This window comes from Scardinius erythrophthalmus (genome assembly GCF_964197995.2).
Source record: "Scardinius erythrophthalmus genome assembly, chromosome: 1".
Lineage (NCBI taxonomy): Eukaryota > Metazoa > Chordata > Actinopteri > Cypriniformes > Leuciscidae > Scardinius > Scardinius erythrophthalmus.
Window position 1 is genome coordinate 51363096 of NC_138221.1, and position 72089 is coordinate 51435184.

At 38.5% G+C, this 72089-nt stretch overlaps 1 protein-coding gene across 1 annotated transcript; it reads left to right on the forward strand.

The window, feature by feature from the left end:
• Positions 1-18730: 18730 nt before the first annotated feature.
• Positions 18731-56425, forward strand: ngfra (nerve growth factor receptor a (TNFR superfamily, member 16)). Its single transcript, XM_081386209.1, has 6 exons — positions 18731-18992; positions 23382-23544; positions 35533-35895; positions 44052-44274; positions 45095-45255; positions 52277-56425. The coding sequence occupies exons 1-6, from the start codon at positions 18957-18959 to the stop codon at positions 52306-52308; spliced, it is 978 nt and encodes a 325-aa protein (XP_081242335.1). The 5' UTR covers positions 18731-18956; the 3' UTR covers positions 52309-56425.
• The last annotated feature ends 15664 nt before the right edge of the window (positions 56426-72089 follow it).

The following is a 72089-nucleotide window of genomic DNA, read 5'->3' on the forward strand; positions in this document are numbered from 1 at the left end:
CGACATGATGCTGCTGAATTGAGCTTGTGCAAACATATCGACATCACTATGATCAGAAGCTTTGAGCGTTGAGAGCAGGGCCGAATTCAGAGACCGCCAGCATCTCTGCATTCGCCTTATTCACCTGGCGGCCATTTTGAAAACTCGAACGCCGTTGAGGGGTACACAAACCCGGAAGTTTGACTCCGACGCATACGATCTTCTATGGAAGATTCAGCAGCTCCAGACATATAATAAAACTAACCTTAAAATTACGACCAGGATGCCTTCTGATGTGTATTATCCATTGTCGAGGCTATAGCACGTTAGTTGGCTAGAAAAAAAGAGCTATAGAGAGTATTTTGCTAAATATGTGTAGGCCTACTATATTACATATTTATTATATTTGTACTTATATCATTAAATAAAGTTGTTATTATAATAAAAAAACGCATTATATTTAATTTGAGTTATTTTAACCTTAAATAATACTGCCAGCTGATATGTCTCTCTGTATGTTTACAGCATTAGGGGAGTTGTTTTTTTCTTTAGAAAATGTAATGCCTATCTTGAATACCTAATATTTATCCAAATGAGTCAATATTAAATCAAATCACACTAATTGAATTGAATTGAAATAATAAAAAAGCGTAGCTTACCAGAAATTGTAGGCTACCATGTAAACATTGTAACATGTTGTCACTAAACCTAATAAAATTCAGTTTAGTTACTAAAAATGTTTTGACAATCCCAACACACTTATTGTAATGCAATATATTTTTTTCACATTGGGGAACACAGCCGTGAGGCGCCATTGCACTGAGATAAATCGCGTTGTGAGAACTCCCGGAAGTGGTCAGTGTACCCCTCAGGCTCGGTGGAACGTTCGAGGTGAATAAGGCGAATTGAAAAGATGTATGCTTTCTCTTACAGAGATTCCAGTTGCAACACTCTTGATGCTTCGAATCTTTTCCCGAAACAATCACGATTTAAGAGGCTTAATTCCTCCATCTCTACTATAAACACACAGAGGAGACGGGGATCATGGACCGTGTTGTGATAACACAGATAGCAGATCTGCATGAGCTGGTTAATCTACCACATTTATGAAGATATTTGACCCCAGTAGAGAGAAAAAAGGTGGTAAATCAAACAACATTTCAGATATTTTACGAATACGTCTGTTGTGAAAACACTCACCAGTATTCGACTTTTATTTGCACCACCATATCTGCGTCCTTTACGCTGCTATGTGCTTTCTTCTTCTTCGTCTTCTTCCTATTTTGTGCTTCTTCTTCTTTCGGAGTTTTATGGCGGTTGGCAAACCAGCTAAATGGAGCATTTACCGCCACCAACTGGACAGGAGTGTGAAGCGTTAATCGAGTGAAGCAAAAATCAACTAATTATAAAAAAAAAAAAAATAAAAAAAAAAAAAATAACCTATATTCTGTTAACCAAACCTGTTTCTCTTAGATACCTCATTAGAGCACTATAAACCCTTGTCTCTTTCTGTGCGTATTGAAATATGTTTTTTACTGACAGTGTATTAATACCTATGTATCTTAATGATTCTATAAAGTTGATTCTTTCTCTGTTGTATCCTATGCAATGAATCAACACGTGTTCAACTGTTTCTGACAGGCCACATTTATCACAATTCTCAGAATCTCTTTTTCCTATGATAAACAGTGAATAATTAAGGCATGTGTGCCCTATTCGAAGCCTAGATATTATGGCATCTTCTTTTCTGCTTCCGTATTTACTTCTCTCAACCCCAACTTTATTTTGAATTTTATACAGATGTCTACCTTTTGTCTCCTTGTCCCATTTCTGTTGCCACATTTTGTTTAGAGCAGATTTTATTATTGCTTTAACTTCAGTTTTGCTCAGTGATACATTAATGTCTATTACATTGCGTTTCAAAGATCTCTTTGCCAACTGATCAACCTCCTCATTACCCTTTACCCCCACATGTGCTGGAACCCATAAAAATGAAATGTTTACTCCTAATCTGTATATTCTGTACAGATTTTGAAGTATTTCATACAAAATGTCCTGCCTGGATGCTGACTTTCCACTGTTTATACTCATTAAAGCTGAATATGAATCTGAGCAAATCACTACATCCATAGGATGAACGTCTTCCACCCACTGAAGTGCCATTAAAATACCAATCATTTCTGCGGTGTATACTGAAACATGATCTGTAATTCTCTTTTCAATACTATATTTAAAATGAGGAATAAAAACTGCTGCCGCTGTATGTCCAGTATCTGGACTCTTAGATCCATCCGTGAATATTTGAATACTATTGTAATATTCTTGACTTAGATGCTGCTTCACAACTGTATCCTTTGTTATGATTATTTCCTTTTTTTTCAACTTGTCTTGCAATGTTAGATCTACATCAGGTTTAGGGAAAAGCCATGGAGGTATTGATGGTATTACCACTGTGGGACTAATATTTATATTATTTATGTCTATGTTCTGGGCTTCTTTTCCTACATTCCATCCAAAACTATTAATTTCTCCTTTTCCATACTCCCAGCATTTTTCTAGGATCTTTTTCACAGGGTGATTCTCATCATGTCCCTTTAGTGTACTCCAATATGACATTTTTAATTGTAGCCTCCTTACGTCCAGAGGCATTTCTGCCATTTCTACCTGCATTGCTGGGATAGGGGATGTTCTGAATGCCCCACAACTTATTCGTAATGCTTGCGACTGAATAACATTTATTTCCTTTAACTTGGATGCTGATGTATTTTGTGCTTCCTACTCTGTGACCGCTTTATACCTCTAGCGACCCCTATCAGCTGAAAGAGGCACTTTGAAGACAGGATCTCAGAAACGTGTCGTTGAAAAGCCACACGATGGCAGTAGGCATTAACCCATTTAACCCCAAAATCTTCTGTGAGTGAGTCCGTGTTTTTTTCTTAGATTGGTAAAATTCTATAAAACTGTGTGTTTTATTCCTGGTCTCGCTACCCTAATAGTGAGCCTAATCTACAAAGTCAAAATATCCTTTTACTTAATATCATGTAACAGTTTTATGCTAGCCTAGGCTACTTATTATTTATTATAATTTACTGGTGGGATAAAAGGGTTAGTTCACCCAAAAATGAAAATGATCCCATAATTAACTCACCCTGAAGCCAGTGTATGACTTTCTTTCAGCCAAAGGGTGAACTAACCCTTTAAATGAGTGAACTAAACCTAAACTAAATTTCCCATGATCTTGTTAGTGACGCTTACATTATGGCAATAGGCTGTTTGAATTTAATTGTTAAATTACAAGGATAATTATTTTTTACTTGTCCAATTAATTAGTTAATTCTGACATGACAGCTCATTTAAAAATGTAACATGCTGAAGCAGAAGGCCCATCTGTATACATTTTCACCCAGGCGCTGTGGAAAAACGATGGCCCTAGTTATAATACATAGGCTACAAAATAATGTAGGACATCCAAAATGCCCTTGATGGCAAAGACATCAAACGAAGTCATGATAGCATGAGATCTCAAATTTGCTCCATACCTGTGTAAAAAAAAAAAAAACAGGCCAAAGCCTTTTTAAAACTGAGCCCTGATTGTTGTTAAGATTGAACACGGCTCGCTTCAACTGATGACTCACTCCTGAAGTCATTTTCACAGAATAGTGTACTGATTTTCTGTGTCATTTGTCATTAAGAGCCAGGTGGGTTTCAAACGAGACAGGGTGATTTGAAGCCGCATTACACCATTATGGGCTCATTATGATGATGTCATACAGGAATCACGACTGACACCACACCGCAATGGTTTTGACAGGGCGAGTGAAAAGTTTGAGAGAGAGAGAGAGAGAGAGAGAGAGAGAGAGAGAGAGAGAGAGAGAGAGAGAGAGGCACAGATGCATCATATTTCAAGCTTTATTTGGTTTCCAGCTTCCAACTTTCCCCCCTCAATTTATAGATAAAAAAGACAGATAATGGCCCTGTATCTCCAAATAACGATTGACAATTTTCATGCAAATTAAACATTACATAAATGATAGGCCTAATGATTATTTTGTTTTACACTGCAAGTTACAATGCTTAAGTCTTAAATTCTTAACTTTTAAACATTCACCTTACAAGAGAGGAACAAAAGCAATTCGTCAAGGAGCAAACAATATTTGTAACAGATTTGACAACGAGATTAGGAAGCAAGAGAAGAGAAGACATGCAGAGAAGGTTTTATTTGTAAGTGCATAAGTGCATTGGTTTAAGGTTGTGGGGTAGTTAAGTGCTTGCGGAAGAGGTGTGTCTTCAGCTGCTTCTTGAAAGATGTGATGGTCTCAGCGGTTTGGGTGAGGTTGGTAGCTCATTCCACCAGAGAAGAACAGAGAAAGTTTTGGAGGGTGACTTTTTGCCTTGTTGTAATGGAACAAGGTGTTGATCATTCAGTGGCTTTAGTGACCTGGCAGGCGGAAGCGTACACTTGTAGTAAATTGAGGTATGGTGGGTGCTGTTTCAGTGGCAGTTCTGAAAGTCAGCATCAAAACCTTAAATTTGATTCTGGCTGACACTAGGAGCCATTAAAGTTACTGTTAAATCACAAATTTGGTGATCAGTGTTTGCTTTATTTGGGCTCTTGACCTTTAAATGATTAACTTTAGATCTAGTTTGGCTGCTCTAACTGAGTTATAACAGTTATAACAAAGAAAAAAGATTATCTGATGGTGAACAATCATTATTTCACGATCATGTGACCCAAATCACTGAACTCATATAGAGCCTAATTTCTGAGTTAGGTTTACTTTATTGATTGTCCTTGAACAGTATAATTTAACATTTTCAATGTAATCCAAATGATTTCTTAATAATTGTTCTTATACAATTTTATTTATCTTTTAGAGACAAACATCAAGAATCAGCCTGTGAATCTCAACAATGGTGACAGTTATAAAGCATGTTGCAGTGCATTCTGGGTGCCACCAATCAAAACTCATTAATGGCTCCCATCATGCATTGCTGCATGAATAAATAATCAGCTTATGTTTAGAGTTGATCATCTCTTTATCTGAATATACGGTTGTCACCATTGCTGAGATTAATATGCTAATTCTTGATGTCTGTGTGTGCCTACATGAAAGATTTTTTTTGTATCAGAACAACTATTAAGAAGAAATCATTTGGATTTCTTTGAAAAGGCTAACATTGTTATGCTGTACAAGGACAGTGCTGCTATAATAAAAAAAGTAAACCTAACTCAGAATTAGGCTCTCAATGAGTTCAGTGTTTCAGGTCAAATAATGATTATATTAAAACACAACCAACACCATCAGATTACATTTTCTCTTTGTTCATCTGGCTGTTAACTCGGTTATATAACTCAGTTACAGCAGCCAAACAAAATCTAAAATAAAAAAATTAAGGGCCAAGAGCCCAACTAGAGCAAACTGAAGTCAACTGACGGGTTTATAGGAATTACAAGACGTTTCTCTTCGCAAGGTTTAGCTGTAAATGACGCTCCTTCGTCCAGCTATGTCTGAAAGGCAAGCGGAGATATGAGCTGAGACAGCAAAATCATCAGGCTGAAATAACAGATATATAGATCTGCGTATCATCTGCATAGCATTGGAAGAAAAAGCTGTGCCTTTATGATCATTCCCAGTGAAGTTGAGAAAAGAAGAGGAGCGAGCATTGAACCTTGAGGCACACCAGTGACTATCTAATGCGACTCAGACACCTCTCCACACTGTAAAATGTACTCTTGTGTTAATGCCACTTTTGACTCTTCAGTTAAGGTAACTCAAAACCGATTGCCTTAAACCATTTAAAAACTAATATTTATGAATACTGTGAACTTATTCCAGTTGAGTCCACATAAAGAGAATAATTCTTTATATTAAATTTAACTAAAAATATACTTAATTCGTGAGCCAGAACTTAAATTGAATAAAATGTAAATGAAATTGAATAAAACTACTAAAATCAAAATCAGTCAATTAACTCTCTCTTTATTTAACAGCTAGCTAGCAATAGCACAAACACACCAGCACATACTAATCTATTAGTAAGAGACAAACAACAACCATTGTTTTTTCTTTTAAATAAAGCAACATATATAGTAGTCTTAATGTTATTTTGTCATGACGGTTAGACCCCAAAACTTAGAAATATCAGAAACCCTTTTAAATTCCAACATAACAGAACATTAAACACTAACAGTAACAGATTACCCAATATTAATTTTGAGCAAACACATAAAATAACACTTAATGTTAACATTTAGCTACTCTCCTTGAAGAGTTGGAAGCAAAGCATGCTGGGAACTATAAATCAGAACTAAAAACTCATTCAGTTTAAGTTCTACATAATATTATCTGTTATTGAGTTCACGTAAGATTTTCTATTAAGTACAATGAACTTGAAGAAATATTTGAATAAAATAAACATTTAATTTAGTAAATTTGATTGTTAGGTTTTACAGTGAAACCTTTACAGTGAAAATCTGTCTGTTGAGGTAAGGCTGAAGTCATTGAAGTACTGTACCTGTGATGCCAAGGGTGGACAGGAGGATCTGATGGTGTGCATGAGTGTGTGAAGACTTATGAAGCAGGCGTGTGTGATGGGAGTTAGACAATCAGTCGTCAGCTCTCGGCAGCTTCCCATCTCTCCCTTCTTTTCTTACATTCATACACTAGCCTTCATGGCTCATCACTGTAGATATTCTCTCACTCTCTTTCAATCTCTCCATCCAGCGGAGAAGAGGGAAGATGATTCCAGCCCACATCTATCTCCATTAGCGTAATGGCGCAGAGCAGCTTAGACAACTACACCCCTCCGCACCCTACCCTTCAGTCAGGATCACATTTCTCTCACCACTGTTTTTCCAGGTGGACGGAGAGAAGGAGGGAGGGGGAGAGAGAACGAGGGATGATTTAGACCCTGGCAAAAAAAGAGTCATCCATCCTCAGCTTCCTGTCTGCGATCCTATGCCACAACCCACAGGGGAGGCGCGCCTCGAAGACCAACTTCACTTAGACCATCTGAAATAGCGTGTTTGCATCTCCTGTCCCGTTTAAGTACCTCTAAACCCGCCGGTGCGGCCTCTGGAGGGACTTCACTGGCATAGACCCTTACTTTTCCCATCATCAGGAACCTTCTCTGCGCCTAAGCCACCTGCAGTCTGCATTTTCCCAGCATGCTTTCCAGTGCACCCCATTAAACCTGTCTAAACCTTGGGGACTCGTTTTAGCATGTCTTGTTCTCAGGGGTCCCCCTTCCTGATCCCCAACTGGACAACCCCGGGGAACCAGAACAGGACGTGACATGTCAAAGTCAGGCTGTCAGGGCAAAGGTCAGGAAGCAATTATGGGTGGTTAGAGGTGGTGGGATGTCAAAGACTAGACAGGGTTTGAGTTTTTGAGTGGCTCGGCATGAAGGGTGGATCACTGTTAAGGCGCTCCATAATCCCGCCAGCAGCATTTCGATTAAGGCTCAGCACTTTGAGCTCCAGTCAGTGATTTATAAATCGGAAAAATGTGTTAGTTTAATTGCATGTTGTATTGGTGATTCAGAAGGGCAAATGTCAAATTTGAATAATGCAAGTTTGTATTTAATTTTCAATGAATTGATTGACAAGAGTGTTAGAGAAACACTGTTTTTCACTCATTTTGATGCAGCAATTGTACACTTTACTCATGGAAAACCCCTCTCCGGGGGGGTGTTAATGTCCTTCTCATTACAAGAGAATTCATATGAATATGATTATGAAATAGCTCAGATTGCATAAAAACAGGCCAGCATGTGTGCATTAAAATGACAGGGCATAAAAACTCAGTTCTGTGAGTTCCATGACTAACGAAGACTGCAACCAGGCATCATAAGGGAATAATGTTGAAAACCTGTTGAACTCTGTTAACTGACACTTTATTTACATCCTTCAATAGAGGCAAAGCAAGAAAATGAATCAATGTATTTGTAACACATGCTTTTAATGTGTTATTTGCAGCACAAAATTGTAAAAATACTAGTTTTAAACATTCTTCTATTGCTTGGACACACGGGCACTCACGGCATTGGTTGAGCCAGTGTTGTTATGTCTGGTCTAGGCAACAAACAACTTTCACTCAGTGCTTTGTGTATAACATAATCTTTCTCATCCAGTGGCTCTGTTAAGGTCATGATTATTGCTGATTGTTGTAAACCTGAAGCACAGAAGAATTACAGTCAGCAAATCTAATTTTGTCCAGTACAGTATATATAGAGTAATATTTACACTACCCTTCAAATATTTTTAATGTTTTTGAAAGTCTTATGCTCACCAAGGCTTTATTTATTTGATAATATTATGAATATTATAATAATACTGCTAATATTGTGAAATAGTTGACTACTATTTAGAATAACTGCTTTCTATATGAATATATTTTAAATGCAATTTATTCCTCTGATGACAAACTGAATTTTAAGCAGCGAGTGTCACATGATTCTTCAGAAATCATTCTAATATGCTCACCCCCCCCCCTTTTCTTTGATGAATAAAACATCCAATATACAGTATATATATTTTTAATTTGAAATGGACTTTATCTATTTATTTAATTTTTGAAGTGTATAAGTAAAAGTCTTTACTGTGACTTTGGATCAATGTAATGCATTTCACATTCATTTACAAAATTGTTTGTTTTTTCATTTAGAATATGTCTATGTCATGCACTTATATTCTTCCAGTTTGCGTATCATTTTTTTGTCCTTCAGTCTTATGATCATAAATGGGGTTAACTATTAATCTAATTACAGAGCATTTCCAAGACAACATTTCCATTGCAAGATAAACCTGTAGGACTGAGAGAATGAAAACCATAGAAACATTTCTATATAATCTGGATAAATATGGTAGTTCAGACATCAGACCGGAGGCCAGAAGACATGCTCTCAAACGCACAGAGGATTTCCAGAGCATTTGCATCCACTAGAGCATAATGGCTGAGTGGAATTGGTGCTCCCTAAAGGTTACATCAGCTTTGATGAGCACCAGTGAAGCGGGCAGCACTTTCAGACAACCAACTCTTCACTTGGAAACTTCTGAAACATCCATAGATTTGAATCTATTGATCTCATGGCTCACTACAGTGTGTCTTATCCAGTTCATGTGCCTGAATGCTGCGTTCAGAAGTCAGATGAAACACAAAGAACATGACTGATGCAGCTTGAAATGGGCTCTTGTAAGCATAGGGAAACAGCCATTCATATTATTATTATTATGTTTGACTGAACAGTAACTTAATGCATGAATATGTCCATTAAAAGAGGTTGATTTGAACTAATTGGTCTGTTGATATTTAGACAGTGCATTAACACAGAAGTTTGTTTGCCTAATGGTTAGATTACAGACATGAACTCTCCAGAGAATGACTTTCAGGAGTAATTCATCTAGAGAAGGCATCCCTATCAAAGCATCTGATACCAGCTTCTCCAAGCTGCAATGTTCACTCTTTGTTAGAATGGAAAGAGGAGGACAAGGAAGAATAGCGTAATGAGATCGGGTGTTACTGGGGGAAGGAACGGAGGAAGGAAGAGGAAAGGAAAAGAACAGTGTCAGATGAACTGATATGTTACGCTTGTGACCACCAGTTTAGCCCTGATACTGTGTGCTCTCTCTGGCCTCGGACTGACCTCAACATCAGTGTCTTCATAAGCTGAGAATAGCCTCCTCTTCTCTTCGACTTTCTCAGTGAGAAATCAGAAAAAAGATCTCAACATAGTTGTCCAGAAGTTCTAATTGTCTTTACAAGGACAGAGAGATGGTGTACAGTTAGACACTACAGTGCCATTGTCACTTTTAATAAAATGCTAACATTATTTAAAACTGGCTTACCATCACTGTCAGACTTAAGGATCATTGTGGTCTCTTTTCTAAAAGAAAGGAAAAAAGTCACACTGTGTTACATAAGTGCAAACATGACGAAATACTGACTGCAAGAGAAAAATTCACAAAATAATCAGCATTTTCCCAGATATTGCATTGAACATTTTAAAGTAAATTATATAGTTTACATGCATGTTGTAAGGTTGTGCCTGGAGTGTAAAACTACATGTTCCACATTTAAATCAGTTTTCAAGACGTGATTATGGCCAAGTGGTCATACCAATCTTGCACTCATTATTCCCTGCCTGTAATTCAATAAATCACTATATGGCAGGTAGCTATATTATTAGATGTTACTTTGCAGGTTTTAGTGAAAATAGCCAGATGGAAGGAGCAACCAAGGAGGAGATTGTTAAATTTGCTAAATCTGGTCAATTGGTTTTGGATATTGTGAATCAAGTGCAGGATGTGAATGGTCACAATGTCCACATAATTATTTCAAGACCACTGCCATGCAGAATGTAAAGTACTGTGACTGGTCAAGGAAGACTAGAGAACATTTTGACAGGAGGATGAAAATCACCTGAATGTGGGACCACCTCAAAACAGCTTCTAATGACCTGAATCAATGAGACCTCCAGCCTCCTATTTCATCTTAAACTGTAAGCCAATCGCTTTAAAAGGGTGGATTGAGGTTGTGTTGCATTAAAGAAACCGGTAACACTTGAGAATACCGTTTCGTCATTAATGAATAACTATACAGGAACAAATGAGCATGCACTATTAACATTCAAATACTATTAACTAGTGGGTTACTATTACCTTCACTTTAGAATTAATTATAGCCTACATATTCACATTCATTATGGACCTAGTAGTACTTAGTAGTCTAGGAGATATGAAAAAAATAGTAGTTACTGTGCGTTAATAGTAAAATATTTTCCTCATATGTTGATGGTTTAATCAAACTTTTAGGGTCATTAAAAACAAATATCACCTCTGGACATCTCTCTTGCAATTTTGCAATTTTTTATATTGCCCATTAAAAATAATAGTGATATTTGAGTACATGCAAACTAATATAATATAAAAACAAATTAAATTAATGCCATTAAAACGTATTTATTGAACAATTATATTTATATAAATAAATATCAAAAATCAAATGAAACTACCGACAGATTCTAGCAAAACAGATTCAGATTCTAGCAGATTATCTAAACAGATTCTAGCAATGTTCATCATTTGTCATTTCTTCTTTTTAATTATATCAGTAGTAAGTCATGGAGACACGTTAGACGGAGCCCTGAATCACGTTATAGGTAACCCACACAGTTTTGTTGTGTTGTGTTTTGGAATAACCTGTTCTAGTCATGTGACTGATTGTGTGTGGTGTGTAATGGTGTGTAAAACTTTGGCAGAAAGAGTATGTGTTCTGCTCCACCAGCAGGGGGTACGGAGACCACAGGCATGAACACACACATGCTGAGACCACACACACACACACACACACACACACACACACACACACACACACACACACACACACACACACACACACACACACACACACACACACACACACACACACACACACACACACACACACACACACATGCATATTTGCACAGATAAACAAACACACATGCACATGGGCTAAGAAAATCACTCAAAGAAAAGTCAAAGTCACTCATTTACAATAAACAAATGAATAAAATATATAAAAGATTGATATACAGTGTATATCAGCTGTTCAAACATGATGAGTGTGACCTTTAGCCCTCACAAATTCTCACTTCATCTCTCACTACGCCTTTGACCTGACCTCTCACTTTTCATATTACGTGTGTCACAGGGGTCATGAGGTTTATAGACACATTTCCCTTTGACAATCACACATAAACACAAACACAAACAAACAGTAGGTCATTAGTTTTCTTTATACATTGATTTGATATTGATAACCTTTTCACTGATAATATGCTGGACCACAATGCCATTCTGTGTGAATGTGTGAGATACCAGATTCAAACAATGACCTTTCCTGTCCATAAACACAGTCAGATACTTAGACCTTCCACAGATGGTAAACAGAATCCCATCCTGTATATTATCCTGACATATTTGCGTTATAGGTTCACAGTGCTGATTCTCTGTAAGACTATTCATAAATAATGCAGCTGAAAAGTTAATGCTCCATTGTAAAGGGGTCAGCCTGTTTGATGTTGCATCTCAATATGCACTCACCTAAAGGATTATTAGCAACACCATACTAATACTGTGTTTGACCCCCTTTCGCCTTCAGAACTGCCTTAATTCTACGAGCCATTGACTCAACAAGGTGCTGAAAGCATTCTTTAGAAATGTTTGCCCATATTGATAGGATAGCATCTTGCAGTTGATGGAGATTTGTGGGATGCACATCCAGGGCACGAAGCTCCCGTTCCACCACATCCCAAAGATGTTCTATTGGGTTGAGATCTGGTGACTGTGGGGGCCATTTTAGTACAGTGAACTCATTGTCATGTTCAAGAAACCAATTTGAAATGATTCGAGCTTTGTGACATGGTGCATTATCCTGCTGGAAGTAGCCATCAGAGGATGGGTACATGGTGGTCATAAAGGGATGGACATGGTCAGAAACAATACTCAGGTAGGCCGTGGCATTTAAACGATGCCCAATTGGCACTAAGGGGCCTAAAGTGTGCCAAGAAAACATCCCCCACACCATTACACCACCACCACCAGCCTGCAGTGGTAACAAGGCATGATGGATCCATGTTCTCATTCAGTTTACGCCAAATTCTGACTCTACCATCTGAATGTCTCAACAGAAATCGAGACTCATCAGACCAGGCAACATTTTTCCAGTCTTCAACTGTCCAATTTTGGTGAGCTCGTGCAAATTGTAGCCTCTTTTTCCTATTTGTAGTGGAGATGAGTGGTACCCGGTGGGGTCTTCTGCTGTTGTAGCCCATCCGCCTCAAGGTTGTGCGTGTTGTGGCTTCACAAATGCTTTGCTGCATACCTCAGTTGTAACGAGTGGTTATTTCAGTCAAAGTTGCTCTTCTATCAGCTTGAATCAGTCGGCCCATTCTCCTCTGACCTCTAGCATCAACAAGGCATTTTCGCCCACAGGACTGCCGCATACTGGATGTTTTTCCCTTTTCACACCATTCTTTGTAAACCCTAGAAATGGTTGTGCGTGAAAATCCCAGTAACTGAGCAGATTGTGAAATACTCAGACCGGCCCGTCTGGCACCAACAACCATGCCACGCTCAAAATTGCTTAAATCACCTTTCTTTCCCATTCTGACATTCAGTTTGGAGTTCAGGAGATTGTCTTGTCATGCATTGAAGCAACTGCCATGTGGTTGGTTGATTAGATAATTGCATTAATGAGAAATTTAACAGGTGTTCCTAATAATCCTTTAGGTGAGTGTAAGTCTGGCTGCAATTGGAATTGATGACTTGGAGGGACTGCAAAAATATACCCTACTAAAAAAAGTTATTCAGTGCTTGCATGGGAGTGTGTGATTATATGTGTGTGTGTGTGCATATTCTTCTTATGGCTCAGATTGGGAGTAAATGGTCCGGAACACAATAGAAATGACCGATTCAAAGAATTACTAGGCTACATGTCATGCGTGAACTTTCAGGAATAAGATATCATGAGCTCTGCAATAATAAAAAAAAAACTTTATCCAGTCATCAAAGGCTGAATGATTAGTCATACACAATGGAAGAGAAGTTTAGGATAATGGATTGAAGCAATATGCTGAACTGATATAATCCTAGAAAAGGCAGTATAATCATTTGCCTGACTGAGACTCAAAAGCTCTGATATCTGTTACTAATATTTATGACTGTTATCTTCTCACAGAGGTTCTCAACTGGTTCTGATTCAAGACTCAGGATTTTACACTGGATATGGCAACCCAACGCAATAGTAAACGTGACTATATTTAGCGTAGTGTCTACATAAAGAGGTCATACCAAGACCATTTGCTGTATTAACAAAACCAAGTTACATCAAAGTGTCATCAAGTTTATGCATCTTTAAACAACTTTTACATTGCATCAGCAATAACTAAAAAGAATAATTCACAACATAACTGTTGTCCGGCTGCTGCTGTTATTATTAATATTCACTTTCTGTTTGGCCATTACCCATCAAAACCTTACACTGATGGTTGCAGAAATGGAGGTGCAGCTTTATTTTATTTGTTAGAAAAAGTTTTACTAACAGATCATTTTGTGTTTCATGTCATTTCAAATTTATTGTGATTCAGACATAATGAAAAGTGATGATGTCTAAGTGGGTGAGTTGTTTCCTTAGTAATTAGTCAGTCCATTTTCACTCATTTGAAGCATTCAGAAAATTTTGAGCACCTGAACATCACACTATATGACTTATCCTGTTGACAGCATGTTGATCACAGTTGATCACCCCCCCCCCCCACACACACACACACCATGTTTTAGGACGAGAACGCAATGAATCTCAACCGAGGTGGCCAGAAATGTGACTTGATCAGCAAAAAATAAGAGCAATCCACATGTACAGCTAAATACCATTGCTGCACTGATTTTCATTATTGTACCATCTGTAAACCACTTTCTTTTGCAAGCACAAGAGACACAGGATCAGACTGCATGTAATCAATTGCAGTGACTGGATGAACTTGTTGTGTGTGTGTGTGTGTGTGTGTGTGTGTGTGTGTGTGTGTGTGTGTGTGTGTGTGTGTGTGAGAGAGGAAGCTCAAAGTGAAACATAAAGAGAGGACACTTGTTAGGTTTGGATTTGCTGAAGAACACATGGAAAACAATGATGAGACTTTGATAGGTTCATCACTTTCCAAATTCCTCCTCTGTACCTTTCAATCTCTGTTTTCCTGCTATCCTTCTCTTTTTCAGATATGGAGCCTAGAAAATGACAGCATGATAAACAGTTAAAATAAAAGAGATGGCAATGCATGTGCTTTTAAGATACTCTCTCACTCTCCTACAGCTTGGCTGGACTCCACTCAGACACACATGTAGTTTGTGAAAGAAAGCATTATTCATCAAGTTTAAATCTTTTTATTTTTTTAGTAACCAATCGCAGGTGAGGTTCTCTCTTATGTGGCGGGATAAACACTCACATGCACATTTTTCTGTCTCTCCAACTAAAAGCAACATTCCTCTTGCACACATAAGTGTGTTCACAGTTCACACCAAGTATATTTACATGCACAGATACAATCGAGTTTTGCCCCGGTTTTCACCCACCCAAAAACCAAGACATTGACAATGCAACAAAGCTAGTTCCAATTTATACAAATGAGCATTGATGTAGACGACAGCACCCTATAGGAATGGAGACTGTGACTGTCCCTCTAAAAGAGTTAGTGCAGTGGAGGAATACTTTAAGCAACCAACAGCACAAGCTCCGGTGATTTATTCACCATCAGTGAATGCACTCACTCATCGCATTGGCACTGAGCCATAATGCAGGATGGGACATGGCCACTATATTTTGCTGCTGGAGACCCCATTGTGTTACAGGTTTGCAATAACTGACAAAGCGAATGGCATCATGGAGTCGGCATGCTTTAGATCCGTCTGTCATATGGATGGAATCAAAGAGGCATAGCTTTCCGGGTGAGAACACTCCACATCTGTAATGTGGATTATTTGTAACAGGCAGCAATGGAAACATTGGAAGCATTTTCGTCCAACCAGGAGAGTATTCATCTTTAGCTCTTTGTGCTGGAAGTGTTAAACATTAGGACATTCTGTTGTACATATAGCAATAACAGTCTTAATGTTGCTTATAGACAGTGTCAGCTGATTGTTTAATATAACCTGCTCCTTCCCCCCGTCTAAATATAGCAACGCTAGGGAACGCTCAGCAGATTCATTATAGGCTCAACCTGCGGGACGCACAAACTGCATTTTATGAACTAGAATGATGAAGTAGAACGTACAGTCAGATGACGCCACAAGTTCTCTTGCAACCCAGAAGTGTGCATGTGCTGCATTCATTTAGCACTGGCAACACTCCCATATTCACAGCTTTTTGGTGCTTTGACACTTCAAATGTTTGTACGCAATCCATATCTGTCATGAGAAAAGACCTTCGGCTTGAAAAGACCTGCGTGCACCCATTTACAGAATCAATATGTGCATAACAATGAAAAACGCCTTTATATATTTGCAAGACAGTCCATCAAGTAATTGCCAATCTGCTAACACTCCTTCAAGTTTTATTGAGTTCCCTCCAATAATGCCAATTAAAATCTTCTGTTTTATTAACAATGGCAGTTTGAGTACTATTAATAAATGTATGATTTCCATCTATGGTCGTAGATCAGTTGGTGGACCATCCAGATGTGAAAGAGTCCTATTTTTTCTTGCAAGATTTAACACATATGTTGGCTAAATGGGTTGTGAATGTAGCTTTATTATTTCATTTTATTTTATTTGCTGACTCATGATAAAGCAGGTAAACTGATACTGAAGCCATGACAGATGGCTGACTTCTATATTCATACCGTTATGTCACCGTTTATCTATATTTACTGACAGAGATCCAATGTAACGACCGTGCACTATTTTCAGTTTAGGCATGCGGCGCATGTAATCTGCGTAATGAGAGTAATAGGTTTCCATCTGGGCATACTTGAACCTTTCTTAGGGGAGTGGGTTTTTTTGTTGTTGAAGATACAAGACAGCAATAGAGGGTATAGATAATAGCTATCATTAAAATAAAGCAGGATAATATAAAATACATATCGTCTATTCTGATTGCAATAACTCATCAGTGATAATACCACACCCCTTTAACCTGTGTGCTATTATTAAAGCAGAATAGATAAATGAAACCAAGACATTTACAATCAATAGAAAATGTGTTCAAATAAAAACTGTGCATTATCAGTATTACATTGTTAATTTATGTCACTGACTCTAAGGAACATCAATATCTCCTGGCAGATTTAATTTTATCCTGATGTCTTAATTGCAGAGAGTGAATTCAAGTGTGTGCGTGTGTGTGTGTGTGTGTGGTTAAAGGGGTAGTGGTGGTCGCCTTCGACAATGTAGGATGTGGATTTATTGATACATTTACAGATCGATGAAGAACTGCTTCCGACTTGCTACATGATCTCAGTGATACCAGATCTATTGTAACTTACACTTAAGACTTCAAAACATCTACTACCAGTGAGGATGATGTTGGACTGGAATCTAAACTGCTTAGCTAAAGACTGTCATTTTCACATGCAATTATATTTTGCATCGCCTCACTGGTTGTCCATTGTAGTTGAGTAACTCACCAAAAGTGATGTACTTAAAGATGAACCTAAGAAATTAGAATAATTCTGTGTTCATTATCTGTTAAGTTATTCATGTCATGTCCTACAGTTCAATTAGCACCAGTCTAAGAAAATGCAAACTCCGAAGTTCATCAGCTGTTTCATTATGTTTAGTTATATAATTTATGTTTTGATCTGTTCAAATATATAAATATTTAAATGAATATATTGGCTACATAATGACAACCGTATTGAAATCCTCATTGTTTTTGTGATAAAAATTGCTCTGACTGATAAAAAAGTATTTTTCTAATCACTGCCGGTGATCCTCCTTAACAAGTACTCCACTGTAAAACAGTTCCTGAATCCCCAGTGTCATTTGATCTTTAAATGTCAGTTGATGCCAGTCAGCAGTCTCTGTGAGTCGGACTATTGGAAGATCACTTTAAGAAAGGTCCTGCTCGGCTGTAATGGATTGGTAAAATGATGTTACAGGTCTAGGTTACCCCTAAATCTTATATCAGCACAAAAGATCATCACTCCTCACTCTCAGCACTTTCTGTCAGGGGGTGAAAACATGATTTATGCACAGATATGTTCATAGACCAGAATGACATCGGTCTTTCTCAGAGAAAGTAAATTGGAGAGCAGGAGCAGGTTTGCTAATTTGGGATTAAATCAGGCCATATTACACAGTAGGAAAATTTGCACACATTTTATGAATGAGCAGAAACTTCTCAAAAATGTTCTTTAGTTAAGTTTATTGTTTAATATAAATGTAATTTTTTTTGAAAGGTAAAAAAAAAAAAAAAAAACAATAATTTGCCAATAAGGTAAGAAAAATGTCTTATTATTACTCCACAATTTTACTTAAAGATGATTGGCTAATTATTAAGAAAATGATTTTTGCAGTGCACCAACCTGCTTCTATAAAAGCACTCGTTCAGGAACATTTCAGAGCCATATTTACAACACATGTATTTTTCTCATAAACATCGAACAGGTGGAAAACATATATGAAGAATGGAGGTGAAAAGGAAAAACCAGTAAAAACCTCTCATCCCTGGCATTTAACCGTCTATGGCCTTATCACGCCTCATATGTCCCACCATCGGTGACTCACTGGCTGCAGTCGCCCTCCTGTGGCGTCTGTTTGATTACACCAGTCCCGTGACGTCACACCCATTACACTCATTCACTCAAAGTATTCTTTTCGTTTCATTTTTTTATTTAAAGAGCTTGGTTTGCTTATACATTTTACGCTATCTTTAAACAAGTTAATAATTAAAATAGTGTGGAACTGGGGCAGCGTGCAAAGAGAAATTACGTTCATGTGGATAAACGATTAATGCATAGGCTATAGCCTATATGTGCATGCATATGACGGCAAAGCGATATGTAAATATAATCTAGATGCGATCAGATCAAAGGTTCTCGTCCAGTCTTCTGCATATGCGTTTATGTTGGAGATAAAGAGTAATACATCCTACGAGAGAGAGAGAGAGAGAGAGAGAGAGAGAGAGAGAGAGAGAGAGAGAGAGAGAGGGTGCTGATGGGGGGAGTTGGCAAGCCCTCGTGCCCCCCTCATATCTGCGTGCACGACTCTCTCCTCCGCAGTGCACTGCTGGACAGCGCCGAGTGCGGAGTACAGGACAGGACAGGACCATTCGCGCGCATCAGCGAGGGCACGCGCTTTCGTACAGTCCTAAAGTCCCAAACACCATCCACGCACGAGAGCAGCAGCCACATGGAGCTAAAATGAACTGTCGGACGGCTGATCTTCACTTCACGACTCACACTTACAGATTTACAGTTTGAGAGGGAAGGGACATATATCAGACATGGACACCTTGGTGTGGATCTTGATTTGTGGAGCGGTAAGTGTTGGCATTAGTTTAGATCAGACCGCATCAGAGCACAAGTGCGCGCAGTGATCCGCCGCTGGATGAAATATGTAGGTTAATTGACATCAGGTGATCACCGCTTCTGCTCGCGTGATGCTCCGGTTGTCGTGATGCGGATTCAGCGGAACTTGTATTCGGTCTGTGGTAGTAGCCTAGTGATGACTAATCTCAGCAGCCCGGTTTCTGGAGAACAGGTGTCAGCTTCCCTATTCTTTATAGTCGTCTAAAATGAATCTGCCGTGTAAGTGTGTTTATTGGGTGGCAGAAAAACAGGCTAGAATCAGTGCACAGAAGAAATGTGCGCCCGACTGTAAACAAACTTTCATGCCAAGTTGCTTATGAGTTTGACGAATTCAACCGGCTTTATTTATTTAATATTTGCCACATAAAGCCAATAGTTTATTTAAGTAGCCTTTATTATGGAGTTTTTGTTTGTATTTACAGTGTGAATATTGTAATGACTTTCAGGGGGGTTCCATGTTTTTAAAGAAATTCCTGCAGGTCGCCAACCGAATTTTGGCACCCCATGGCACGCCCTGAAGACTTTTTTTTATGTTGAAAAACTTAAGTTTTTGTGTGATATTTGCAGTAAGTAAATCTGTAATAAATTATACCCAATGTCGTTGTTTTGGTTTTGTAAAAGTTAGGTAGGATAACGAGAACACTGAAAATAGAGTGCGGTCCATGTCCAACTTGTTATTTCACTTTTGTATACTTAAACGTTTGAAAAAATAGTTGAACCATATCTATACCTAAAAGCAGGCTACCCATTTTATTTATTTATTATTTTACCTATATAATAAAAATAGTAAAAAAAAAAAAAAAAAAGATTTTCCACCCCTCCCCCATAACTAGTACCTTCCCTGTTTAGACATCAAATGGGCAACAATATGCAAATTCAAAACAATCCTTCAAAAATAAAAAGAATCAATGTAACCACTGCTTCAACCAAATTACATAATAATGGTGCTGGCAAATATACCTTCCTGTGGTATTTTTGGTGTGAACTTAATTTGGTAAATTTTTGTAATGGATATGCCCTTATGCTCAGGGAAAAAACTCAAAAGTGCGCAAGCATGTGACCCTCATGGTCCCCTACCGAGCGCCCAACGTGACCCTCACCACCTCCAGTCTCGTGTAACACGGTCAAAATCAGTTTAAACATGCACACGCTCTTGACTAAACACAATTACACCGTGACCTCTTTTCAGTGATCTGATTTGCAAAATGGCAAACGGAGCCGGCAATCGAGTTTGCTCCAGGTGCACAGAGTCAGTGAAGGATCTCCACCGACACATGAGCCAGCAGCGCTCCGTCTGGAGTGCCATTTTACAGCTGCGCGAAGGCACTAGTGCGCTTCACAAGAGATCTGACGGGGACACAAGCCGCCTAATTGATGGTGAAAAAGGCGATGGCTTGTCAAGGCTTGATGTTTCACGGTATTAAAGCTCAGTCTCATTTCCTGGCTGGTGCATAGCAGTGCATTACGGACAGGTGCAGATCAGTGAATTGCACAGTAACGACAGGCCCTTGCAAACACATTTACTTAACTATAGTATGTAAGTAAGGGCAAAACCATAGACTTGATTTTCCAATTGATAACATTACTGGATTTGACCTCAGGGAGATTTATAGATTTAGCAGATTAATTTAGTCCCCAAACTATAGCTAAGTAAAGCCACACACTCTTTCGTTAGATGTGTTAAGCATTGGGCATTCTCCATACTGTGGAGTCCATTAAAGCCTGCCAAGTTAACTCATCGGCACGCTTACTCAAGCGAATGCAAATTGAGAGAAAAAAGAAAAGGATGACATCCAGGGTTGATGAAGAGAGAGAGAGAGAGAGAGAGAGAGAGAGAGAGAGAGTAAATGAGGGGGTGAGTTGGCTGCTGTACCAGTGCATCTGTTTCTGAATGAGAGTGAGAGAGGATGTGGATGAGGGGAGGAGGAGGGTGGAAAGAGGAGTCTTAAAGGGCAAAGAGAGTGTGTGAGAGAGAGGCTAGGAAGGTAGATAAGATTAGGAATAAGAGGTGACGTTTTAATGAAAACGTGCAGAAGATCAGAGAGGTTTTCCCTCTTTACTTTGATTGTGGAGGGTCTAGATGATGGCGACCTGTCTAAATTGTGTGTAATTGTTACAACTTGTAATGTGCTATGGTTTCTATTAAAGAATGTTTTGCATGTGTGTGTGTGTGTGTGAGAGAGAGAGAGAGAGAGAGAGAGAGTGAGAGAGCGAGCGAGAGAGAGAGAGAGTATGCTAATTCATTAATGAATGCAAGGAGAAAAATGTGCTGTTAGTTTAATTACCCTGTTGTGTGTGTGTGTGTGTGTGTGTTTGTGAGTGTGTCTTTGAAACACTCTGGAATCCACAGGTTAATGAATGAATCTGTGCTTCTTTTCACAGCCATATTAAAGAGAAATGCTTCAACAAGGCCCACTTATTGCTCAATAGAGCACAGGGTCCCAGAAGTAAAAATGCCATTCATTTACACCACTGAGAAATATATTTTAATGATATTGCATAAACCCTTCAAAAAACTTTCAAAACAAAGCATGAGCTCAAAGATTGTTATGATATGATATGTTTCTAACAGTCACAAGCCATGAATAGGACAAATAGGAAAAATTACACCCTTCTAAATATTTATAATTATAACTAATAGAAAAAATACACACACACACACACACACACACACACACACACACACACACACACACACACACACACACACACACACACACACACACACACACACACACACGTATAAATATCTGTGTATATAGAGATAGATAGAGAGAGAGAGAGAGAGAGAGAGAGAGAGAGAGAGAGAGAGAGAGAGAGAGAGAGAGAGAATGCACTTTATTGTCCAATATTTAGGCAATTTGTCTTGGATTCAGAAACTCGGTCATCTAGACACACAAACATAAACCACACAATTCAACAATCTATAGTCTTACTGATGTAAGACTTTTAAAGTATTTGTGTAATGTTTCAACCTGGAATATATACATGCACACGGCCATTTTGGATTCAACTACTGTAGATTCACAACACTTTATGGGATGAGTAGTTATTTCCCTCATCAATTTAACTAACTTTAGGCTAATTTTGTATAAAAAAAATAATAATTCAAATTATGGTTTGTAATGTGATTCATCTCTGGTTGGTGCGGTTCATGGCTTAGGGCACTTTATTGAATAAACTGAAAAATTCCTTTGGAGAAAATGAATAGAGAAAAACGCTTCTGGAACCTAGGCTGTTGTGGGCGGTCACCGTTGAACTCTATAAGACACATGAGCACTGAGCGTGATCACATGACCAGACTGAACCTATTGAGAGAGCAAGAGAGAAGCGCTGCAGTAGTAAATTAATTCAAAGTGAAGTCTGCGACTCAATAATGAGCCTTCCTCTTAAACACACCCCACACACACACACACACACACACACACACACACACACACACACACATCTGTCGTCCGAGACAAAATGAGCCCATAAACACCTCTTTCAGTGCCTGCATGTACGGATGTTTACGACCCCTTAGGTTATTATTGACAATACTCAACAAACAGATCAGGAGCTGTGAAAGAGGAAGCGCATATGGGAAGGGTAGGGCTGATAGATGTCTTGGGTAGAGAGGCTCTACGGACCCTGATCTGTGAGACCTCGATGTGTAAAGAATGTGTAATCGTACCCGTGACAATACGAGATAAACCGCTGGACATGTAATAGACATATGCATAACTCATACGTACTGCCTGTCTCATCTTGCTCAACACGCCCCAGCTTTTGGAGACAGAAATGCAGTCAGCACAATATGCTGTGATGCAGCTGTTACCAAACATGTGCAGCAAATATGAAGGAGTTTATGGACAATTGACAGGATTAGTTTGACTATAAATTAGAAATACCACAAAAAAGAAGTTAAAAAGTTTTAGGTAAACTTTAGAAGTTTCGCATCAGAATCACTGCCGTCGTCTGTCAGCTGTCACAATTTAATAACCAATATGCAATATTCTAACCAAATCAATGGGAGATTTTTAAACCTTAATCAACTTTCAATGAAGAATAAAGTTAAAAGCAACCACACCACCAATTTAATGCTAAAACAAATAAGGGTGAAACTATCTGCAAAACAATGTTTGAATGGAGTTTATACTTTAGGTGGTTCAGGCTGAATTTATTGCAGCAATTAGTGGAAAAGAAGAAGGAAATATCATTTGAGGAATATCAATATGACTATATTTCCTTGCAAACACATTAACATCAAAATATCTCAAGGATTTATGTGTAATGGGAGACAAGGAACTTGTGGAGCCCTAGAGAGATGGGATATTAATGTAATTTCTCTCTTTCTGTAGCTGGGGCTGGTGTTTGGCTCAAAGCTGGAGCGAGCCGTAGACGAGGAGTGTGAGTCGGGGAGTTACACTCGCAGCGGGGAGTGCTGTTTGCAGTGTCCTCCAGGAGAGGGGGTGGTCAAGGAGTGCGGAGACACCCAGACCGAGTGCAGTCAATGCTTAGACAGTGAGTACAACTTCTCATATACGCATACATGCTAACTCACACACTTACATGCATGTAGGCCATGACATATACAGAATTGTTCAAGCACATGCATGAACTGATATTCACACCGTCACAAACACTTACTTTCACGCACATAAATTTATGAACACATAATTAGTCTCTCAAACGTACACTTACTAACACATAATTATGCTCTCTTGCTCCCTCTGTCTCTCTCTCTCTCTCTCTCTCTCTCTCTCTCTCTCTCTCTCTCTCCCTCACACACGTGCACATATATATATATATATATATATATATATATATATATATATATATATATATATATATATATATATATATATATATATATATATATATATATATATATATATATATATATATATATATATATATATATATATATATATATATATATATATCCAAAGAACAGACAGAAAGCTGAGAGTAATTATGCAATTAGCTGGTTACGGTATATGAGCTGCTGCTGTGTGTGTGTGTGTGTTTGATACTTTAATTTAGGCCAAATGTTCTGCTTTAAACCAGAAAGAGAGTGAGAAATCTGGGGCTATCAATTGATTAACTATTTTCTGAACATGAAGTTGGTACTTGAATTGAACATTATAGTGATTTTTAATTGTGTAGTATTATATATCGTTGAAAAGTTTGGGGGTAGCTAATATTTTTTATTTTTTAATAAAAAGGCTGCATTTATATGAGCAAGATAGAGTAAAAACAGTAATATTGTATAGTAATAAAATTTTAAATAACTGCTGTTCAATGTTAATATATTTTTAAATTATTCCTGTGATGGCACAGCTGATTTTTCAGTGTCACGTGATCCTTCAGAAATCATTCTAATATGATGATTTGCTGCTCAAAAAACATTTCTTATTATTATCAGTGTTAAAAAACATATGAACAGCTTCATATTTTTTAGGGAAAATATTTTAGGTAAAATAAATTCTTTGATGGTTAGAATGTTCAAAAGAGCAGCATTTGTTTACAAAAATATTTACTTTAATAATGCATTAAAATGCAAATTAATTACTTAAAAATCATACAATGTGATTTTCTGGATTTTTGTTTTAGATTCTGTCCTCATTCAGTTGAAGAGTACCTATGATAAAAATTACAGACCTCTAAATGCTTTGTAAGTGGGAAAACCTGCAAAATCGGCAGTGTATCAAATACTTCTCCCCACTGTATATATTCTTCCCATTCACAGAAACATTTAGAAAAGGCGCTGGCACATTTGGAAATGACAAGACACATTTTTCACCTGTTTTACAGCAGGTCTCATTCTTTTGTTGTGAATGTTTCCCTAAATGGGCTCTATCCTACTTTCTGCTCTCAATAAGAGAAACAAACAGTCCTCCGTGAGCGCTGAGAAGCTTTTAGGATGGCAGGCCTGAAATAGAGGAGATCTTATGTTTCAGGACAGGACACTTTACATCAATAACCCAACTGGGTGCTTTTTGTTTTTTCAGTCTGTGTGGGATATAAATAAAGACGGTGAATTTTATTTTAGAAAAGCATCTGCATTCATTTTTAGTGTAACAAAACAAGCTTCCTGTTTACTGATAGACAAAAACACTTTTTGTGACCTTTGCGTTAGTCTCATGTCCCCTTTCTCCGAGTGTTGGCAAAGACACACAAACACACACGCCTCTTTCATGCATCCTTGCCCCCTCATCCCCTACTCAGTCTAGACACAAGCACACATCAGCAACTACTGAAATATTTAGCTGTCCATTTTCTCTCTTCCCCCTCACTCACATACTCAGTCATCGAAGTGAAAACTGATTGACACGAACCTGTCACCATCGCAGCTACTGTCTTAGCCGCCATTTCATTACAAATCAGGCCAACATCTTTGGCCCTGTCCCAAATGGCGCACTTCATGCGGACTTTCGGTCTCGTGGACTTGAATTGCGCGTGCTCGCTGAGTCTACGAGTCCGTAGGCTGTCCCATTCAGCATTTTACCGCTCTGAAGTGTGCTCAGCAGCGCCCCCTTTGTACCCTTGAAGCGGTCTTCCGCGAAGCCCGCATAGATGTAGGCTTCACGCACTTTAACTACCCAGGAATCCTTGCGAAAGGCCAATCAGACAACAGATGGGAGGAGATTTTACTCACGGATAATTGTTGACATGGCTGAGAAGAAAATATTACGTTTTTTCTGACCTAAATGCACATTTTACCAGTTGTTACCTACAGTTTATACAAACATTATGGTCATTGACCAGTGGTTGATGTCTCAAACATAATAATAGTGCGTTTAATAATACGATAGCATTATGATTCATTAAATAAATAGATCCGAATGTCGGGGCTTTACTGAGTCATATGTAAACTTAGTATTAAATATTGAAACCTGTAAATTGAAAAAAATTATGTTTAAAATATGTTTTAAAATTGTAAGTTCAAATGGAACATTATGTAGCCTATTATTACAACTGTATACATCATTTAAATAAGCATGATATATCTATTTTTTAATGCCCAGGTAATATGCACAACATCAAAATATAGAACTGTAAAATTAGGATGTGTAGTTGACATGCAGATAAGATGTCGGAGCGCAAAAATGTGATTTCTCCTGTCCAACAACAACCAGACTGTTATTTCCGGCGTGCCGATCGAGTCTGTCCCAAAAATACCTCTCAATGCGCCCTCGTGGACTCGCGCCAAGGGCCCTATAGGTCTGCACTACATGACGTCACCAAAGTGTGGACTCTGAGGAAGTCCACAAGTCCGGAGTGTGCCATTTGGGACAGGGCCTTTGACTCACACACACACATAATAGCGGACTGATATTACTTTCCAATGATTACTTTGATTTATTAATAAATCAAAAATGATCTTGTAGCTCAACTGCTAGAGCTTGGTGCTAACAACAATAGGTTCATTGGTTTGATTCAAGTAGGTTTTTGTGATATGTTTACTATAATTAAATTAGTAATAAAATTATACCTAATGCTGTTTTTTATGTTTTGTAAATGTTCCGTATGACAATGATCGGAAGTTGCTCTACATTTTGATTTAAAAAGTTAAGCATATTTTTAGTACAATTAACATTTTTTTGCTGTACATTTTATGGCAATTAAGGACTTTTTCCACCAAATTCCTAGCCTGGCAAGCTAGACCTACATCAAGATGTTAGGTCTGGCAACTCACCATACACGGCTCAATCCGAGGGGCGGGATAAACGGCTGTCTTTCAAATTAGCTAGCTAACGTTAGTTGATAGATTCAACTTTTGCCATATCTGGCCGGCAAAACTACGAACACATCTTCCTTTTTTAAAGAATGACTTAAGTGCCGTTCTTTGCTCTTTTCTCAAAGAAAAACTTAACTCCAAGTCCTCCAGAGTCGAAAGATGTTCTCCAGCAGCAACCGCCATTCTTTGTTTTCAAGTAGCAGGTAACGGTCGCAACTCTTTCGTCATTATGTTAAGCCCGCCCCGTCTACTCTATACACGACGTGATTGGCCTGACCCAATTTAGGTTTTTGCAGCTCGAAAGTCTATGGAGAGTTGCTAGACTGCCCTGGCTGCAAAATACATTTTGCTGCCGCTAGGGTGCATCTAGATTTCTAGGCTACCAAATTCCCATTACTGTATTTATTTTAATTAATAATAATAATTAATATTCTATTTATAATTTACTTTATAATATTATTTATATTTGTGTTATAAATACTAGTATTTGTTGTACTAATTTATGCTGGTTTAAATACAAAATAAAACTTTTACTGTAGTGTAAATAGTGTCTAATCTAAAAAAAAAAAAAAACATTGATAATAAATTCAAAGGAAAATAATAAAAAGTGTCTGAATAATCATGAAAATAATGTGGTGAATGATTTTGTGGTGAATGTGACCTGGACATGTCTTCATAAGATATTTTTCTACAATGCATAACTGAAATGCACTTTGTCGTTTTGAAGTGAAATGTGAATGAACGTGAGTCTGTTTGTTATAGGTACTGTAGGAGCAGTGTTGAACTGGAATCTGTCAGTGTATTAATTCAGAGAGAGCTGGCTAATGACTGATGGGGATTGGGAAATAACAGCGTTAGATAATGATGCATTCAAGCACAAGCAACATCATATGCTCTAACCCATTCAGACTAAGACTAATACAGCCCGTATTCATCTGAGAGAGAGAAAGAGAGAGGTTGTTGCTACTGAACATTTAAGCAGAACTCAGGACTGGAGCCATCGCTGTTTTTATTGGCTTGTGCAGCCGCTCTACCGTTCCACGCAGCTTTGATTTATTACTTTAACTGTATTATAAATGAAACAGTCATACTAATAAAGAACAACTAAATTGTGAAAACAGAGCAAGAGAGAGCGAGAAACACGTTCAAGTTTGTTCTGATAAACCAATATGGTTGTGATTATAGATCAGAATACAGTGCATTACGCAATGGACGTTTTTTTTTTTTCTAGGCCCGTTCAGTATTAAGTTACTTTACAAAATCTTTTAAAATGTGCCAGCAAAATATTGGCAAACATCTCTAGTTACAGTTCTCCTCCAGCAAATGACAGCCAAGCAGAAAACCAGCTCTGAAAGAAAAGCGTAGAAAGATCTCACGCACCTGGCTGGTTTGTCTGTAACTGCAAAGGGATAAAAACGCACGACTTCAGCTGATGACGTTACAGGAAGACACGCCGCATGAGGCAGCTCGAGTCTTTTTCCATTTGCCCTCCTGACAGAAACGGTGGTGTGTGATGGAGCTATTTATTATGCGTGTAAACAGTCATCAGCAGAGCATGTGTGTTTGGGCTCTCCGTTGTTTCTGTTAGTTTTGTGATATCCGTTTATAATCAGTGCAGGGACGGCTGCATTCAGGTGTATCCCTGCAAACACGTGGCTGGTGCTCTGTTCATCTGTTCATGGTTGTATGCACACGCTCCATAGGAATGTCACACTAGTCTTAACTCACTCTAAAGATGATATGTTTAAAGTGAACTCAAAAAAGAATGAAGAAGTAAACACTAGAGCCAAACTATAGAAATAATGAAAGTAAGATGGAGATCAGGCAGCATGTGGGCCATGTCATGTATTCTTCTCTAAAAGGTGGCAGGGATATTACAGTAAACACAAAACAGACAAACAATACCATAGGTTGGACCCATGAGATAACAGTTATCCTGAGCATGTCATATGCTCAAAATTCATAATGTATAATAATTCATAATTTTTTAATTAATGAACAATGATATTTAAGTACAGACAGACAGACAGACTGATGATAGATAGATAGATAGATAGATAGATAGATAGATAGATAGATAGATAGATAGATAGATAGATAGATAGATATTTTGCTAGTTTGCTTGGCCAGCCTTAGTTGGGTGACAAATGGACTGATCTTTGAATTCTCCACTGCAGAACGAGGTCATATATATCCATTAATAATTAATGAAGGAGAAACGAAAGAGAGAGCGAGATAACAAACAGATGGGCTGAAAGGATTGTCCGGCTGAATTGACACTTTCAGAACTCACCATGGCCTGCATCACATGACCCATATGTTTACCCATCATCCCCCTCTCCTCCCATAGAGCACTGGAGACCAGTCAGCTTATTGCTCTTAGAAGAACATTATTAACTGTGTGTGTGTGTGTGTGTGTGTGTGTGTGTGATATAGAGAAGTGCTACATTTTGTACCTACAACATCAAAAGGTAATTAACGAAGATTAAAAATAATTTAGCATATAATCTGGGAATGAATGCAACGGGTTAGGTTTAAATCGGTCATAATAAAAAACAGCGTTATCACTGCATCAGCAATCTCATATTTGTTAGTACAACATGTTTGAGCAGTTGTTTTTGCATGGTTTAGATGCCTTGATTATGGTAACCAAGTCATTAGCCTTAACATCACCTGCACAACAAGAGCAAACATGACAAGAACAGAACATTGAGTGTTTTAAGGAAATCTTCCGTTCAATATTTGGCTGAAAGGTGAACACCTCACCCTCAGGCCAACTTTAAGCATGAACACATCTGCCTGCCCAGCATCAAATCTTTCCAGATTCAAAAATACATGATCTGTAGGTAAAACAAGCATCAACAGACTGCAGGCAGTGATGAATATCGCTCTTCTTCCTTGTTCAGATCCTACATATTGTGAAATGTAGAAAAAGAAAATGACAAATATAATCTCAATGTTTTTCTATAAGTCTGGGCCTCCTCAAAATTTTCTCCTAAGCAAAGGATCCCTTTAATCTCACATGCTTCAAGAGATCTTATCACAAAATGTACTCTTAAAAATAAAGGTAAATATGGTTCCACAAAAAAACTTTAACATCCTAGCACTCAAACAAAGGGTTCTGCATGGAATGTAAAACTCTCTTGCTCTTTCTTTGAGTGTCTAAGAAACACTGAGTTCTCTCAGCAAAGCGACAGCGAGTCATGCGCCTTACACTAGTGTTTACCGTGCGTCAAATACACTGTGCATTCATTGGGATGAACTGAAATAGTGCCCTTTACGGATTGCTTGACGGAGAGCGAAACTCTCAAGTGCTCAGTCAGTGTTCAGTGAGTGAAAATATGTCTGTGTGTACCAGTTCCAGATTGTAGAAGTAGTTCCTCGTTAAGGAACTCCACCTCAGCTTCACGTCCGCCTTCCGCCATAGTTGTTTTTGCTCTGCACATGAGCTGCGAATGAGTCCCAAACAGAAATACATCATCAAATAGGCTTTATCTTTTTATAGTTATTATCACGGGAAGACTAATTATTATTGTGAGGAGAATGAGAGCATTGCTCAGGGTGTTTTTAAAATAGCAGCTAATCGAGCCAATAGCAGCTTGATTGTAATCTCCATCTATGCAAGTTACGGTGAGCTGCACGAACGCGTTGGATTCGCCGTGTTTGGATGCCGATGTAGGTTTGCAAAGCCATAAGCATCAATAGTAACGCAACGACCGCCATTGATGATGGAAGGCTTGGAGATGCATCGGAGCGGCGCGGACCGATCGGAGCTGCGGGAGTGTTTGGAGAGCATATGTCTCCTTGTGCTTTTGGATCGCTCTCACAGTGCTTTGATGTCATGCGCTGATCGGTCTGCGAGAAGCCGATGCATCTCGATCAAGCCTGGTGTGTTTGTGTTTGGCGCTGCCGCAGTAGCGTTGCTGGGCAACATGAGATGTATACAGTGACGTGAGATCTGGCTCTGTGGTGGCTCTCTGGCCTGTGGAAAGGCAAACCGGTTCTTAGAAGGCTCGTCAGTCGAACCAACTCCGAACTGGAAATAGCTCTGGCTCTGAACTAGCAGCCGGTTCTTTCTGGTGGAAAAGGGGTAATAGTCTCATACGACCCCTAAATACATAGTTCTCTGAGCGGGAGAAAGAACGTTTTTCTTGGCGTTGAGTCTCAACCCGAGTTTGAAGATGAGCTAGGACGATATCTCGATGTCGTAGCGCAAGCTCTTGAGACTGAGCCAATATCAGCCAGTCGTCTATGTAATTTAAAAAGGCTAGGCTGAACGGAAGAACCTGATATTGGTAAGCTCCACCCCCGAAAGCGAACCTCAGAAACTTCCTATGTTGTGGTAGAATTTCTATGTGAAAATATGCATCCTTGAGGTTGATCGTGACAAACCAATCTTTGTGCTGAATTTGAGAAACGATAATTTTTATTGTCAACATTTTGAATTTGAATGTCCTGAGAGAACGGTTCAGACCGCAGTTCTAGAATTGGATGCAACCCCCATCTTTTTTGGGAACCAGAAAATAATGGCTGTTATAACCTGACTGTCTGTCTGGGAGGGGAGCATGTTCTATTGCCCCTTTGTCCAGCAGAGTTTGCAGTTCTTTTACCAGCATGTGCGTCTGTTCCGGTTTCACGGTAGTGGGGACCATGCCGTTGAAACGCGGAAGATGGCGCACAAACTGTATTCTGTAGCCTTTCTCTTCTCAAGAGGTTCTCAAGACCCTAGGAGATATGTTTGGTAGTACCTTTATCTCTCTCCTTGATGCCAGTGAGGTTCAGCCACAAATGTCTCTCCGTAGCGACCATAGCACCCATAGAACGGCCAATGGCAGGGGTCGTTTGCTTGGTCGCGCGGAGAGAGGGATCTGTGGCTCTGCACTGCTCAGAAAACACCTCCTCACTGATGTTTCCCCAGCTCGTGCCCAGCTGCAGCTCAGCCTGGCACAGCTGTAACATCATCATGGTGTGCCACCACCAGCCGCCTGAAAAGCTACCCTACCTGTGTGGATGTGATTCTGCACGGTCTGGAGGGAAACACAGGCTTTTCAAGTGGTGATGCGCTGCCAGGGGAGAGAGAGCCTGCAAGCGTCTCTTCAACCTGGGACATCCTGTGCCTTTGCACCAACGATAGTCAAATAAACCGACGTCTCAGGCACAAAGACACGGGAAGAAACGGTACACACGCTCAAAAACAAAGGTACCAAAATAGGGTTTTCACAGCAAATGCCATTTACAGTAAGAACCACTTCTGTGCAAGGAAAAGGTTCCATGGATGTTAAAGGTTCTTCATGGAAGGATCAATGGCAACAAAGAACCTTTATTTTTAAGAGTGTAGAACATTTCCATTGCACAAGGGATCTTTACAGTGGAAATCTTATTAAATGTTCTTTACACTTTAAATAACTGAAAGGTTCTTTGGGGAACCAAAATAGCTCTTACTGTATATAGCATTTGCTGCAAAAACCCTATTTTGGTTTCTTTATTTTGAGAGTGTGTTCTCATCAATCTGCAGTCACAACGTTCAGCATGAACTAAGTTAGAGATAGAGGAACATTTCCTCATCAAATTGATATGATATTACAACTGAGATCTTACCGTGTCAACAATTATCAGAAACTTAGGACACACATCTCAAACAAAGTTAACACTTAAATCAAAAGTTCAAATCAAAGCAATAGTTATTACTGATCCAGTTCACTGATCTGAGTTTAACAGTCAACTGCAGGGGACGATTATCAATGAAAATTTGAAACAACATGAGGAAATGTACAGAATTGTTAAGTCTCCTAAGCTATAAAAGAGCAACATCTGAGTATTAAAATATTCCTCTGGATCAGTGTGGAAAACAGCTGTGTGACTGTTTTTGTTTCATGGTTGTGGTGTTTGATGAAAAGCTGTCCTGTGTTCCAGGAATACAAGAGCATTTCCAGCAGACATCTATCTGCATGTTTTTCTGCCTATCTCTGTTTGTTTCTTTGTTTGTTTAGCACCATGATAATTAAACAACAGGAACACACACAGATGAGAGACAAACACGATTTAAAATTCTTGATAATATCTTACCCTTACTTTATGGTGAACCAGTCTAAAGATGAAAAAAACTGCCATTTGGAGAACCGTCAGATTAGTGTGCTGGTGATGACATTTATTGTGAATGTGCGGATGTGTATCTGCTGCTCGCTGTTTTAGAGTGCGCTTCTGAGGTTTTCTTTATGAAATATTATCTTCATCCTAAGACAAATACAGCTGGTTTATTTGGTGTTAATAGTTCTAACTCGTAGATTCCACCTTTAAATGTTTATGTGGACATAAAAAGAGTTTCATTCTTTCTGTACTAAAACAAAACTGATGTTTTTGCCTTTTCATCCTGTTCACATCCTGTTCACATTCCTTTGCTTTCTGTTGCAAGATCTTGGATGTGATATTAAAGAAAAGCTGACAGTCCAATATAATAGCTCAGATTTATCTGTCAGATCCTCTTATGGTAATGACAAATTATCTAACATAAATTGGACTGAACAAGTTTAAAATTTTATTGCTGTGTGTAACAGGGAATGAATACTTGACCTTCTGTTTACACCCGATAGTGCAGAGGAAAATGTTTTGGCCCAGAAAGGCTTGTCATTTGTTTCATTTAATTATCAACTTTGTCTCCGATGTTTTCTCCTAAAATTCCTTAGGAGAAGATCATTTGGTTTCGGGAAAAATATAATGAGAAATGTTCATGCCAAATCTCTGACTTTTGAGAAATGTTCATGCCAAATCTCTGACTTTTGATTCCACCCTATATCTGCGAATCTAAGCTCAGAGATAAAGTCTCAATTTAATTTTATTATACTGTCTAGCAAAAACATATTAAAGAGATCTAATTTGTTATTTTTTCTTTTAAATGAGGGCTGTTTAAGAGAGAGAAAGTTGTCTTTGGTGTGGGGAGAGAGAGACAGCCAGAGACCCCCATATTCACAAACAAGAGCTGCCATGACCGTGACCAGGCATTTAAAACAACCTGGTTTATAAAGAACATCAAGCATAAACTGCTTTCCCATTCCTGTAAAAACAAAAACAAACACAAACATATTCTTATTGTCCTCTAATCCTTGCTCTCACCTCTCCTGTTATCAGAGAGACACAAGATCTAGGGAAAGATAAAGATTGTGTACTTGTTTACTGAACCTATTCTGTAAATTATCCATGTGAAAATAATAAATATATTGATAAAATATAAAAAAAGATCTAGGGAAAGATATTGAAATCCTAAATTTACAAACCCTTCAAACCCGTCACGCCGTCCAAAATGCCTGTCACACATTCTTTGCTCTACAGTTAATCCGATTTCACTCGAAGCCACACACAAACCCTTTGAAGAATTTACAGCTTTCGCAATAATTTTCCATCTCCTTGTTTTATTTTCATATGGCATCTCAAATTCTCACATAGGGGAAAAACTCTTCTTGAAAAGTTCTTTAATAAAGCCCTTTAATAAAGTTAAACGCAACAAGGTAACGCATTACTTCAGGGCTGAATTTAGGCACTACTAACGGTGTCAAGGAAGTCAAGAAACTTTCAAAAACTAAGTTGAAGTTCTTGGAATGATGAAAAAGACAAAGAAAAAAGCAAAGTAGACATGAACCCTTGTTCAACTGCTTGTTAATGGAAATATCTAATTAGCCAATCACATGGCAGCAACTCCATCTTGAGAAGAAGGTCATGGTCAAGAAGACGATCTGCTGAAGTACGAACTGAGCAACAGAATTGGGAAGAACGGTGATTTAAGTGACTCTGAACGTGGTATGGCTCTTGGTTCGGACTGGTCTGAGTATTTCAGATTCTGCTGATCTACTGGGATTTTCACACAAAACCATCTCAAGGGTTTACAGAGAACGGTCTGAAAAGAAGAAAAATCTCTGTTTCCAGCAGCTTTTTGAATCTATGCCAAAAAGAATTTTGGCAGTTAATGGGGCAAAAGGGGGTCCAACCCAGTATTAGCAAGATGTACCTAATAAAGTGGCATTAGCAGTGTATTACATCTCAATGATCAGATGGTGTAGAACCACTTGGAAATATGCAACATGTAGAAATCACAGCTTTTGAGTCATTCACTTGATCCATAAATGCCATGTGACTAAATCACTATGCTAAAGAAAAACGACAACACTGACTGGCTGCTGTCACCACAGGAACGCATACAGCCCAAAACACTTCACTAGTGACTACATCAGTATAATTTATATTCTGTTTGCAAAAAAGAAAGAAAAAAAAAGCTACTTTGATGGAGAAAGATGCTCTTTGTAGCCAATATTTGTTACGACACAACCGGACAAACCTTGGTCTCTCCGTTGGACTGCACATCTATTCTGAAATCTGAAAGATGTTGAGGGTCTTTTATGTCGAGAGCAGTTTAAACTAAATTCAGATGCATTATGTGTACAGTAATGCCAGGTAGACTTGTGTTTTGACTGCAGAAATCATTGCCATATTGAAACGAACAGAACTGAACACACAGAGATCTCTATAACACAATGTAGCACATTGTTCCTTTCCTTGATTACCAATTTTTTTCTCTTTGTCTGTTTTCACGGGCCTCGCCTCCTCACCGTTTTTCCTTGCCCGTAGTGTCTGATTATTATTATGATCACTGATTAATTATAATTAAAGTGCTAAGGACGTAATGATTTAACCTGAGGGGTCATTATTTACAGGAGAAAGGCAGATTAAACTGTAATTATCTTGTCATTCTGATTATGTCTCTCTTTTTCTCTCTCCAGGTGAGACATTCTCTGAAACGTTCAGTCACACAGAGAGATGTCAGACGTGTAGAGAGTGCACAGGTCTCATGCGTATGCAGACCCCCTGCACCGACTCGAACGACGCTGCGTGCGTGTGCAACTACGGCTACTTCATGAACGAACTGATTGGCCAGTGCGAGCCCTGCACTGTGTGCCCCCACGGTCAGGGAGTGATGTTTCGCTGCGAGCACTCCCACGACACGTCCTGTGAGGAGTGTCTGGGAGACACCTACTCTGATCGGGAGAGCTCACTGGATCCCTGCATGCCTTGCACCATCTGCGAGGAGGGGACAGAGATTCTCATCAGGAATTGCACACCCAATGAAGATACATGGTGTCATGGTGAGAGAATAATGCACTCAAGAATATTATGTGTGAACAGTCAAAATTGAAATAAAAGAATGAAATTATTCATTAAAATAATGACACAATCTAAAAGCAAAAAAAAAAAAAAAATAGAAATATAGTTTACGATGGTTTGTTACAAACATAAGATTTTGTTTCCATGTTTGTCAAACTATTTCTGCTTCATTTTTCAGTTTATTTACTTACTTTTTTTCTTGCACACAATATTTGAGTTGCACACAAAGAGAAAACCAATGCGTACTTGTAGCCTGTGGTCAGTCACTAAGGGCAACTGCACGAACACCACAACCATTTTGTTTGGCTGTATAAGATGTGATTGTGCCTGATCTCTCTCACACTCTTTCTAACAGCCAAATTCTCTCAGACTCAGTCATAATGTTTGCTTGCCTCCATGTGTTTAAGGATCAATCTGGGTCATTTCCGCGTGTGTCTGCTTGTGGCCCTGCAGTTGAAAAGGTCAAAGTGCGGATATTATGTGCAAAGCCCTGTAGTTATAGAGGTCACAACAGTCCAAAAGGTCAAACCCAGTGACATGCACACACACACACACACACACACACACACATACACAGTTTGTGGTTTGCAAGACGTATAAATAGCAAAAATGTGCATTACAGTGATTTTACAACAGGTTATAGATGTTCTTCAAACCTCTTTAACAGGGGAAAACATCACTGTTAACCTCATGTTGCTTATTGCTTTTATAAAAAGCGTATTGCTTAAAAAAAAAAAAAAAAAAAAAAACAGACTGCAATTCTGTGTGGTGCCACTAGTGGTGCTGAAATTGCAGAGTTTCCCTTTAAAATGATTACGGTAATATTACTAATCTTAATATAATATAATATAATATAATATAATATAATATAATATAATATAATATAATATAATATAATATAATATAATATAATATAATATAATATAATATAATATAATATAATATAATATAATATAATATATAGACATATTCCACAAACACACCAAACAAACATCCAGGTGAATGTTTGTTTCTGTTAGGACTTAAAGGAGAACTCCGGTCAATTTTAACATTGAGCTCATTTTTTTGTACATTTGGAGTGCTGTCAATACAGAGAACAACGACAAAAATCGGTGTTGCCTATACCGAGTTATTCTATTTTTCGCATATCACGCGCGTGAACTCGGCAATCGACTACTTTGGACTTCAACCGAAAACAGGATGTAAACACAGGTATTTGCGCTGGCTTAAATAACATCATTTTTATACATATCTTTCACATCTACTGCAGTCAGATTCACCCGTGTTCACTCTGATGGAATCACTCACATTTTCTGTGCACTTGTAATGACACATCAAGGATGTTAAGAGGCTAAAAGCAGGTTTAGTACTTGCCCCATTGAAGTCAACAGGGTGCAAATTTTAAAAATAGAATAACTCGGTGTAGGCAACACCGATTTTTGTCGTTGTTCTCTGTATTGACAGCACTCCAAATGTACAAAAAAATGAGCTCAATGTTAAAATTGACCGGAGTTCTCCTTTAAGGCCCAGATATACTCACGGTGAAGTTCTTTTTCATTCTTCGTTTAGGGGTTAAACGTGAGCAGCGATGGACTGTTATCGAACGTCTGACGCCACAAACACTGCTGAGAGCGGCGTTTAGAAGAATATGTAAATCTTTCCTCTCAGAAACAAAATTGAGAAAATTAAAAAGCATCTGATCATAGAAACGTGGTTATGTTTGCACAAGTTCAGTGGCACTCCAGTAAAGTTAAAATGAAGCAGATTTACCGTATTAAACATGAAACACAGTGTCAGTGTCACGTTTCATCAGGAGTACGACTTGTTTTCACTCGCGGATGTCTCACCTCAACCAACTGAACAGGCCAAATGAACCAGAAAAGATTTTCATGTGAAATAAGGCGGAGCCTCCGCGCACACCCACCTATTATGTAATCGCCACGGACCACTGGTAGTAACAAAGGTGTTTACCAAGTTCGCTTTGGCATTTTGGCAAGCTGTTTTGAACTCCCAAAAAAAAGTCTAAACGAACTTCATTTCGGCCAATTTTTTTTTAAATTACGTCACATCAGTTCGTTCTTTAATTTCGCTTGAAGTATATCAGGGCCTTTAGTTCAACCTGACCAATGGTTCCCTAAGAAACACTGTGGCTGTGGCCAGCAAGTGAAGTGCTGGCCCTTTTTCTACCTCTTTAATCAAACACACAGAGAAAGCTCAGTTTCCATGGTTGGAGAGGGCATGTAATGTGGCGTGTCATTGCATTAGTGTGCTAGCAGCACTTGGTCGGTGGGACTGTCTGATGTCTGAAGCCTGGGGCTGTATGTGTGTGAGGGTCATAATGGCCTCTGCTGCAGAGGAAGATTAGGCAGGATGTGTCCGTTTGGGGTTTGGTGTCAGCCGTAGCTCTTTGGTGTGTGTTACACCCGGAATTAACATCTGTCTCAGGTAATCTGATCAAATGGCCAATGCTAAAGACAGGTGTAAACGGGGGTCCAAACTGCTTTGTGATTGGATCACTTTTGATTAACCACATTTGGAGGTAGCTGAAAAATGTGTGTGATCACATGGAATTTATAGTGTAAAATGCCCTGACGCATCCTATAGTGTAAACTTTCTACACCAGCAGTGGCACCAAATGAATTTGCACAAAAGTGAACGTTCTCCCCTCAGGCAAGCTGATAGTCCTGTCCTAAACTCAAACTTTGAGCACTTTAGTACAGCAACCTCAATAAACAGCAATGTTTGAAAAGAACAACAGCCACAAAGTTTAAAGTCTTCACTTTTGTTCACCAATTTGTGATTATTATTGAAGAATTCATATGGAAAAATGACACACTTTTAGCTGATTTACTAGGTGAATATTTGCTAAAATGGTGTTTCAGATGCTTGACTTGAAGTTCTCTGCTTTGTGTGTGTGCTGTAGTGCCACATAAGGAGATGAGATATCTCTGCAGATGGAACCTGTAAATGATAAAACATCTGGAAGTGCTGTCTGTTATACTCACACACACACACACACACACACACACACACACACACACACACACACACACACACACACACACACACACACACACACACACACACACACACACACAAATGTTCAGCTTCACTGGCATCAGTTCCTGCTCTCATGTGCCTTTCCTGTGAGGTGAGACACAAACAGAGGAAAAAATTAGAAAAAAGCTAAAATGAGATGGCTTGTTTTACACTTCCATTAGCAGTGTTGAGGAACTTTGCACTCACAGGAATTCATTACTTTTTAAAATAGAAAACAGTTATTTTAAATTGTAATCATATTTCACTGTAGTTTTGCTCGAATAAATGCAGCCTTGGTGAGCATAATTTCAGACTTCTTTCAAAAGCTAAAAATATATATTACAGACCCCAAACAGTAGTGTTTCTAAAAATACATAACTGCATTTAAGGTTGCAAACTATTTTTTCTTATTAATATGTAGTGTAGAAAACTAAGCTATTTTTTCAAAAGCACAACATGATTGTAATTCTTACCTTATTATTAGTTTGTATTCTAAATATCTCCCCAGTACAGTCTTGACGATAATGTGATCATCCTTTGCGTGTACGGTGACACCACAGAGCAGCCTTGTTCTGCCATATCTCACACACACACACACACACACACACACACACACACACACACACACACACACACACACACACACACACACACACACACACACACACACACACACACACACACACACACACACACACACACACACACACACACACACACACACACACACACACACACACACACACACACACACACAGTGATAGAGGTCCTTGTGTAGCCTGTACAGATGACTACCCTCTGCGAGTGCCTCATTATCTTCCTTAAAATGACCTTTTATGTGACCTTTACTGCCTCTCTCTATCTATCTTTATTTCTGTCTGTGTATCTCTGACCCTTTCATGTCCATCTCTCTGGTGGGTCAGTCATTAATAAAAGCTTTGATGAGGGTGGCGTATTAAAAACAAGCTCTTTCATAAGAATGACCACAGTCGGAGTCAAAGGCACACATGTCTGAATGACCAGTCTCTCTCGACGCTGGTGGTCCATGATGTATGGTGATTCACTTCCTGCAGTTCATACAGATTTAAGTGGCATGTGTCTGTGTGTGTATGTGACAGAGAGAGAGAGAGAGAGAGAGAGAGAGAGAGAGAGAGAGAGAGAGAGAGAGAGAGAGAGAGAGAGAGAGAGATGTGCTGAGCTCTTTCCTTTGTTGGATCGATAAGACCGTTGGACTTTCTTACACTCGGGTTTCAATCTGTGACCTCTATCGCAGCTACTGCATTACACACACACACACACACACACACACACACACACACACACACACACACACACACACACACACACACACACACACACACACACACACACACACACACACACACACACACACACACACACACACACACACACACACACACACACACACACACACACACACACACACACACAGATACATGTCAGAGTATGTCAGTGGATTGGAGCTACAGCAGTTTCCCCTCCCTTCCAAAGCATTCCTCTCCGGGTTTCATTTCTCACTCCAAGCCTTCTAGTTTTGTCACATCATCACTCGCTAGCTCAGATAGAGCTGCAGTGACAAAGAACATGCGTTAATTCTGGTTTATCTTTTCTATGATGCATAATGATGCACCAGTGTTATTTTTGTATCATTTATATAGTATGATTATAGTATTTATTCATGTTGAATTATCATTCATTTTTATATTTTTAGTTTTAGTAATTGTTTTGTCATTTTTCTTAGCCCCCCCCCCCCCCAGTTTTCTATATAGCTGCATTCTACAGTATATATTTCTATTTGTTTTTATTTTAGTTTTAGTAATTGTAGCTCTTCAACTTGAACTTATTTAATTTATTTGACAAGGCAATATTAATAAGTTTTTCATCTAATATTTCTATTTAATTTTATTTCTGCATTATTTCAATTTCTGAAAACATTTGTATAGTTTTACTTTGAGTTAACAACAACACCACTTTTATGCACTGTTGCAATATATACACACCTCTTTTCTTTCCAGAATGTTCATTTTTAGCTGCATAAAAGAAAACTAATACAAAAACTAAATGAAAACAGTTAGAACTGAAATAAAACAAAAATAACTGGGGGAAAAAACTTAAACTAAAATAAGTTTTTATGACTCCAAAACTGGGCTTAAAATAAAATATTTTTGTGTGTTATTTTTGGTATAATATAAAACTAGAACAAACAACAATAATGAAAACGGAACAAAAATGTAACTAAACTGAATTGATAATATAACATAATACACATGCATGTATATAAACACATAGCCTCAAATTTATGAACTTCTCTATTTTTATATACCATTTAAATAACAAATCCTTGTTTAAGACAGACTAATAAGTCTGTGTGTATGTGTGTGTTAATGCGTCCTTCTAGTGTAATTACTGCAGCTAATAAGAGCACTTAACAGCAAAGCTTCTGTTCATTTAGCCATCCATTTGTTCACACACACATACTACTCACACACACACACACACACACACACACACACACACACACACACACACACACACACACACACACACACACACACACACACACACTTGCACACACACACACACACACACACACACACACACACACACACACACACACACACACACACACACACACACACACACACACACACACACACACACACACACACAGCCATCAGGCTCTTATCGCTCCCCTTCTTGTTTATCACACACTCACACACACTCTCTCTTTCTCTCTCTCTCTCTCTCTCTCTCTCTCTCTCTCTCTCTCTCTCACACATTCACACACACTTACTCACTCACACACACACACACTCTCTCTCTCTCTATTTGTCTGTCTGTCTGTCTCTCTCTCTCTCTCTCTCTCTCTCTCTCTCTCTCCCTCACACACACACACACACACACACACACACACACACACACACACACACACACACACACACACACACACACACACACACACACACACACGCACACACACACACATACAAGAGAATAAGGGTTGCTGTGTGTGCATGTGACAGTCTTTTGAGAGTGTTTTCTGTTAGATAAAGAGAACCATTATAACAAACTTGAAAAGGGTTACCAGATAAGCATTAAAATCCCTTCCAAAAAAAAAAAAAAAAAAAGAAAAGAACACGCCACTGTGAGAGGATGAGAATAAAAACTAGTCATTAAAGAAGGCGCCCAGCTGAGGGTTAACAAACACTTCACACTTGGCACCTCGTTCCGAAAACGCCCCGTTAAGAAGGAAAATCATTAAAATAAAAAGAGAAGAATTTGAAATTGTTAACCTTTGGCTTGGCTGAGTTTTACCACCTCAGTCCAATAAAAGCGCCAACGCGTTTTCACTCAGGTTTCAAGCTCAGTCAGGCTGAAAACACATCCACATATCGCAAATTCACATACCCCTTTTTTCAATCAGAGAGACAGAGAAAGAAAAAGAGATCTCTCAGAAATCATTTAACTTTTAGTGCATACTCGGAAACGAATGAATGTTTCCTTCACGAAAGAGGGAGGAGACGGTCTTGAGAAGACTGACGGCTACTGAGGGAGAGACAGCAAGTGAAAGAGACTGATAAAGAAAACAAAGAGGGCTGCCTGCACAAGTCTTCAGATGCCCACAAGTTTGAAATTTGAAGATGAAGATAAGAAGCCTGTGTGTGTGTGTGTGTGTGCGCTTACCAATCTAGAAAACAATGGTCTTTAATTAATTGTTGAACAGCTAATGACTAAGTCACTTTCATTATGCTTTGAATATTCAAATATAACTCATATTTTACAGACACTTCATAGACTAAAAACAGAAGCAAAAGAAATAAGCTATTAGCTGTGTTTGGGAACAGAGCTGGTTTCTATCTGGTCTAAGATGGTCATTCTACCAGGTTCAAGCTCGTGGACCTTCTGGGAGTTTCAACAAACCAACTGGTCATACCACTTTAAAGTGTTCAAGCTGGCTTTTAGGTGAGATCTACAGCACTTTTCAAAGCCTAAAAATGTCACCCATGTAAATCTTGAGTTCTTGTTTTAATATGAGACCTTGGACTGTAGATCCTTCATTAGCTGTGGCTTCTTATAAATCAAACCAAAGTTCTTGCATAAAAGGTTCTCAGTTTCAGCATTGCTCAATCCGTCACGCATATGGCCGCTCTGGAAGAGTTCAGATGAGAATGAGAATATTCTAGAGAGTCATGGTAACGTTAAGACCTCCTGTTGAGCCAGATCGAACTCTGTCACCACCAATTTTACAGCCATGAAAGATATGAACCATAACAATCTCCAGTCAATTCTGGAATCTTTTCTTGAGAAAGAGTGAAGAATTTGACTGCAAAACAAGTGAGAATTGCGTGTGTGTGTGTGTGTGTGTGAAGTGCAACTGTTGGGTTCCATTATGCTATTCATTTCCTTTTCTCCAAACAGAAATTGATTTTGTATTAAAACTCTTCACACGCTAAAGGTATGACTTAAAGTCAACAGCTTCATATTGCAACATTATTTGCAAAGCCTCAATCAATGAGTAATGTATTATTAATAATTATTAAGTACTTAGATTTAAACCAAATGTTTGTAATGTGATTAAACTCAAAACTGATTCATTTGGTTTATGTTTCTTTTTTAATGACTAAGGAGAGAATGAATGGGAAAAATACTTCCGGCACAAAGACTTCTGAAAAAGTGGGCAGCCGCTGTTGTGCTCTATTGGGAGCTGGAAAGAGTTTATTGGGGGTTGCCTTTCGATAAATTATGCATCAAATCAATAAAGAGAGGAAGACCGATAAAAAGACAAATAGTGCCTTTAGTGGGTGAAAAAGGCTATATATCATGTAACACCATCCAGACAGCCATTGGTCAATTTCACAGCTTCCACTAACATCTCATCAGGTTCAGTTCAATATCCCATTTGCATTTTTGCATTGCATTATCCCAAAATATATAGATAATAATAGAGTGTGAATTCTGTTTAGATACAGCAGCAGACTTCAGTAGTTTTCACCATCAGTTTACATCTATGTAGGTTCCCAGTCATTCTCAGATTGTAGCTAACGTATATGTGTGACTGTCTTTCTCTCTATCCTAGATCCGTTGAGTCCTACCTATCCCGCTTTCACTGGTGATTCTGGTTCATTCGTCACTGATCTGAACCGTTTGTGGAGCCCCAGCCCCGGAGACGACAACACCACACCCAAACCCAGATCTCCTCACTTTATTAGTAATAGGCTAAACGAGAACCTGATTCCCATCTACTGCTCCATCCTGGCAGCGGTCGTGGTCGGCCTCCTGGCTTACATCATCTTTAAGAGGTGAGCAAAAGAGAGAAAAAATCCTTAAAACATAGAAAGACTTAAGAACAGATGGAAAATGATTGAGGATGGTCAGGTGGTGAAACATTCAGGCCTTGTTTCAATTGGGCGCTTTTGGATGAAGCTAAGGAGTCGGTAAGATTTTTTTAAAGTCTCTTATGCTCACAAAGGCTGCATTTATTTGGTCAAATATATAGTAATATTGTAAAATATAATTACAATTTAAAATATTTGAATATATTTCAAAATGTAATTTATTCCTGTGATGTCATTTCAGCATCATTACTCCAGTCTTCAGTGTCACATGATCCTTCAGAAATCATTCTAATATGATGATTTCAAGAAAGATTTCGTATCATTATCAATTTTGAAAACAGTTCAAACAGTAAAAAAATATTACTGACCCCAAACTTTTCAATAATGATTACCCACTAACCTAAGAACTTTTACAAAAATAATTCTGTATATGATATATAATTATATTACGTTTGATGTATTTATTCATATTAACAAAAAACAAATGGAAAAAGTAGTTATTATTAAATATATTATTAGTTTGATTTTGTCTCTTGTTCTGCTTTGTTTTTTTGTTATAGTGTTCTAAAATTATAAATAAATAAATATAAAGTTCTACAAAAATTAGAAAATAGTAATGAAGAAGAATAAAGGTGCTCAAACATATTTAGGCATATTTAGAAGAAAAAAGAAAATCCACTACTATGCAAACACAAATGTTTATTGTTGAAATTGAACGCTGCCAATTCTTTCCTCTCACTCATCACATTAATTTGTACTCAACATGTGCATCTGTTTCTTCCAGGTGGAACAGCTGCAAGCAGAATAAACAGGCAGCTAATAATCGTGCAGCCACAGCCAATCAGACACCATCTCCAGAGGGAGAGAAGCTGCACAGTGACAGTGGCATCTCAGTGGACAGCCAGAGTCTGCAGGAGCAGCAAGCGCAGACGCAGACGCAGATCGGTAAGACCACAGACACAGACAGGATTATTGTCTAAATAATGACAAGTCAGTTTCAAACTCTTCCCCCTTCTGCCATTGCCTCCAAACTTATGCCACTGGTTGAGCCAACGTCCCTATGTACTGTATATTTTACAAATATACTCTCCTCTTGTGTTTATCTTTAGTATCTCTCTCCCTGTTCCATCTCCCCGTTCTCTCTCATATCTTCCTTTTACCCTCCTTATACACTTGGCATTTCCATGTAAGGCTGGGTGTGGATGACATAGCAGACTGACGTTTAACACGTTTATCATTCAGATCTTAAAAGGAACACACAAGTCGAGAACTGCACACATATACGGGCACAAACCATTAAAATAAACCAAAGTGCTTTCATACATTCCAGAGAAATCTCTGAAATGCTTGTGTGCTGTTCAATAATATTTAAAAGACCACGAGTCGGCTGTGATTACAGTCTGGTAGTACCCTCACACGGGACGGGACTGACGCCATGGGGACGAGACAGGGAGGGAGTAAAACTCGACAATAAAGTGGCCATGTTGATTCAACCTGCTGCAAAGTGCAGGGATGGATTTTGTCAAACGTCTTCACTGGGGACAAACAGTCTTGGGTTGAAGAGCATTAAATATATGCGTATCACTTTATGCAATTCTGCACAGAGAATGCATTTAAATGTGCATTGTTACTTTTGCACCACTTGTGGATCCAAATGGAACTACAGATAATAATTATTTTAAAACAATTTTCCCAAACACTCTATTGATCGTACATTGTATGACACAAACACATGTTGGATTGCTTAAAAAGAAAAACAACAACAAAAAAACATTTCGATACCATTTGGTGCAGAAGTTAAAAATTTCACCTTTGAAATGTAAAACTGAATTTACAGCAATGCAAGGGCCTAAAATGTGGAGAACATTTTAAAAAATGTTCTAATGCCTAAAATGTGGGAACTTTATAGTCTAAAACTGTTTGTGATAAGTTGTCTAATCAGACAAAATCTTATAAACACACAAAAACATGGGCTTTTGAAGAAAAGCTAATCACGTTTTACTATTAATATTTATATATTATTTTACGTTTTTTATTATTGTGACTAAAAATATCACAGAACAGTGAAATGAATGAAAGATCACAATAAGGGCACAAGCATAGTCAAAAAGAGGATAGTACGTATATTACATAGTTTATTAGATATTAGTATGTCACATATCTAATGTTCCGCACATCTGTGTATGTGAGAGAGTGAGTACTGGCCTGAGTGAATCACTCTGGATAAAAGCATCTTCTTAATGAATAAATAAATAGCAGCATTTTCATTTGCATTTATTGTAAGCGGTTATGTGAGCCAACGGCATTATGTTAACCTCACTGTCAAACATATAGTACATCAGTCCACTCTGAAAGCAAGAAAGCAAGAATGAAAGAAAGAAAGAAAGAAAGAAAGAAAGAAAGAAAGAAAGAAAGAAAGAAAGAAAGAAAGAAAGAAAACTCTCTTTTATGAAAGAGGAGAACAACAACAGGAGTCTTGGGTTTTAGAGATGAGACTTATCACGTTTTTGAGAGTGTGCAGCAATGCATTATGGGAGCTGGGTCATGAATAGTGATGGGGGGGGGGGGGGGGGGGGGTAAGAGGGAACAAAAACAAGAGTGTCAGGAATGTGAAGCAGACCCTCGACACAACATTATCATAGAGGCCCAGAATATACCAAAACATAAGGTCACATTTGCACAGAGATAATGAAGAATATTTGAAATCATAAGGATTGTTTGCACTGTGACATCTCCCAAATTTCACATTACTGCAATGCATCTGGCCATTTTACTTTAAAACAGCATTTATTAATTCTTTGCTTTGATTTTGGGTTGAAATATGGCCTGGACATGTTCTTGACAGGTTATGTGCAGTGTTATTATAATATCATTTAAATGTTTGTAATTTTGTTGTGTTTTTTGGGTCATTTTTATTGTTTTTGTTTTTTAATGTCTATATTATTATTATTTAGATTTAGTTATTATAGTACATCAAATTACACTAAACGAAAATGGTCATCTTTTTTTCTACAGCTAGCCTAGCCTAGCCAGCTAGCTAACCCTGTTTTTTTGTGACTCAGCCACATGCCCTGTCTCTTTTTCTTTATTCTCTTTGTCTTAGTCAATTTTGATGCAGTTTATATTTTCATCAACATTTGCTTGCTCTCTTCTAGCATCCCCTTCCATTCAGTGCACTTTTTCAAGAAAATGAACTATGGGATTAAAAATTACCAAATTTAAAAGCTTTTTAAAAGGTAAAAACAAAACAAAAATACTGGTTCTTTAGCTAATAAAATATCATTGTCATTTTCATCTTGCATAGTCAGCTTATTCTGGCCAAGCTAACACCTATTACAATTTGTCCAGTTTGGTCAAAACTGCTGGACATTTGATAGAAGCCAGCCAATCAGATTGAAACTGCTGATTTTCGGATATAGTGCTTGCAATACACTTTAGATGGTCAGTGAACATGGGCGGTCGGTTTAAGGCTTGAGAAACTTGCGCTGGCCAGACAGTCTGACAGTAAAACTCGCTCATTAGCAGCTGTTGTATGACAAATTGCAGGCCGACGTTGTACCTACTGGTGCGTCAGTTGCTGTATTTTTTTTGATCTAGCTAATAAGCATCAGCTACAAATGTTTGCCGCTGGTTCTACGGAATCATTAAAACGTTCAGACAACCCACACTGCTTGTTCAGAAATGTGTGTTATGTTTTTTTGGTAACTTGTTAAAGCACCCAAGAGACGAGTGGATATGCTGCAGAATCAGCAGTTCCTGACTGTACATATCTCTTCATTTTACTCTTAGTTAGAGTGGTCTACATTGCTGTCAATTAGGAGTGACAAATAACTTGATTAGCTGGTGTAAATGTGCTGTGTTGGTAGTTCAGGAGGAGTCACCAACAAACAGTCAGCAGTTAGTGCTAGAATACCACTATTTCATTCTCCCTCCCTCTCCGTCTCTCTCTAGCAGCTCTCAATGCAAAGCTTTCACTAGACTCTAGGGAATGAACGGATGGATGAGTGGATATCAGAGGAGGGGGATGAAGGTGAAAGGGTATTTAATTTTTTAAAGGAATTCAGTCTTCTTCGCTTCTGGCACTTGTGATCTGACGGCTCCACACTTTGCTCGACATGAAGAGCAGTCACGCCATCTGCGAGGGTCTGAGTGGCTGAACAGGAGGGTCAGCACAATTCCCGTCGGGCCATGCATCTGGTCGAAGGCTGGCAATATGGCATGAACCGCAGCAAATTTCAGCCACTCAGCTATCTTTCTGTTATCACTCTATGCTCTTCCTCTCTATCCACGATTTTCAAATTCATTCTCATCCATTCAAATCCCTCATTTCCCCTTCTTTGAGCACACTTTTAACACTGACATCTGGAACTTTTGTCTTAAAGGGATAGTTCACTCAAAAATGAAAATTCGATCATCATTTACTTACCCTCATTTCATTCTAAACCTGTGACTTTAGAGACTTTTACCTGTGAAGATATTTTGAATGAAGTGTTTGCTGATACAATGAGAGTCAATGAGGTTCACAGCAACATTGGACCCCACTTTCATTGTATTAGAAAATAAAAATCCAAACAAAAAATCCAACATATCTTATCTTAAGTCACATAGTACACAATAAATCATGACAGAATTTGCATTTCTGAATGAACCCTTTCCTTCTTCCATTTGGTACAATTAAATATTTTTCTGTATGTGGGAGTTTTTTCATTACAAAAAATGAGTCAAAATCACAGAAAATTCAATGTATATTATATATGTGCCTTTAAATATAGTGTGCATATTATTGTTAAACCATATTTACTGTGACATGAGATTTATTGAAATATTACGTTTACTATTTGCCTACACACATTTTCTCACACTCTCTCAGAGCTCTTAAGAGTTGCTCTTGAGCATAACATTTGGTCAGAACTGCCCTCGGTAGGCCGAGAGAATGTGATTTCAAAATACTGCATCCCCGTTGACGACACTTAAAATGTAGGACGCCCCTCAGGGGACAAAAGACTCTAGTATGTCCAGGTTTTGATAGAAAGCGTGCACAGAATATGGTAAACAATCTCCAGTTTGATAAACTTGTTTTTGGGTTAAGATGTATTTAACCAAAAAAACGAAACTAAATTTGGCTTCATTGAGAGCTTGCTAACTACTAACTAGTTTTTCTGCACTTCTTATACTTATATCAATAGTATAAGAATACACAGTTTACTTCATTTGGATGGAGTTCCAAATTTTCTATTGACTAGTCCTGGCACTTCTCACCTCAACAAACAAATATGCCAAATTGTGACCTAAAATTTGTAGTCTAATTATGCAGCGCACTTTTGTTTTCTCCAATGGGTGGGTGTGGCTACATTTGTCTCTGTAGACTGCTATGATGTCATAGACAAGACAGGAAAAAAGTTTTTTTGGGGTATTGCACAAATGGCTCAGCTCTGAATTGGTCCAGACACAAAACAGGACCTCAGAACTAAAAGCCTACTTGCAGCATTCCGGAACTGTTTCCATGGCTCTGCACAATTGACAACAGATTGAAGGGTTAGTGGGAAAATGAGGCATTTGTGTCTCAGGCTGAATGTAATAGTGATTGCAGTTAAATGGTTAGGGCAGGCAGAGGGGACCGGGACGCTCAGAGCTCCAGGGGGACCACTCGCCACTCAACTGGCTAAAATTGGAACCCGCATGTTATTTAGTGAGAAAAACTTTTCCTTAAGGATTTCATTTTGTCCCAAATGAAGTGAGGCAATGCATAATGTTTCTCTTTAAAGGATTAATTTAGTGCACACCAATAATGTTTTATTTTCTATAAGACTTTTTGCCAGAGTTACTACTACTCATTCACAAATTCTAATTTTTCTTATCAACTGTAAGCATAACTACATTTATGTTATCCACGACTAGTCGACATAGACCTTAAGTATCAAATAGTGCTAGAACTAATTGACAGTCTCTAGTGTAATATAATGCAACGTTCACGTTTGGGGAAGTTACTCTGACACTGTACATCGCAAGTTACTCATTCAAAGAAGTTATACTACAGTCAAACTAAAGTTTCGAAGAATTACAGTAAAAAATAAATGAAAAAAAGTAGCTAACTACATTGAGGCATGATTTGTGTGGCACAAAACCAATGAGAATAAAAATTAAATGCGGTTCTTTTGAACTTTCTATTCATCAAAGAATCCTGAAAAAAGCGAATTACGTTTTCCACAAAAATATTAAGCAGCACAACTTTTTCAACATTGAAGGATCATCGTAACGAGAGTGAGGCTAGCTGACTGACAAGACGATGGTGGAAGATTTGGTTTCAAAGTGAAATGTTAAAGCGCCTATTTGGCAATATTTTGGATTTAAATCCAATGCTAATAGGTAACCTGCAAACATAACAAGGTTATGTTTGCAACAATGTGTTGATTCAAATGAATCAGTGAATCATGTTTTTATCAATGTTTTATCATTAAAATTGTTTCTTTAAATCAGTGGTTCTCAAATTGTGGGGCGCCCCACTGGTGGGGAATAGAGACGTGACAGGTGGGGCGCGCCAAACGGGAGGAAATTTTCCTTTTTATGCCTTTATATCTTTATCCATACATCCCAACTGTCCCGGAAGTTCCAGGAGTCTCCCACATATTGATAGCGGTTGCTTGACGCCCGCAAATGAGATCCAATCTCCCGGAATCGTGCACTAGAGAGTGACTGCGTGCGCATGTGTGTGTGTGTTTGTGTGACTATAAAGGCATATTAATATTAGCGGAACAAACTTTCGCGCCCATAGATACAGTATATGTGTACTGTAGCTATATCTATGTTTCGCGCCGATGGGTAGCAGGCTAGTGTGGGCAATAAATAAATTGTGCAATGCAAAACAGGCTCATTGCAGCCAGTAATGCAGGGATAGATAGACCTGTCTTGCCAAATGGATTTATCTTCTTTTCTTTTTTAACAGATTGCAAAGTGGCACTTTTATTGCTTTTCTATTTTTGAACTTGATACAAATTTTGACACAGCTGCACTTTTATTTTCTCTATTTTTGAATTTCATGTAAATTATGACACGGCTGCACTTTTATTTTCTCTATTTTTGAATTTCATGCAAATTATGACACGGCTGCACTTTAATTTTCTCTATTTTTGAATTTCATGTAAATTATGACAGCTGCACTATTATTTTCTCTATTTTTGAATTTCATGCAAATTATGACACAGCTGCACTTTTATTTTCTCTATTTTTGAATTTCATGCAAATTATGACAGCTGCACTTTTATTTTCTCTATTTTTGAATTTCATGCAAATTATGACAGCTGCACTTTTATTTTCTCTATTTTTGAATTTCATGCAAATTATGACACAGCTGCACTTTTATTTTCTCTATTTTTGAATTTCATGCAAATTATGACATGGCTGCACTTTTATTTTCTCTATTTTTGAATTTCATGCAAATTATGACACGGCTGCACTTTTATTTTCTCTATTTTTGAATTTCATGCAAATTATGACACGGCTGCACTTTAATTTTCTCTATTTTTGAATTTCATGTAAATTATGACAGCTGCACTATTATTTTCTCTATTTTTGAATTTCATGTAAATTATGACACAGCTGCACTGTGTATTTTTGAACTTGCTGTTATTTGATGTAGATAGTTAGTTTGTATTTAGATATAACTTGTTACTATACTGATACTACTTGTTAATTCAATAAATTTGAACATTTTATTTCTTTAGCATGCTGAGGCAGGTGGGGCTTGGAAATTCCCCCTTGTCCAAAGTGGGGAATTACCGAAAAAGTTTGAGAACCACTGCTTTAAATGAACCAACTCATTACGATGAATCAGTCTTGTCAAAGCCCGATAGGACAAATAAGCTAATTAAAAATGTAGTTAAATTAGTATAGTCGCTAACTCCCAACATACTGCTTTAAGAATTTAATCATGAACTGCTAATGTTTTCTTTCTCTTTTTTTCCTCTAGTGGTGAGAGTGGATGGGGGGGGCTCAGCCTGACTCTCCCCAACCTCAGGCCTAACCTGTGAAGAAGAGGAAGTCACGTTATCAATATAACAATGCAGAGGGAAGGAGAGATTGGAGAAGGAAACAATGCTGGAGTGAAGCCATGACAGCCATCCGGCAAGGGTCGCCAATACTTAAGTGACCAGACCTTTGATCCTTTTGAACCTAACACAGACGATACGTTGTTGAGATGGTTCAACAGCACCACATCAGTGGATCCACATCAACGTTCAGACTCACCGGCCTAAAGTAGCTATTTCTAAACACAAGCCTATTACCCTTAAGAAAGTTCACCATAATGTATACTGAAACCCACCACAAACTTTGATGAATGTTTAACATATACTGGGTTTCTCAGATGTATTAATGTGACCTTGTGACACTAACTCTGGATGTCTTTGGCTTCACAAGAGAACGTAAAGAGATGGCCATCACAGGCTTCACGGATATCGCGCAATTTAGCAGCCGCACCATGGTTCCTCTACCTGGAGCCTTCTGTCTGATCTAATAAGGATTTTGTTTTTGCCTTATCTTTGAAGTATTCATAGATTTTGTCTACAACATCAAGGCCCTTTATTCAATCATAATTGTATTTGTACCCATTTTCATTCAGCCATTTCCAGGTGTGTTAAAACTTCGGGGGGTTATATGCAGCGCATACCAGTCGCCGTCTTGTTTCAAAGCAGCTGATCGCAGGTCAGCGTTTATGGGCAACAACTCACAACTGTGACATTTGTTGACCTTTACTAATGTAATGACTCAGATCTATACTTAGCTCGCCTTCCCTTTTCTCTCTTTCACACTCTCCGTGACAGCCTTTTCTCTAAAAAAACACACACATAGCGTGTCATATTCCCTGCCTTCCTCTAGTCATTGCAGTTTAGGTTTCATTGCCTAGATGCTCTCGCCTTTCCTCCTCGGAAATCTGAGTCACAATGCAAACAGAAACCAGAACTAAAAGAGCTACAGAACTATTTTCAGGCCATCATGTTCTCTTAGAAACAACCACCATGTTAATGTCCTACCATTATTTCAGCCATATCATTTTTTTTCCAGGTTTGATTGGAATGTCTGGATATTTAGTTCTGATTCAGATTCAACAGCCAAGGTTTCATTAATGATTCTTTAAGAACTTTTGAGGAAACCTCATCCACCCCCTCAATAATTTGTCTAAACTATTTACTAAAAAAGAATACTAAACCAAAAACATATTTTGCTAGTCTATTTTAAAGTTGTTTTAAGTTGTATACTCCAAATGTGTATCTTTAACTACATATTGTCATATGAATAACCAGTCAGTAACCTCACTGACTTAAGTCTTACAAACCTTAAATAAACAAGCCAGTATTAACGTTTTATTTTAAAAGGTTGTTCCTTGACAATTTATATACCTTCAAGAGAGAATTATCTGATGTGCGGCCAATACTAGGATTTCCCCATCATATCTTGAGGTTCATAAAATCTCTTTGTTTCTCTTTTTTTTATTTGCTCAGACTCCACAGTCATTGACGCTTACTGTAGCTCTTGATGAGTCATCCTGTCTAGGTTTTCCTCGTCTTTGTCGCCACATTTCTTGCTCTTTCTTTCCCACTCTCTTTCTTGGTTACATGATTCATTCCATAAATGCGGATGCAGATTCAGATGCCAGCAGTCATGTGCTGGAAGCAGTCACGACTAAGGGGGAATAAGAAGTACTTTAACATTATTATATCACCTTTAAAGTAAAAAGGAATGGTCTAACGAAACAAACAAGTTAACACTCAACAAAACAAAAACAGAAATACTAAAAATAGACCTTTGCTTCCCGTTTTCTACCCATCTAATGGGAAATTGCACTCGTAAATAGATGTTAGGGACCTAATACAGATATTCCATAGCGCGCACACACACAGTATCTAATGGACTGTCTTTCGTTGCATTTCTAATGCGCTCACCATCAGGCTCTGGAATAAACATGAGGCATTAGTGAGACATTCCTGTCAGGCAGGTCGTAATTACCCCTGAAGCTTTCTGTTTCTCTTCCCCACAGTCAGTTCATTCTCCTGGGGCTCTGTTCAGCTCAGCTTCCCTTCCCTGGAGCTCTGCCTCTCCATTCTGAGATTCACCATCCAACTTTTCTGCTCTCAGTTCCACTAATCAACGATAAATCTACAGGAAATCACTTTTTGATATGACAAGATTCCCCCAAAAATCTATCTAAAGCAGTTAGCAGTATTTTGCTAACTGATCTAAGCTGCATTAGCTGGTTGACCTGCCACTATTGCTCAAAAGCCAACTTGACCACCTTAAACTGGTATGATTAGCTGGTAGTTTTTTTTTTTTGGTGGCCTGCCAGCTACCAGTTTAAGCTGGACTTTCCAGCAGGGCCATTATTCCAGTACTCAGTGCTAGTCACTGACTGGTTTGAACTATTACACTCTAATTCAGTTCCTACTTGAAGTAATGCATTACCTTAAAGTTAGAAATAAGAGTCGGTGGAACATCTCTGCCTCCTGCTTTTTTGGCAGGCAGGTTGTCTGCTCCATCAGCTTTTATACGGCTTTAGTAGCGTGCATCTCCCCAGGCGCTGTGCTTTCCATTAAATCAGGCAGCGAAGCATATCATTGGCTTCTGGAGTTGCTTGCATACTAGTGTTTAATTCACATCAGGGGTTTAACGCTCACCGATGTTTATTCTGATATTAGCCTACTTGAGAGAATCTGATGAGCTCAAGATAAGATCTCTTGGTCTGTGTGTGGGAACGCGCTGAGAACAGAATGGGTTGTGTTTATCCCATGCTCTGCTTCTTAAGACAGAGCAGAGAAGTTAGCAGACATCAAATAGCGAGAGCTGTGATGACAATACAAAAGAGATCGGAGCGATTGATGCCCCTCGGGGGGATGATGGTGTGATGTATTATATTATGTTGAAAATATGGCTATATTTTCATAGATTGTTAAAGTGATTTGTTGTTCTAAAATGTTCTGAGAATTTACATATGAGGTAGAGCCATTTACCATGTGTTTCACATATAATCCAGACGACTTGATTGGCATCTACAGGCCGCCTATGCATCAATCAGTCAATCAGTAAGCATTTAAAACAATTGAAGAAAACAAGTGGATTGATTCTTGATTCAGTTCCCTGGAATGTGCCAAAAGTTGCCATTAATAAAACACCTCCACACAAAAATGGTTATAAATCTCCATTTGTCAGCCACAAGTGTATCAGAGGAAAACAAAACTCTTATTTGCCATATATTCACATATGTTAAAAAAAATGCCATCCTTAGCCATCCTTATTTCTACTTCAGTAATTCTTAATTTTTTTTATAAAACTTTTTTGTTTTAAATTTCAAATAGATGTATTCTTTGAGAGCAGTATTTTATAGAGACAGTTTACTTTCGTAGCACTAAAAACAGATTGAATTTGAACACTCAAAGAGTGTCCATCACCAGAAAGTGCCTGTGGACTCTGTCAGGTGTCTTTGAGTAATGTTCAACAAGCTTGATTTTGTGTATTATGTTTGTGTATCTATTTGGCTTGTGTGTCCTGAGTTGTATGTGATAGTTTTTTGTTTGTTGCCTTTTTTTCTTTAGTTATAAGAAAATGTTGATGAAGATTACAAAACAGTACATCATTATCCAGCTAAAATACGGTACATCCAGGTGAATTTAGGTGATGTATCATAAAACACTGAAAGTATCATGTAAATGTCACTGTTAATTTACATCAGACCACTATGCACTCAACTCAGCGCAACCTATTTTTTCAAAACTTTTAGCTGTTCACCCTTAAGCCTAAAGTATGGCAATATTTGATAATTTTGTGTTTCATAAATATGTTGATATGAAAAGGGATTGTACAATAACTATTAGATTAAATAGAGACTATGGTATATCACATTTAAGAGACTTAACTTAGGATGTTAGGAAGAACCTCCACATGATGCTTTAGAAAATCAATTCCCCTGTTCGGCCTATCCCTCTAATAGAGCTGAATGTTCTCTGTACGTAATCCATGCTGTACAATGCATTGTGTAAATTGTTTCCTGGAGTTATGACGGTACACTTATGTAAACAAGAAATGAAAGCATTAGAATTCTATTAAATAAAAACCAAATATGACTGCTACAACACGGTCTGTTTCCATCATTTAGCCATGTTTTTCCCAAAATACAGAAATCAAAAAATGCTTAACAAAGACGTTGGACGTTAGACACAATGGGCCCTATTTTAATGATCTAAGCACATGGTCTAAAGCGCACGGCACAAGTGCAATTAGGGTGTGTCCGAAATTCAGACTCTGAATCCAAAAATGGCCGGTGCGGCCGGCGTATGGTCTAAAAGGGTTGTCCCTATTCCCTTCATGAGTAATGGGTGTGTTTTGGGCATAACATGCAATAAATCAGAGTCTCATCTCCCATTCCCTTTAAAAGTTGTTCTCGATTCGCTATTTACATGGCGGAATTTGCAAGCGGAAAAACTAAACGCTTCTCTAGTGAAGAAATGGATCTGCTCGTGTGCGACATCTACGGGACAAAGTGTACGCACGTTGTGGACCCACCTATAGGCGGATATTACTAACGTGCTCTTTAAATAACAAAAAAAATATATTTCAGTTGCCTCAAAATAGCAACGCGCCTACAATGCACCTGAACAGACCTCGTTTTCAGACCAGCACGCCCACGGACACACAAATGGGCTCAAATACATTTTCTATTTAAACAACGTGTCGCAGGACGTGAAATGATAACGGTGTCGGGCTGAAACTAGCAAAAAAACACTTGCAGGTGTATGGTAGGGCCCAATATCTTGAACAATGATTTCTATAAAACTTCAGTCACTTACACTTTTATCTAAATGATAATGGCTCCAGTGGGTCACATTAGTGACTGTTCTGTCTACAGATGCCTTCTGTTGGAAAAAAAAAATCATAATTACATTTTTAGACACCCTGTTTTGATTTGTCATGTGAACACCCTGGGAAACACCAAACTCATGATCCATGATTGAGGTTATTCAGTGGGCCAACCTCTATATGGCCCCTAGAGGCTTCACAACTTATATTAGCTCCAAATCCAGACCTCTCTAATACACATTAACCAAAACAAAGCCCTTAAGATCTGCAATCCAGCAACAACATGGGCAGAGCATCAGATTCCTTCTGTAAAATTCACTTTGCTGGGAATTTAAGCAAACATGAAGAATTACACCATACTTTATTGGCCTTTTAGCAACATATCTAAAGTTCATTTCTGGATTGTTCTTTCAGTGTGAAGGCAACAAATGAACTGAAAGAAACAATTCCAGATGTGTGATTAACTAGTAAAACTGACTAGTCTAAAGAAACTTTTTGGCAAAAAAAGTTTGCCATGTCACTTCATCTCTATGGGAAGTGAGAACTGTTTTAAAATGTCATTTTTTTGTGTGAAAGTGGGCAGAAAAGCAGACCACAAAATATGTTTGGACCAAGTGATTGCCAAACCACAGCATAAAGCACATCCATATGCTTTATTAGATCCCGTCTTTGAGTCGCTGCAATTGTAACTCTGCTTGAAACCCAAAGAAAGCACTGTTTTATTTTGAGGAATTTCACAATAACTGTTATGTGTGTAAGTAGTTACCCACACTTTATGAAATAACAGTTTCATAAACTGTGGGTACATGGATGTTGACACACCAAAAGTTTGGATGTGCATTATTCACAGTAACATTAGTCATTATTATTTTTATTATTATTATTATTATTAATAAATCTTTTTTTTTTTTTTTTTCTGTGGAATCCACGTGTACCAGATGTGGGCCGGATCTGGGCCGACACTATGTTGCTGTCTGGGTAAACGTAATACTTTTTTAAATAAAATAAATGAATGTACTGGTCCAAATCATGAAGAAAATGTTAACATAACATAAATATTCGTTTTGTACGTTACTAAACATGCACAATTTATTCTTGTCTACAAAACAAATCTAAAGCATATAAGCCTTTAGATCAAAAAGTTTTTGAAAAATAAATTCAGTCAAGTGTGTCATAAACTTCTGACTGTTATTTCGACACACTCATACACCGACTACACACCCACGTAAGCACTGTGTGTGAAAACCGCTTGAGAGAACAATGCTTGCACAAGAACCAGCGCTTTACAAAACCTGTACATCAGAGCCTATACCCACTGATGCTTGTCAGCAGGCTTGTAGACAGCGATGAGCAGCAGGGTGTAAGAGATAAGCTCCACTGTCACCGCATTCACTTTCAATTAGATTAGCCAGACAAACCAACTACCACAGCAAAATGTAGTCACTAATCTAATTCATCCATAACCCTCATATACTTAATAAGGACCACGAGTCAGCTAAAACTTGAGATTAAAAGATTAAAAGTTGTCATAAAAAGGGACATTACTGGTGTGTAATTACATTCATTTTGACAAGCAAAGACTTACAAGTGAAGAATGACGTCACTGCATCTGCCCATAGAAAAGATTTATGTCAGAGTCAAGGACACAGACAAACTACTGCCATTATCACTGACAAGAGAAAGAGAGAAAAGACAGAGATGCGGACATGCAGAGGAGTGTTAAACGATTGGGTAGAGGAGAATGAAAATGTGATTTTACACAGATTTGTCAATGAATAGTTTTCATTTCTCGTTTGGTCCAGTCAGAGATCTGTGTAATAATTCTTAACTAACTTCCTCTAATAATTATGTGGCATATTGTAAAGAGGTAGGCTAAACTTACACTTTCAGATCCCAACTCTATGATGCCATAATAGCTCCATAAATTATTTGCAGTCCAATGAATATATGATTTCATAGACAAGACCATAGCTTTAAGAGGATTCTCCATTATTATGGGTAATACATTAATAATTTCATTTAATGATTGTATTACCCAATAATTGAGTAATACATGAATATAACTGCTAAAAAGTTTGGGGTTGGCAAGTTTTTTCTTTTTTTCTAAAGAATTAAAAAATGTATTCAGCAATTTGCATTAAATTGATCAAAACTGGAGTAGTGACATTTATGTTAAACAATATTTATATTTCAAATAAATGCTATTCTTTTAAACCTTCTATTCATCAAAGAATCATATTTTTTTAAACACTTTCTTCAAAAATATTAAGCAGCACAACTGTTTTCAACATTGATAATGAGAAGTAATATTTCTTGAGCATCAAATCATCATATTAGACTGATTTCCAAAGGATCATATGACACTGAAGACTGGAATAATGATGCTGCTTTGGCATCACAGGAATAAATGATCTATATATTTTAAATGATTTAACGTTAATAAAAATTGCATACTGTTTTTACTGTATTTTCGATCAAATATATGTACATCTTTGTGAACATAAAAAAAAATAATTACCGCCCCCAAACTTTTGAATGGTATAGCCTAGCTTATTTTTCTCTGAAGTCCTTATAATGTTAATGTTAATATGTGTGTGTGTGTGTGTGTGTGTGTGTGTGACGTGTCATACTTTATTTTTTGACACCCATTTTTTTTATGATGTCTATGTAAACACCATCTTTACTTGTGGAATAAGAAGTTTTGTTTTTAAACTGACCTGTCCTTAATCCATTCTTTGCAAAGAATGTAAAAAATTACATTGACACAAAACAAGTCATTTTTTAACTTGTTTCATTGTTTCAGATAACTGGTCTTTTTTTTTTTTTTTTTTTTTTGAGAAAGGTTTGATTTTTAAAGATTTAAATGTTTTCATGACAATATTTACTTTTTTTCTTATATCCCAACTGGAATATCAGAAGTTCTTTAGGACAGAGGAAAGACATCCAGCTCACCACAACCATTAACACATCTACAAATCAATACCCTCCATCACACACACATAAGTAGACCCCAGACCACATACCACCTGCTGCCCCTCCAGAGAAATGAGGCAGGACCACCAGCGGAAAAAAGGAGAGTGGACTAAGAGACAGAATTAGGAGAGAGAGAGAGAGAGAGAGAGAGAGAGAGAGAGAGAGAGAGAGAGAGAGAGAAACAGGGGGATGGTCAGATTTAAATACAGTAAGTTCATCACTGTTCCTCTATCTGTAAAACACTTGTGCACAATATTAGCAGTGTCACATGCATGAAGCCCTGCACGTTAACACAGTCTTTGCCCACCCACGCGAAGATGACCACACACACACACACACACACACACACACACACACACACAGACACACACAGCAGGCTTTACTCTGTCATTGTCTCAATCAGAGCATTCCATTGGCACACTTTAAACAGTGACTGCAATGACATGATTCCACCATCTGTTCATGTGGAAGCAACACCCAGCAAATAATGAACACACGCAAACACATACTGTCCCACAGATTCTCTTCCTGTCTGTGAAGACACTGAAGAATGTGTATGTTCACATATCGATCAATAGATCTATAGTGCAAATACAGAACAGTCAAATCGATAAAGAAATAGGCTACAGTATATGTAGATGTAGAATATAGATCTTTTTTTTTTTTTGAAAGTATTTTTATTGAAAGAAAATGAATGCATAAAATGTATGAAAACTGATAGTAAATGTGTTTAAACATTGTTAAATAAATGCTGTTTAAAAAAAAAAACTTTTAAATCATCAAAGAATCCTGAAAAAATGTATTATATTTTACACAAACATATTAAGTAACACAACTGTTTTCAGCATTGGAATTAAATATCACCTGAGCAGCAAATCATCTTATTAGAATTATTTCTGAAGGATCATGTGACACTGAAGACTGGAGTAAAGTAAATTATTTTTTCATTTTATTTATTGTAACAATATTTCACGATATTACTGTTTTACTGTGTTTTTGATCAGATAAATGCAGCCTTGTTGAGCATAAGAGACTGATCAGTCTATTATAAGCAAAAACACACGAATCTACCAGGTAAATTTACCGTGTGTGTGTGTGTGTGTGTGTGTGTGTGTGTGTACACTGCAGTATTCCTATTGGCTACATGCCACACGAATACCAAAACACCATCAGCTTGAGAGTGAGTCACTAGCCTGGTCCCACTGTATGTGTTTGTGTGTGTGAGACTAACAGCAGATGGAGAAAAACTGCATTTCTTTCCAATCTCCCCATTGATAATGTCTGGCCTCTGCGGGCCTGTTCTGCATTACACTCTTTGTGTAGCCTATGGCCAGCCTTGCTTAAACCGTTTTATTCAGATGGAGTTAATCTAGGCATCATCCATGCTGACACAATCAATATTAATGTGAGATATGGAAATTTATGGTAAGTTATTATTCATCTCATTATCCTTTTAGTTGTGCCTATCATTGGCTGCAGCTGCGTGAGGAAGAGGCTCACTGAAGTGAAAAAGAAGAAAATGGAAGGGTGCAAATCATCTATTCTTAAGCTTTTTTTGTTTGTTTGATTCTAAAGGGTTTAGGAATTTCATTCACTCCCATTTTGATGAATAGCTTTGGCTGGAGAAATGGAGCAACAGATGTTGAATTCATTGCCTCATTCAGACGCGCGCACACACACACACACACACACACACACACAGGTAGCAACCCATGCTCATTGGTAAAACGTGCCAACATTTTTGCTTTTTTGCAAATTTTATGACACTTTCAAAGTGCAATGTCCAGTAAGTGCCACTAAAAGCATGTTAGGTTTTATCCAAACAGAATCTAGCAATGATATTGTTGTGCTTATTGTGGCAGTTGGGAAATGAAATGCCCGGTGAGTGGCGCTAAACAATTAATGCTCTCTCGTGTTTGAAAATAATGTACCACCTACACTAAACCTAACCAATAGTGTTAACAAAAGCAAATATGAATGAAAAAAGCCATTGTAGCAATAAGCTTCCACAAGTCTTTGAGGTCTTTTATCGTAACTCGGGTTTCATAGGACTCATACCCGAGCACTTTGCATCGCAAATGCAATGCTATACCAGCTGAACTACTGAGCAAGTTTACTACGTCAGAAAGGCCATACATATCAGATGCAAATGTCAAAATGCATTATGGTAAAAGTGTTTTGAGGTCAAACAGTATTGTGCAAGTAACAACGTGAAAATAAGTCTTTATTAATCAATAATCTGTACCGTAATCATAATTTGAGTGAAAAGGAATAAAAGTTATTGGTGTTTTACTGCCACTTTAGGAAACTGCAGTGAATTGTACTTATGTATAGTACTGTACGTATGCAAAATTGTAGGTAGAGACACAGTTTTCTAATGAGCCTTTGTTTTGACAGAGTAATGCAAGTAATGCAAGCTGTTTTGAATGCAAGTTTAGAAAGTCTAAATTAGCATTTTCTGAAATGGATCCTAAAGGACTGGAAAACACTAAGAGATCCAGCTGACAATAAGAGGGAAACAAATATTATGACATCCTCCTTGACACGTTCTGAAAACCCATAAAGTCTAAATGTAAGTAAATGTGGACATTTTAAAAGTTTAATGTTTAGTAAAAAGTCTATAAAATCTAAAAATACATAGCACAGCCAAGGCTAAAATTATGTACAAAACAGTTATGTACAAAAAGTGACAGGATTTATCTTCATTCAATGACAAAACCCCTCTCAGTATCTCCTGAGTGCTGGTGTTTTCGGAGATGAAAGCTCATATCACATGCAGGAGTGCACAGGGAACGCAACCACAGCCGCAGCCGAAATTAAAATAATGGCGTATATGATGATGCACCTTCATTTAAATGTCCGCATTATTTATAGATGACATTTAAGAAAAAAATGAAACATGAACAATAAACACAAAGTACCCGTCTGATTCAGCCTCTTTAGAGTGAGGCCACGACCCTGTGAGTGCTATCGAAGTCTATTAAGTGCTTTCTAATTGCCAGGGGCTCAGCGTGTATTGTTTTATGAATAGTTAAAAAGGAGCTATCCTCAGGTCCCTGAGCTCTCACAGAAGACAAAAACATCTACTTCACTGTCTATGATACAGGGCTCATACAAGAGCCGTGACATTTCAAGTGCCATTAAACAAATTTAAAACTCCATGAGCCAGCATATCGAGCCCAAATGGTGGCTCTTCTTATGAGCCACAAGGACAGTTGAATATCATTATGGGTGTTTGGAATAGAGTACACCAGATTTTTCAGCCAATACCAGGATCAGATTCACGAACAAAACCTGATTGTATGTTTTACAGATTCATGCTGGTATTTTAGTTTATTTCCATTCATCTCCTCTCACAATATTTTATTTAAGGGCTTTTTAATGCTTTATATAACAGGACAGTGAAAAGAGACAGGAAATTATTCAGTAGAGAAAGGGGGAAATAGGAAACTATGACACAGTCCATGGTGCCAACACAACAATATGGCTCCAACATGCTATTCTTTGATATTTTTCTCTCTCAAAACAACAAAGCAAATACTTTTTTTTTTTTTTTTTTTTTGCCACAATAATGGTTACAACATCTACCAGCAGGGGCTAATTTCTGAAGCAAACTACCCTGATCTACCCTGAAAATGGTGTTTTTTTGCAACACTTTATAGTAGGTTAAATTTGTTAATGCATTAGGAATCATGAAATCATTTATTAATCTAAATCAATGCTAATTTCTCCATATACTAATACAATTTTAACATTTCAAGTTGTATAAATTAACATTAACCAGGGCTGTAACCACTATAGACATTCCCCCATGATAACTGTTAATTAATGTTAGTTTTAACAGTAAAAGAGTGCATGGTAAGATGTAAGCAGCTAAACATTTAATATTTGACAACTGTTTTACGATAGAAATGTTCAACGACTGACAGAAATATCCAGTGATGCAAACCTTGCCAAATATGCTATATCATTTGCACGATTGATATAATTCATTACTCAGTGTGAAGAGACAAGAAACTTTTGTGTTTTCGACATATGAATATGAGTGAATGTGAGCATGTTAAAAATAAAATATTATCATAAAATATTTTAAAATATCAAATTGATCACTTTATAACAACAATTAACCTAAAGCCTTTTTTTAACCTTTCTTGTTTATTTTTTTCTGTATTCCCTTACACAATTTTTTATCCTTTAATTAGTTAATGTTTAAGACATACAGCATTGTTAAAACTTTAATATTAGCCTAAATTAATAAATGGTTTAAAAATATTTGTTAGTTCATGATACCTACTGCAATGCCTAATGTTAACAGATTAAACCTTAATATAAAGTGTTAACTGGAACTCAGAATGCATTATGATAATGGAACACATTATAGCTTTAATGAAACATCATAGTCAAAGGCCTTTTCTCCGAGACTCTAAAAAGCAGCCCTGCTCAGTTCAGTTCAGTCTGCTGCTAATTAAACACGCATATGTTTCCTACAGAAGTCTGCCTATAGCCGAGAATCACACTCAAACCTCAACAAGCTTGTATTGTTCGGAAAAAGACAATCTGTACAGCAGCGATTTCACAAGATGTTGTCTCATTAACAAGTTGTGTAATAAAGAAAGGTAACAGCAGTTTAGTTTAGGTTAACTTTAATGTTGAATCCAAGTCAGTCCACTCTTTATAATTACACTTTAAAAAAACATTTTAAAACAGCCAGCGTAAATACAAACTAGTTCAACCAGTTTGACCGCATACATTCAACCTAAACATCATTTGACAGATAAGACAAAATAGGTATTTCTTACAGGTAAAACACCAAAGTTCAACTTGGAGCTTCAGATAAAGAGAAAACATCTTGTGCTCTTCGGTAAAGCTCTCAGAACCTTTAGATCTTTCAAACCTTTGGACTTTATAAAGTCTGGTCAACATTACTGCTTATTCTGGCCAAGAACTGCCAAGGCAACAACCAACTTTACTTTTTCTTTTATGCATTTGGCAAACACTTTGATCCAAAACAACTTAAATTGCATTCAATGCTATGTTTTTTTCCTTTTTTTTTTCGGTTTATGGTTTGATTATGATCTGACCAAAATGCAAAGTGACCAATCACAGTTTGGTTTGTCATTTCAAGTTGGGTTTTTCATTATTATTGAAAAAGGTTGTTTACCCAGTACATTAGCACTTGGCTTTTAAATGAGGGAAAGGTCAAAAGGTACAGTTAGATGCTCCATAACTGTATTTTGTGATGGTTCACACAATCTGCAAACCACATGTGCAGTGCTTGAGTGTGAGAGAAAGACTCTAAGGAAAGACAGGTGGTAGGAAATGAAATATGGTGGGAAAAGAATATATTGGACACAAGAAGACCCATTCAAATACTGTAAACAGATCAAGTGAACTCATACCTGTATAATCTTGCTTATACAGGTATAATAACCTAATTGCTTAATTGAGGAGTTAACATGTATGAGTCAAACATGTGACTAGAGGGAGAAATGATTAAATTTAATAATGAAATTATTTAAATAGTACATTGGGTTTAATTTGTCATTTAATGAGATCTAATATATGTTGTCAGTGGCGAGAATTTTCTTGTGAATAAATACATAGATCCGACTATTTTGAGTGTGTACTTTAAAGCTGCAGTCCGTAACTTTAACCAAAATAAATTTTTGAGCAAGTACATAACCAGCCAGTGTTCAAAACTATCTGCTTGCCTTAGCTCGATTCAAAACGGTAAGCCTGTAATAATGTTTTTAATTCCAGTAGTACTGGTGGATTTTCGTGGGAAATTGGAGCATGTCTTTGCGTCATTACATCACATCTGTCCACATAAAGAAGGAGTCTCGGCTAGTAGGCTATATTGTGTGTGAGGATGTTAGAGGTGGAGATTTATAGCCTTTTCTCACAGCACTTGATATGATTAAACGCATCAATTTGATGGTGGATCCAGAAAGGTTCAAACAACAATCACCAGTGACAGTGATATATATATATGTATATGTATATATATATATGTATATATATATATATATATATATGTATATATATATATACACACACTACAGTGTTTTCCTTTTTTTTTTTTGGAAAACATGCATTATATACAGTATACAGTGAATGGGGGTAGTAGAGACAGAAGGGAGGAAAAAGTAAGGAAGATGTATAGGACAGGGAAATGTGGGACATGTCCAACAGATCTATAAGTGAGGAAAAGTTTCAAAACTTCACGCAGAGTGTGTCACATTAATTCCCTAATGAGGTTATCAATTGGCGCGAGTCTGGGTGGGGGTCTGACATACAAGGCAAAGCGTGAGAAAGAGCAAGAGGATGAAAAGTAATCTGTATGAACATGTTTGCTATTTCCAACTTGCTATGTTTGGTTGCCACACTTCTGCTTTCCTTTGATTTTATCTCTCTATCTCTTTATATTATGTTTCTCTCTTGACTCCATCCACTGATTTTAAACCCCCCTTCTTGTTATCTCTCTCTCCCACCTCTCAGTCAGTTTAATGTGAGACGTTTCCCCTTTGGCTTGGTATCCTCACATCTGTCTGTGAGAGTTACAGGTCTCATCTATTTTCAGCTGCTGTTTTGCTAACATGTTACTGGAGCTTAGCAAGTCCTCCCGTGATCCCCCCTGGACTACTCCTACAACACAGGCCTGTGAAACTAAAGAGCCCCAGCTGGACATAACGTCAGACCTGCCCTTCAACTGTGGACCAAACCCATGCATTTATGAACTACGTTAACGAAGCGAGAAAGTTAATGAACTGTTAATATGTTAACAAGGCTTGACAGGGCAGCCAAGAGGTGATGTTCTTAGCTCTATATACAGTTACAAGTAGCCCATGTACTGCAGTAAAATGTGCTAATCTCTGTGTATTTTAAATGACCCTGCAACCTAGCAAGTTGCATTGCTTTCTGCTGCACAAAGGCAGCTTTTATTTCATATCTTAAATGGAAGCTCTTAGGTGATCTGGAAAACATATGATTTTTGCAAAACGATATTACTTTGCTTCTTGCTCATTTCTCTTTCAAACAGACTAGTCGAGTCCCAAAATAGATAAATAGCCCTGGATAAGATGCAGTAGGCATTTTTGAGGAAAAGTACTTCAAGTGTTGTTTCTATATGATTTTTAGGTGCTGAATCCATTTCTGCCATATAACAAGTTGTAAACATCACTGTTTTGGCATAAACAATAAAAACAAAATGGCTGCCAAAAAAATAAAATGAAAACGTTTTAATGCATTTATTGCAGTTTAAACATTAAACATTAGAACTAAACTATGCATTCTCAGAATATTTAAACATGTAAACAATGAAAAAACAACATTAACATGGAAGGGACAGTTTTTAATGGCTGCTGGAATTATGCCAAGGTACCAAGGTACACTGGGAAGCATATATCAGTGGAAATATGCAATTATGCCCAGCCCGAAGGGGGGGGACTTGGAATACACATGACCCCAGGGGGCTGCATATTGAGAATCACTGGGGTGTCCAGCCGCAGGTGGAATATTTCAAACCCAGGGGTGGCAAGGTGGCTTGCCGAGGGAAAGACACATGCTCAGAGAGGCTTACAGTGCACTACACACGTGGGGGTCGCCCAGAGGCTGTGTTAGGTGTCGCCCAGCCTGCAGCTCTACAGATGTCTGTTAGCGAGGCGCCATGCGCTAGAGCCCAAGAGGATGCCACACTCCGGGTGGAGTGGGCCGTCACACCAAGGGGGCATGGTCGACCTTGCTGCTGGTAAGCCAAAGCAATGGCGTCCACTATCCAGTGAGACAACCTTTGCTTGGAGAGAGCCTTTCCCTTCAGCTTCCCACCATGGCAGACAAAGAGCTGGTCTGAAGTCCTGAAACAATGTGTTCTGTCTACGTAAGCATGGAGGGCGCGTACTGGACAGAGCAGTGCCAAGGCTGGGTCTGCCTCCTCCAAGGGCAGCGCTTGCAGGTTCACCACCTGGTCTCGAAAGTGTGTGGTGGGAACCTTGGGCACATATCCAGGCCGGGGTCTCAGGATCACGTAAGAGTTAGCCGGTCCAAATTCCAGGCACGTTTCATCAACCGAAAATGCCTGCAGGTCCCCTACCCTCTTGATGGAGGCCAATACAACCAGGAGCACTGTCTTCATTGACAGGAACTTAAGCTCCACTGATTGCAGAGGCTCAAAGGGAGCACTCTGCAGAGCAGTTAAAACCACTGAGAGGTCCCAAGAGGGAACAAGAGGAGGGCGAGGAGGATTCAGTCTCCTCGCTCCTCTCAGGAAACTGATGATCAGGTCGTGCTTTCCAATGGACTTACCATCAACTGCATCATGATGTGTGGCAATGGCGGCACCATACACTTTCAGGGTGCAGGGAGACAACCTTCGATCCAACCCTTCTTGCAGGAAGGAAAGCACGACACTGATCGGGCCTTTCGTGGGTTCTTGAAGTTTAGAAGAACACCAGTTGACGAAGAGGTTCCACTTCAACGCATAGGCATGTCTCGTGGACGATGCTCTAGCGGAAGTGATGGTAGCCACCACCGCTGGTGGTAGGGTACTCAAACCTGCCTCGTACCTTCCAGGAGCCACACGTGGAGGTTTCAAAGATCGGGACGAGGGTGCCATAGGGTGCCCCGTCCCTGAGAAAGCAGGTTCTTTCTCAGAGGAATTGGCCAGGGAGGTGCTGTCGCGAGGAGTATTAGTTCTTGAAACCAGGTGCGGTTGTGCCAATACGGGGCAACCAAAATTACCTGCTCCTCGTCCTCCCTGATCTTGCGCAAAGTCTGCGCAAGAAGGCTCACTGGGGGAAACGCATACTTGCGGAGGCCTCGCGGCCAGCTGTGTGCGAGTGCATCCGTGCCGAGCGTGCCCTTGGTCAGAGAATAAAACAGGTCGCAGTGGGACGAGTCGTGGGAGGCAAACAGATCTACCTGTGCGTCCCCGAACTGATCCCAAATCAGCTGAACCGACTGGGGATGGAGTCTCCATTCTCCAGCGAGAGGCTGAAACCGAGACAGATCAGCTGCACGGTTCAGGTCTCCTGGGATATAAATGGCTCGAAGCGACCTCAGATGCTTCTGACTCCATATGAGGAGGTGGCGGGCGAGTTGCGACATACGGCGGAGCGCAGACCACCTTGTCGGTTGATGTACGCTACTGTGGCGGTATTGTCTGATCGGACTAATACGTGCTGACCCCTGAGCAACGCACAGAAGCGGTGCAGGGCAAGACGTACAGCCTGCAACTCGAGGCAATTGACATGCCAAAGGCGCTGGGGTCTTGTCCAGGAGCCCGCGGCAGCATGTCCATTGCACATGGTGCCCTAGCCCATTGTGGAGGCATCTGTTGATACAACAACATGCCAGGAAACTCGTTCTATGGGCACTCCAGCCCATAGAAAACTGAGGTTTGTCCACGGGGTGAAGGTCTGACGGCAGGTCGAAGTCACTGGGACTCGGAGCGTGCCGTGTTGCCATGCCCACCTCGGGACTTGATCGCGAAGCCAAAGCTGAAGCGGTCTCATATGAAGCAAACCGAGCGACGTTACTGCGGCTGTAGATGCCATATGCCCCAGGAGCCTCTGAAATAGTTTCAGTGGAACCGCACTCTTGCCCTCGAACTGACGAAGGCAAGTTAGCATTGACTGCGCGCGTGCGCTCGCCTGAAGCTCCGCGCACATGGCGACCGAGTCGATTTCCATACCGAGAAAAGAGATCCTCTGCACGGAGCAGAGTTTGCTCTTCTCCCACTTGACCCGAAGGCCCAGACAAATTAGGTGCCAGAGCACTAGGTCCCTGTGTTCGCAAACCTTGTCTCGAGAGTGAGCTAGGATCAGCCAGTCGTCGAGAGGAACAAGGGCTGCCTCGACAACCTTTGTGAAGACGCGAGGAGACAGGGCTAGCCCGAAAGGGAGAACCGCGTACTGGTATGCCTGCCCCTCGAATTATATATACTGTATATATATATATATATATATATATATATATATATACTGGTATGCCTCATTTGCATATGTAAACATGACATTTCAAAAAACTTGTAATACAAAAAATGTCTGTCTCTATGTAAGTGAAAAACTGGAAAGGTTTTATGGTGATATCTACAACTTAAAAATTTTACCCTATCCACCTGCAGTGTTTCGGCTGTGAATAATGCACCTATTGTTTCAATAACAATTACAAGAAAATGGGACCCTTATTTCAATGTTATACGGTGGATCCTTATTCAGGAGACATTGAACTTTCTAAAAATGTGGTATAACAACTTTTCCTCAAAAATGCCTACAGGGTTACACAGTCTTGAAGATTCGGACCTGACTAGACTTCCAAATGCACCCAAGCACTCCGCATCAGTGTACCAGGTGAGCTGCATCAGAAAAGCCATACAGATGGAACTGGATATGTGATGCAAACATCAAAATGTATTAGTTGCACCATGGTAAAAAAGTTTTGAGGTCATAACGGTGACTTGACTTGACTGCAGGCAATGGCATCCAATTAGCTCTCTCTGTACAAAGAGAATCTAATCAAACACTGCTACACTAAACACATAGCACACACACAAATTGAACAATATATAGGCTAATATTGAGGATTGAGTGAATATTATTTAGAATCACACTACAGCCTGTAGCAACGCATTCTAAAGGCCTGTTCACACCGGGAAGAATTTTGCGCGCGATATTCGCCGACGTTTAACGCCTCGTGACTAAACAAAGGGCGCCAATGTGAGTGTGCACACCGACGCGAAAAACGCCACGCGTAAAAGCGTCATTTTTTTAAAAACGCCTCGGGTTCGTTTTTTTGGTTTGACGCGCCGCTCAAAAACTATCCAACCAATGAGATTGGCGCTTTTGCTCACGTGTCTGGAGCTTCTGAAGTTACAGTTAAACACAACTTGGGGGCGCTCAAACACAAAACGGTCTTGCCGAGCACACATACGTAACGGCGAAGAAGATATATGCCGAGTAGCGTCTAAACACTGCCAGGAAGAAATAAGACGAGGAAGATGCAAGGCAAGATGATTGTAGAGCTGCTGGTCTCGTTGGTGTCGGAACATAAAGAACTATATGACAAACGCGACAGCGACTACAAAAATCTTGATAAAAGAGAACTGTTATGGAGTGGTATTAAGCGCCATCTAATGTCAGGGAATGAATTTGCATGTTCACTCGGCTCATCGTCAGCGAAAATCGCTTGGGTGTGAACACAAAAAACGCGTTGAAAAACGCTGGCGAATAACGCGCGCCGATATTCGTCCCGGTGTGTACGGGCCTTAAGACAGCCATCAATAGAAACTGTATTACTTAAAACATAACTCTAAAACATTTAATATTTTAGATGATTAATCAAAGATCAGAACAGTTGGTTTCCTTAAAGATCGTACCTTACAGCCTCACCAAACCGTTCTGTTCCACCTTAATAAAATTGTGTTTGCATATTTTTGAAAGCTATTGAATAAGACATCTGCCAAAGCTAAGCCACAAGATAAGCATCTATTCACCTTAGGTCAGCCTTCCACCCAAACCTCACTGTAATCTTCATAGTGTATTGTGCTAACTAATCATTAACCTACAGCTTGCTCATAAACATTTAGGTAATTTACCATCCCTTCCTTCTGCGAGCTGATGATAACAAGAGCAGGACATTATTGAATTATTACAGAGAGGGAGAGCGAGAAAAAGAGGCAGAGAGAGATGGAGAGCTCTTACGTGTGCAACTGTCTGCTGCTAAAAGATACTTAAAGATTTTTTTATATATTTTTTGACATTTTTGCATACAAATAAAATTTTATTTCCTTTATAATCATGATTATTATAATATTACAGTTGTCCTCAGTTGCTTTCACTCTGATATTCCTATTAGCCAAACATTCGGAACCATAACGCCAATTGCCACAAGAAACACAGATTCTTAAAACTATATACACTTTTCCAGTGTTACAGAAAACTTGCAATGTTAAACCTTTTTTTCTGTTT

What these genes read in the sequence shown, in the direction of transcription:
- ngfra (XM_081386209.1), top strand. Translation starts at nt 18,957, where the DNA reads ATGGACACCTTGGTGTGGATCTTGATTTGTGGAGCG. An exon ending in GTGCAGTCAATGCTTAGACA is followed by an intron (nt 23,545 to 35,532) that starts GTGAGTACAACT and finishes TTCTCTCTCCAG; the next exon opens with GTGAGACATTCTCTGAAACG. An exon ending in GCTTACATCATCTTTAAGAG is followed by an intron (nt 44,275 to 45,094) that starts GTGAGCAAAAGA and finishes TGTTTCTTCCAG; the next exon opens with GTGGAACAGCTGCAAGCAGA.